General features: G+C 41.4%; 1 protein-coding gene across 2 annotated transcripts; it reads left to right on the top strand.

The window, feature by feature from the left end:
* Window positions 1–14,575: 14,575 nt before the first annotated feature.
* Window positions 14,576–66,034, top strand: LOC120066315 (homeodomain-interacting protein kinase 3-like). 2 transcript variants are annotated; one of them, XM_039017610.1, is made up of 14 exons: window positions 14,576–15,370; window positions 41,845–41,968; window positions 48,187–48,306; window positions 48,444–48,530; window positions 48,682–48,866; window positions 49,027–49,180; window positions 53,612–53,732; window positions 53,844–53,953; window positions 54,130–54,248; window positions 54,352–54,510; window positions 58,314–58,760; window positions 58,886–59,142; window positions 60,721–60,851; window positions 61,010–66,034. In XM_039017610.1, the coding sequence occupies exons 1-14, from the start codon at window positions 14,679–14,681 to the stop codon at window positions 61,433–61,435; spliced, it is 3,132 nt and encodes a 1,043-aa protein (XP_038873538.1). In that variant the 5' UTR covers window positions 14,576–14,678; the 3' UTR covers window positions 61,436–66,034. The 2 variants fall into 2 exon arrangements, with proteins under 2 accessions (XP_038873538.1, XP_038873537.1); XM_039017609.1 differs by having other exon boundaries at window positions 58,311–58,760.
* Window positions 66,035–72,089: the final 6,055 nt, after the last annotated feature.

Genomic DNA, 72,089 nt, shown 5'->3' with positions numbered 1-72,089 from the left:
TCTGAAGTGTTTTAGGGAGCGTTTGACAGTGATGAGGGGTGGTCGGTTGACCGCGGATCCATCACGTATGCAGGCAATAAGGCAGTGATCGCTGAGATCCTGGATGAAGACAGCAGAGATGTATTTAGATGGCAAGTTGGTCAGGATGATATCTAAGAGGGTGCCCAAGGTTACGGATTTAGGGTTGTGCCTGGTAGGTTCCTTAATAATTTGTGTGAGATTGAGGGCATCTAGCTTAGATTGTAGGACGGCCGGGGTGTTAAGCATGTCCCAGTTTAGGTCACCTAACAGTACAAACCTAACAGTACAAACAGTACAAACTGTGGTATACAGTTTAAAACATGTTATAATTAATTAAACCTTTTTACTATTCCTTTCTTACAGATATAGAGCCTGGTTATAGGTGTTGACATCCTGCCGTTTCCAATTCCACCCAAGCCCCAGCTCTAAGTTTTCCAGGCATAAAGTAGTTCACATCCAGACAGGCTTTGGAAAATACAAACAAACCAACAGATTTTTGTAGCATCTCTACTGTATCGGGCATGTTACTGCGGTCTTTTTTCAAAGTCAATAAACATGTGTGTAAAGTGTATACTTTTGTTTCACAGTAGATTTGTTTAAGACCACCTAGAAACATCTGATTTACCCCACAGCATTAATTAATAAGCTGGGTAGAAAATGAATCTGTTTAAGTCATAAGTAAAGGCCTTTCAAAAAGAGGCTGGCATGATTGACTGTGACACATATTTAACACTTATTGCTTGTTACAGAAGACTACTGTTGTACATTGAATATCTATTCATCCCTGTTACACCTTGATGTGTTGGCTCTCTATGTCTGTACATAGTGTGAAATGCGGTTTCCCTAAAGTTATTACCCCCTAAACCTGAATCTGAAATTAACTTTGATCTTTTCTTAACCCTATTACTTTGGGGTTCTAATCTACCTCTTTTAACCCCCCCCCAAGGCAGGCAGGCAGGCAGACATTCCTGCTTCATAGACAACAACCCTAAGGGCAATAAAATAGGGTGGGTGTGGGGTCATACTCTTTGAAATGTTCAAACACATCCCCCCAGTTCAACGAGGTCCCTAGACATCAATCATCATGACAACTTCAAAGGAATAGATGCATTATATACATAAATTCACACTCACTCTAAGGTGTGAGAACAGGAACAGGATGCCCCTATATGGGCATAACCACGTGATAACTTCCCGCCAGGATGTCCTGACCAGATGCCCAAATATGGGCATGCACACGTCATCCGGACATAGGGTCATAAATCAAACGTTTGACGTGTGCCGTCTACTTTATTCTCTCTCACATGCCGTAAATACAAATTTAAACTAGTGATGTGCATTCAGTATTTTCAGTGAGCCGGATCTTTAGGTATAGTAACTACTCTTGTTTGTCATACATAATACTCAGAGCCCTCATTCCTTTTGTGAATTTATGAACTCACCCAACCCTTAACTTTGGTCTTTAGGTCTTTCCGTGCAGATGAAGCCTTAGTTGCAATTGGAGAGAGGATGTGTGTGGAGCTAAGTGGATGTCTGAACATGGCTTTTCCCCATTCCCCACCAACCTGCAGAGCATTTTGAAAGGCTAGATTTCTGCTGTTACTCTCCCAGACTACACCATACGCAAGCTTATAGGTAACCTAACCTCATTCTATGTCATCCACAGTTTTATGTATTTTGCCAAATGCTTTCCCCAATTCTTCTCCATAAAGTTCTGTGCAAAATATAGTTTGTCTGTATCTTCGGTCTGTTCCTTGATCATCGTTTACATGGGTGGTCGTGCCAAGGACATGATCTGCTTGTGATGATAGCATTCCTAGTTTGCTGCCTTACTGTGTCCGTTTAACCCTCTGAGCATGAAAATGACTTCCTTACTCAGACTCCCGCATCCAGACCTACCTCCTTGCCTTCCTGCAGTCCAGTCACAGGAGTGCTCCAACCCTAGAAGGGGGCCTATCAGCAAAGAGCTGGAAGAGATTTCCATGAGGTTTGGCCATCTGGTCCATTTCAACAAGTTGGTTTATTCCCCTTTCTACCAAAAGATACTGCAGGAGATTGTGCAAGAAGGGGAAATTCATGACACCTAGGCTTGAACACTGAACTGTTAAATAAAATGGGATGACTGTAGGTTATCCATTGTATGGCTAGAGATAATGCAATGATGCCAATATTAATTGATTTGAAAATACTTATACAAGTTCTGTTGCATTCACTTTTTACTTATTTGATGATGGGTGTATCACAGCTGTTTATGGATTGGTACAGCAACCACAGGTAAGGGCACAATGCAAAACTGCATGTTATAATAAAAAATATGAAATGTATTCCCAGGGGATAGCACTTAAAACCACTAATAATTAAAACACTTTATTCTGTAAACTGCTATGTGTACTGTAAAGTACACAACAAAGCATGAGTGAAGGATGCTTTGTTGCGAAATAGGAAGCCAATTCTAGATTTCATTTTGGATTGAAGATGCTTAATGTGAGTCTGGAAGGAGAGTTTACAGTCTAACCAGATACCTAGGTATTTGTAGATGTCCACATATTCTAAGTCAGAACCGTCCAGAGTAGTGATGCTGGACGGGCAGGTGCGGGCAGCGATCGGTTGAGGAGCATGCATTTAGTTTTACTTGCATTAAAGAGCAGTTGGAGGCTACGGAAGGAGAGTTGTATGGCATTGAAGCTCGTCTGAAGGTTAGTTAACACAGTGTCCAAAGGGCCAGAGGTATACAGAATGTTGTCGTCTGCGTAGAAGTGGGTCAGAGAATCACCAGCAGCAAGAGCGACATCATTGATGTATACAGAGAAGAGAGTCGGCCCGAGAATTGAACCCTGTGGCACTCCCATAGAGACTGCCAGAGGTCCGGACAACAGGCCCTCCGATTTTATACACTGAACTCTATCAGAGAAGAAGTTGGTGAACCAACCGAGGCAATCATTTGAGAAACCAAGGCTGTTGAGTCTGCCGATAAGAATGTGGTGATTGACAGAGTTGAAAGCCTTGGCCAGGTCGATGAATACGGCTGCACAGTAATGTCTCTTATCGATGGCGGTTATGATATCGTTTAGGACCTTAATGCTGGGTGTTGAACATCACTTTATTGATAGGTGATTACAGCATCACACTAAATAATTACACTAAATACTCTCCCACGCTTCCCCCATTTCTCCTTCACCCAAATCCAGACAGCTGATGTTCTGAAAGAGCTGCAAAATCAGCCGGGCTAGACAATCTGGACCCTCTCTTTCTAAAATTATCTGCCGAAATTGTTGCAACCCCTATTACTAGCCTGTTCAACCTCTCTTTCGTATCGTCTGAGATTCCCAAAGATTGGAAAGCTGCAGCGGTCATCCCCCTCTTCAAAGGGGGAGACACTCTAGACCCAAACTGCTACAGACCTATATCTATTCTACCCTGCCTTTCTAAGGTCTTTGAAAGGCAAGTTAACTTCTTGAGCCTATGGGGGCGCCATTTCGACTTTGTAAAAATGAGTTCCCAAATTAAACTGCCTCGTACTCAATTCTTGCTCGTACAATATGCATATTATTATTACTATTGGATAGAAAACACTCTCTAGTTTCTAAAACCGTTTGAATTATTTATCTGAGTGAAACAGAACTCATTCTGCAGCACATTTCCTGTCAGGGAGTGAGATTTCAGAAATCGAGGTCCCTGTTCTGAGGTCAGTTTATAAGTCCCCATGTAAGCCATCGGGCTACATGCACTGCATACGTCTTCCTCTAGATGTCAGTAAGCGGGGAGAATTTGAATGGAGTGGATTGCGCAATCTGGGACCTTATATAAGACCGTGGAACGGAAGTACCGTCCTTTTCAACGGTGCGCCTGGCGCAAGAAGACATCACAATGGCGTCCTGCAAACGCTTTCGTTTTAGTAGTTCTATATCTCCGGTCATGTTTTTATTCGTTATAGGTGTTAAAGACATCATAAGGTAGTTAATTTAAACCGACTTATAGCAGTTTATTGCGATTTTCTGGGATTTCTTTGTCATGCGCTTTCACGAGTTGGACACGTCTCCAGTGGGTGGCTATCGTTAGCTGCTATTTCGACAGGAGAAGAGGACATCTTTCAACCCAAAGACGATTGTTCTGGAGAAAGGACACCTTGCCCAAGATTCTGATGGAAGCTCAGCTAATAGTAAGCAGTCTTTATGCTGTTAATTCGTACTTATGTTGACAAATGTCAAATAATAATTCCGCCATGAATTTCGGTGCGTCTCGCTTTAGCGCACGCTGTATGCTTGAAGTAACGTTAATTTTAAAAATGTAACCCAGCGATTGCATTAAGAACTAATTTGTCTTTCAATTGCTGTCCAACCTGTATTTTTTAGTCAAGTTTTGGAATAGTTACTGATTAGAATAGGTGCCTCTTCAAAGATTTCTCCTGACATTTTCTGGGCAGCTTTGCTACTTTTCTCATTGTATAACCACGATTTGTGCCGCTAAATATGCACATTTTCGAACAAACTCTATATGCATTGTGTAATATGATGTTATAGGACTGTCATCTGAAGAATTCTGAGAAGGTTAGTGAAAAAATTAATATATTTGTGGTTTATACGTTATCGCTATTTTTGCCTTGAATCAATGCTGTTGTGATGTTTGCTATTGTGGTAAGCTAATATAACGCTATATTGTGTTTTCGCTGTAAAACACTTAGAAAATCTGAAACATTGGCTGGATTCACAAGATCTGTGTCTTTCATCTGCTGTACGCTGTGTATTTTTAAGAAATGTTTTATTTTGAGTAATTAGCTAATTCACGTTGCTCTCTGTAGTTATTCTAGTCGCTTTGGTGAGAGTTGTGATGGTGGCTGCAATGGTAAACTATGATTTATACCTGAAATATGCACATTTTTCTAACAAAACATATGCTATACAATAAATATGTTATCAGACTGTCATCTGATGAAGTTGTTTCTTGGTTAGTGGCTATTTATATCTTTATTTGGTCGAATTTGTGATAGCTACTGATGGAGTAAAAAAATGGTGGAGTAAAAAAGTGGTGTCTTTTGCTAACGTGGTTAGCTAATAGATTTACATAATGTGTCTATCCTGTAAAACATTTTAAAAATCAGAAATGATGGCTGGATTCACAAGATGTGTATCTTTCATTTGGTGTCTTGGACTTGTGATTTCATGAACATTTTATTATATGATATCCCTGTGGCTTTAGGCTAGGCTATGCTAGTCAGCTTTTTTGATGGGGGGGATCCCGGATCCGGGTTTGGGAGGTGTTAGAGGTAAACAGATCACAGACTATTTCGAATCCCACCGTACCTTCTCCGCTATGTAATCTGGTTTCAGAGCTGGTCATGGGTGCATCCCAGCCACACTTAACTTCTTATGGCTGCAGGGGCAGTATTGAGTAGCTTGGATGAAAGGTGCACAGAGGTGCCCAGAGTAAACGGCCTACTCCTCAGTCATAGTTGCTAATATTTGCATAGGATAGAAAACACTCTGAAGTTTCTAAAACTGTTTGAATTATGTCTGTGAGTATAACAGAACTCATATGGCAGGAAAGAAACTGAGAAGTTCCACTTCCTGTTTGAATTTTTTCTGAGGGTGGCAGATTTTCAACAAAGCTCTCATTGAAATTACAGCGAGATAGGGATGAGTTTTCACTTCCTACGGCTTCCACTAGATGTCAACAGTCAATAGAACTTTGTCTGATGACTCTAATGTGAAGGGGGGCCGAAAGAGACAGGAATTAGTCACCACTGCCACGAGCTGACCATGCTTTGACCACGCGCGATCACGTGATAGGCAGTTCCGTTCCATCTCTCAACTGAAGTCAATGTAATTCTCCGGTTGGAACGTTATTCAAGATGTATGTTAACAACATTCTAAAGATTGATTCAGTACATCGTTTGACATGTTTCTACTGACTGTTACTGAACTTTTGGACATTGTCACGTTATAGTGGACGCGCTTTGTGACTTTGGAATTGTTTACCAAACGCGCTAACCAAAGTAGCTAATTGGACATAAATAACGGACATTATCGAACAAATCAAGCATTTATTGTGGACCTGGGATTCCTAGGACTGCATTCTGATGAAGTTCATCAAAAGGTAAGGAAACATTTATCATATTTTCTGGTTTCTGACTCCAAAATGGCGGCTAATTTTATTATATTTCTGAGCGCCGTCTCAGATTATTGCATGGGTTGCTTTTTCCGTAAAGTTTTTTTGAAATCTGACACAGCGGTTGCATTAAGGAGAGGTATATCTATAATTCCATGTGTATAACTTGTATTATCATCTCCATTTATGATGAGTATTTCTGTTGAAACGATGTGGCTATGCAAAATCACTTGATGTTTTTGGAACTAGTGAATGTAACGCGCCAATGTAAACTCAGATTTTTTTATATAAATATGAACTTTATCAAACAAAACATGCATGTATTGTGTAACATGAAGTCCTATGAGTGTCATCTGATGAAGATAATCAAAGGTTAGTGATTCATTTTATCTTTATTTCTGCTTTTTGTGACTGCTATATTTCGCTGGAAAATGGCTGTGCTTATTGTGGTTTGGTGGTGACCTAACATAATCGTTTGTAGTGCTTTCGATGAAAAGCATATTTGGGGGCCTCCCGGGTGGCGCAGTGGTCTAGGGCACTGCATCGCAGTGCTAGCTGCGCCACCAGAGTCTCTGGGTTCGCGCCCAGGCTCTGTCGCAGCCGGCCGCGACCGGGAGGTCCGTGGGGCGACGCACAATTGGCCTAGCGTCGTCCGGGTTAGGGAAGGTTTGGCCGGTAGGGATATCCTTGTCTCATCGCGCTCCAGCGACTCCTGTGGCGGGCCGGGCGCAGTGTGCGCTAACCAAGGGGGCCAGGTGCATGGTGTTTCCTCCGACACATTGGTGCGGCTGGCTTCCGGGTTGGAGGCGCGCTGTGTTAAGAAGCAGTGCGGCTTGGTTGGGTTGTGCTTCGGAGGACGCGTGGCTTTCGACCTTCGTCTCTCCCGAGCCCGTACGGGAGTTGTAGCGATGAGACAAGATAGTAATTACTAGCGATTGGATACCACGAAAATTGGGGAGAAAATGGGATAAAAATTTAATTTAAAAAAAAGAAAAGCATATTTGAAATCGGACACTTGTGGGATTAACAACAAGATTACCTTTAAAATGATATAAGACACATGTATGTTTGAGGAATTTTAATTATGAGATTTCTGTTGTTTGAATTTGGCGCCCTGCACTTTCACTGGCTGTTGTCATATCGATCCCGGTAGCGGGATTGCAGCCATATTTAAGCACTTAAATCCTGAGAATATTTTTTGCTTTTACATTTATGTAAAATTTGCTTACTGCCCCAATAGGTCCACAGACGACGCAATCGCAATCACACTGCACACTGCCCTAACCCATCTGGACAAGAGGAATACCTATGTAATAATGCTGTTCATCGATTACAGCTCAGCATTTAACACCATAGTACCCTCCAAACTCGTTATTAAGCTCGAAAATGTAACCTTCTGTTCCGGGTACATTAGGATGACGATTCGATGTCAGAAGGATTCAAATAATAACTACAGAACGAAGCCAACCTCAGCGTGAGCTTTGGTTGCGAATGGTATGAACTTTGAACTCTTATTCGCTACAGAAGTGATACCTCCTAGCCGTTGAGTTAGCAGCGGCCGCTGTAAACGTGGGCTAGGAAAGGACGGACAGAGTATCCCGTCTACCACACAACGACGACACTACAACGTTTTCCGTTCACCACCAGAGACACTCTTCAAAGGACAAAGGACTCTGTTGAGCAACCCGGCCTTCCATCTACCACCAACCTATTGAAGCGCAGCTCAGAGTAAATATTTATTGCATTTTCCTTTTCCAAATGGGCGGTCATTTAGAATGCATAAGATTCTGTATTTACGATAGAGTAGCTGCCTACGGTCCAATAGAGACATCACTTCTCCCTTTGTTCTTCAATCTTCCCGCTCTTTCACTCAAACCCAGCCCTCTTTTCTTTGTGTAACCAGCTGTCATATCTGTTCCGTCCGCTAGGGATGTTTTCCTTTATGACGTCATTTGTAATCAAGGTATGATTCATTCTGTGTATATGTAATTCTGTGTGATTAGTTAGCTATTTAGTAAATAAATAATGAAACCCAATTTTGTATTGCTAATTCAACTTGTTAGCCAGGGTTCATGAAGATAACCAAGAATTTACAACTTTCAGATGAGACTGAAATAAGGTGACGATTAATATTGACTGCTATTGATGTAAAATATTACTAGGTCTTTAAGAGTTTATTCGGAAGATAACTGCTCTATAAATACTATTTCATGGTGCCCCGACTTTCTAGTTAATTACATTTACATGGTTAGCTCAATCAGGTAATATTAATTACAGAGAAAGGATTTTATAGAATAGCATGTCATATCACTTAATCCGGCATAGCCAAAAACACGACACATATATATATATATATATATATATGTCCTTTGTTGGAGAAATTACTCTAGTTTGTAACCCCAGGCTTTTTTCCCACATTAGGGACTAGTTGATTCAAATAATTAAAGCTTGATGAATAGTTGCTTATTTGAATCCGATGTGTAGTGCTAGGGCAAAAACCAAAACGTGCACAAATTGGGGTCCCAAGGACGGAGTTTGGGAAACACTGCATTAGGGACTCTTGGAGCAATGGAAGCAAGGCTAGAGCACCACAGTATGAGTCATAAATACCATAAAACCTAGCGGTCAAACAGGGAAATGGTTCCAATTGTTTTTCCACCGTTCATAGAAACTCTTAAAGTAAGATCTGTGTTCTGTGTAGGCTTGCCCTGGTGTAACATTTTGATAACTGTGTAAATCTCTCTAGGACAAGGTGACTTGTATCAATATATTCTGCTCTATTTACTCTGAATCGAAAATGCTAATTAGCATCAAAGTAGACATCATGCAAAACTACAAATCCCTGCATGTCATCGCTAGCTGACACATTTGCTAACAGGTATTGTGTCAACTTAAAACTTACGGAAAGCAGTTCACAGAATTGTCCATTTAAAGAAATGTTGCCAATTTATTAATTTCTACATTTAGCTAACATAGTTAATCCAGAGATTCTTACCTTTGCCTCGATTCGGCAGTCTCAGTAAAATCATCATGGCATTTGTAGTACTTCATGATAGCCACTTTAGCAGCTAATTAGCATTTCATTTTTGGAGGGTAAATACAGGCGAATGTATTGATAAAAGTCACCTTGTCCGAGCGGGATTTACGTGGTTATCAAAACGTCACGCCAGGGCAAGCCTACACCGGACATAGACCTTATTTTGTTTGGAAAAACTATTGGAACTATTTCCCTGTTTGACTGCTAGGTTTTATAGGTATTATGACACCTCCACTGTGGGGCTCTATTAATTTTGAGTTGCATGTAATACATATATCTAACAGCAGAGGGAAACAGAACACTTTCAATATTTGCCCAGACATTGGCCATGTTTGAGAGGATCAAAACCGCAATGTATCATGGGTAAATTGAGTCTTTATTTATAATGCAAGGTGATTGGTAGGCAGTCATCTGGAGTTGATTTAATGCTCTCGAACACGGCCATTAACTTCAAGTTTATTCACACAGACTTTCTCGAGGTGTTCTCTTTTTATCAAGTTGCGGAGACCATAGGACAGTCTGAGGGTCTTGGAGAGTTCTTTCCCCTGGTGCTTCACACCTGTTAGTTACCACATCACTAGCCAGCTACCAGCCAGTTATTCAACCCTGCACCTTACTATTTATTTGACTAGGCAAGTCAGTTAAGAACAAATTCTTATTTTCAATGACAGCCTAGGAATAGTGGGTTAACTGCCTTATTCAGGGGCAGAACGGCAGATATTTTTTTACCTTGTCAGCTTGGGAATTTGATCTTGCAACCTTTCAGTTACTAGTCCAACGCTCTAACCACTAGGCTACCTGCCACCCCTACAAGTGGCTGCTGCCCTATATACATAGAATCACTGGCCACTTTAATAATGTTTACATGCTGCATTACTCATCTCATATGTATATACTGTATTATATTCTACTGTATTTAAGTCAATGCCACTCCGACATTGCTCGTACTAATATTTATATATTTATTATTTCCATTCTTTTACTTTCAGATTTGTGTGTATTGTTGTGAATTGTTAGATACTACTGCACTGTTAGAGCTAGGAACACAATCATTTTGCTACACCCACAATAACATCTGCTAAAAATGTGTATGTGACCAATACAATTTGATTTGATCAGATGAACACAGTTATTGTTTATTGCCAGTCGCATGCTGGTTTAGGCTGTCAATGCCCTGTCTAGTGTCTATCTATTTTTATTTGTGAAAGGTATTTCTTGCTGTCCTTTGGAAGCTTAAAGACAAGGTCCTTATGCTTCCAAAACCGTACCGCAAGCGATGCGTTTTAATGTTCAGACCTGAGCGTTAACAATATACCCCTACAGAACAATATCCCCTACAGAAGACGCCTTCATCCAATGACCTACGCCTTGAAAACACCTACAGCGTTTTTGCGCAAAATGAAACGCAGCATCATCTGGATATGTGTGCAACAAAAGTTCAACTTTCACCTAACGCCTCGATCACACCGACATCGTAATTTCATTTTGGTACACCAGAAGTACATTAATTTCCAATGGAACGCTGCATTTGCCGTGCAGCATTGGGGTGCAGAGGCAGTTTCAGTGCGTTCTATGTGGTGCATATGCTGGATTTATCGAATTTCTGCATCAAATTGTATGCATAGACAGCTTGACATAAATAGTAGCAGAAGGTGAATGTTGAACTGTTGTTGCACACATATGCTGCATACCATTTTTGCTTAATGATGCTGTAGGTGTGATCAAGGCATCTGCTACCATTTCAGTCAAGCCATCTATGCATACAATTTGATAAATCCAATGTATGCACCACACAGAATGCAGAGCAACTGCCTCTGCAAAACAATGCTGCAAGGCAAATGCAGCGTTCCATCAGAAATGAATGTATTCTGGTGTGCCAAAACACAACGGCGCTGTCGGTGTATTCGAGGCTTTATGTGTAATGTAATGTAAGACCTTGATCACACCTGTTATTGCGCAAAATAGTAGGCAGCATCATCTGGATATGTGTGCAACAAATGTTCAACATTCACCTTCTGCTAGTATTTCTGTCAAGCCATCTACACATACAGTTTGACGCATACGTTCGATAAATACAACGTATGTACCACACAGAACGCCCTGCAACTGCCTCTGGCAATGCAGCAAGGCAAACGCAGCGTTTCATTGGAAAATAATGTAATTCTGGGGTACCAAAATGCCCTCCCTGTCGGTGTGATCGAAGCGTAATGAGAGTCATGATCAAAGGCTAGCTTGCAGGCAGGTCTTGATTTGAAAAAAAAAATTTACATTTTAGAATTGCCCAGAATATAAAATGAATTGTTATGGATAGAATGCAGAGAGTCCTTATCAATTGTGTCTAAAAACGGATTATATTTATATTTTATGTGGTGGGGTCACCCCCATGACATTGAAAATACATTTGATAGAATTGCATTAATTGCATTAGAGTTCAATTAAGGATATTGGTGGTAAATTAAGTTCATTTTGAAATTGGTACTATAATTGGATTGCTGTAACTGATCACATGAGGGTATGGGGAATGTCCACATTTGCACAAATCTGTCATAGTTTTTGTTTTTATCTTTAATAAATGTTAATTGTTGTAGTTTAAAAGTAGTTTTGATGATATCACGCACATTTCTCAAAAGTCAGCTAGCTCATGGTGAGTCGATTTCTCTGCTCTTGTTCCAGGACTCTCAAACATTCCACACGCAACAGGGGTGGGGAGGGACTCAGCAACAACGAGCAAAGTGCTGGAACAGTGCGGTCTCTGGAACAACTGGTCCCCATAAAGGTTAGAAATATGGGTTTCGTGGCCCTTAAAACGAAAACAAGAGCCAATTTTTCCCGAAACTGGCAGTGGACGAAGACTGGTTTCATTTAATGGTGTAATACGTGAGTTATTTGGAGTTTAACATGTGGGAGATGGTGGGTTTATCGAGATCCTCGTTGTCCAAGAGAACAAGATGGCAGCATTGCAGGCAAACCGAGCATGGTGTGGGTACTTGTTAACTCGTTAGCATGTTCAGAGAAGCCCTGGATTCTGTCATTTACTATTGTTTATAAAGGTATGTGCGCTACAATAATATCAAGCCCAACTTATATTTTTATGCATTTCGTCGGTAGCTAGATATCTAGCAAATAGTTAGTTTCACGTTAGCTAGCTTGTTAGCAAATATGTCAAGCTCGCTAACGTTAGCCACTAACGATAGCAAAAAGTTTGTTCGTCAGCCTGGGTTGACTTTTTGATTCGTCCTTTAACTACATTTCGTCAATATTTTTTTGTGGGGGGATTTAGCTAATTATTGCCATCTCCATTCTCCTACCCATACTGTACATAGTTTAGTTAGCGAGCTAATCTTTAATTTAGATACCAATCTTGGCTGTTTAGCTAACGTTAGCTAGCTAATGTTACAACTCTAACTTACTAGCTACAACTTGAATTTACAAGTTAACGTTACATTCACCAGCCAGATAGCAGCTTATAATAACCATATTTTATAACTCGGTCATATAGCTAAATAAAATATTCGTTGTATAATGTACATACTAGTGGATTTCTGCCTTGACACTACTAGTTTAGTTACTTCCTTGAAGCCACGTAACAGTTAGTCAGGTGTTTTATCAATCACCCATACCCCTCAGTCTACTCTGCACCTCACCCATTTGTTGATGATTTACACGTGGCCTCTTATGGCAGGCAGCCTTCTAATCCAGAAATGGTGAGGAGGAGTGTAATTCAATACTGGGCTAGGGTCTCCTACCATTGCTGGGATGTGGTGTAGGGACAGCAGGCATTGCAGCTGGCTCTGTTTTGGTACTTAGTGTGGTAGCTACTAAGTGTCTGACAAGCATATGAAAATAACGATAAAGAAAGGGTACCCCGGAGTGTGAACCTTTTTTTAATGGGGGTTTTGTTTTGCAAGGTTCCTTTCGGTAGGACGACATGCTTTAGTTAAATGTGTTATACAACTAGCCATGTTTTATATTTTGTTTTCAATATTACTTCAATTAGGAACTGAAGTAATGTAGATCATTTTGATACAGAAGACACCCATTAGCCTGTCTGAACTTGGCATATTTGTACCCTAAGGTGTAACTAGTTAGCCTGGCTGATGTGACTCACAGCGAGGGAGTTGTAAGTGCAGTATTTGCACAGAAGTGTGCTCCTGAATGTGCTCATTTATGTTTGGTTTTCTCAATGTTTTTTTATTCTTTCCTTGGTGTTGAGACCTCCAGTCATTTGGATTTGAAAATACAGTTATATTTGGCGGCACTCTGGGGCTTTGTGGTTTTCCATGTGGGTGTTTGAGTGGGAAAGACACAGGATAAACAATCAGTAAAAAAACATCCCCTTCATTATTGGTGCATCGTGCCTACTTCAAAATAGCCTTTCCATACATGCCAGGAGGACTTCGAGTTAGGTGTTAGTAACTAGTTGTAACTAGTGCCATGTCAGCGTAAAACCTTCCCATACTTTGAAGCAAACACTAACTATAATCAGCAGAACAGCTAAACCTGTCATATTTCCCAACTTTGCTGGTACTCCAACAGAGACCATAGAGGCAAGCTTACATTTTAAACGGTTTATGCTGAATGCTTATCTTTTGACATGCAAGCAGATTGTCTGTCTCTGTTTGCCTGTGGTCTATAGTGTCACGGTTTGCTGGTTGAATAAAGCTGCTCTTATCTACTGTAGTTACCTTTTTGCTTTTTCTGCTTTTCCTGCCTGAGTGACAGGCAGCATAGCTCGCCCACAGAGTTATGCGATCCCCCTCATTACGTTTAGTTTAGAGTTTTTTGCTGAATGCCCTAGAATAGCTTGCTATTGAACAAATAGCATGCCTGCCGTTCCCCCAATTTCTATCTGATCTAACTGAAATGTTTAAGTGCATCCTCCCTAACATGCTTTGTTATCCTTCTCAATACAACTTCCACCAATCACCCACATAACAACAACGTGGCTGGCTAAATTGAATTTGAAGTAGTTCAAGTAAACTAATCATTCCCTTTTCTCTCTTACAGGTATGACCTCTCACATTTTGGTCTACCCACCACATGTTTATCAAACCCAAACAAGTGCCTTTTGCAGTGTGAAGAAACCCACAGTTGAGCTCAATCGCTGTGCTTTTCATAGGAGGACCCTGCAGATCTATATAATTGGAGTAAACCTTGGCATTGCAAAGCCTACCAATATCCTCCTTTCAATTAAGACGAAAGTGTCTTGTAGACCCCAGAGTGGGCAGGACTTATCTTTGCAGGCAGCTACATCCCTGAAAGAAGTACACAGGGAGTTGCTCCAAAAAACGACCCAGGCCCCCCCACCCCCCCTGTCAAGGCAAGGATCCAGAGAAGCTGAGGCTGCAGGGGGACAGCAGTGTATGTACAGTCAGCCTGGGTTTCGGGGACTGTGGCCAGAGAAGCAGCAGTGAACTAGGTGAAGGAGAGAGCACAGTAGAGGTTTGAACTAATTGGACAGCTTCCTGCGATGTGGGCTGAACTATAAGGGTGAGTGGAGAACAGTGGGAAAGCCATGCAGATAGTGGAGGACATTTCCATGATACCTGCCATGTTGCAAACTAATGTAGGGAACAAGAACACCATGGGGGGAGTGCCCCCCAAACAGAATGTTGGTGGGACTGGGGCTCGTAATGCGGCAGGGGATGGGGACTACCAGTTGGTGCAGCATGAGGTCTTGTGCTCCATGAAGAACACTTATGAGGTGCTGGAGTTCCTAGGTCGTGGCACCTTCGGACAGGTGGTGAAGTGTTGGAAGCGAGGCACAGGGGAGGTTGTGGCTATCAAGATCTTAAAGAACCACCCATCGTATGCAAGGCAGGGTCAGATTGAGGTGGGCATCCTTGCCCGTCTGAGTGGGGAGAACGCTGATGAGCACAACCTGGTGCGGGCATTCGAGTGCTTCCAGCACCGCAGCCACACTTGCCTGGTGTTTGAAATGCTGGAGCAAAACCTCTATGACTTTCTCAAGCAGAACAAGTTCAGCCCGCTGCCATTGAAGGTGATCAGACCGGTCTTACAGCAGGTGGCCACTGCGCTGAAGAAGCTCAAGAACTTGGGCCTGATCCACGCTGACCTGAAGCCGGAGAACATTATGCTGGTGGACCCGGTGCGACAGCCTTACCGGGTGAAAGTGATCGACTTTGGCTCGGCCAGCCACGTGTCCAAAGCCGTGTGCTCCACGTACCTGCAGTCACGCTACTACAGGTAGGTCGGGCCTGCCCCTTAACTAATAGGGTCTTGTTCATGCCTTTATCTTCCTAGAAACACATTTTAAAAGTTAACAGAAATCAGGACAACCCCAGTAGGGCTACTAAGTAAGCACTAACCAGTTTGAGATACAGGGGCAGCATTTCACAAGGGTTAGCATCTTTTCCAGAGCTTCAAGGTATTTAGGCTATTATGTTATGTAATGTGAACAAATGGCCCTGTAATAATCTCCAGGTTTTTGAGGGAGCTTGACAGCATGCAAACACTTCCACTGCACTGCCTCTGTTAACCATCAGTCACACCCAAATGAGCCTGGATTACGTAACCTGCTGAAGGAACAGAAATGATTACATGCACAAGAATGGCTTATGTCTTATATGTTTCTGGATGAGACAAATGGAACATTCTCAGGAAGTATAAGCCTTTTGGTCACTACCCTATGTATACACAGGCATAAGCTTCCACTTGAACAATTATGTGAAATGTTTAACCTGTTTGGCGTGCAAGCCCGACGTCGGTACACTTATGACAACAGCCAGCTCAAAGTGCAGGGCGCGAAATTCAAAAGATAATTTTTTTAAATATTTAACTTTCACACATTAACAAGTCCAAGACACCAGATGAAAGGTACACATCTTGTGAATCCAGCCAACATGTCCGATTTTTAAAATGTTTTACAGGGAAGACACAATATGTAAATCTATTAGCTAACCACGTTAGCAAAAGACACCATTTTTCATTACTCCACCAGTTATTTACTCCATCAGTAGCTATCACAAATTCGACCAAATAAAGATATAAATAGCCACTAACCAAGAAACAAATTCATCAGATGACAGTCTGATAACATATTTATTGTATAGCATATGTTTTGTTAGAAAAATTTGCATATTTCAGGTATAAATCATAGTTTACATTGCAGCTACAGTCAGAAATTGCACCGAAAGCAGACAGAAAAATTACAGACACCAACGCCAAATAACTAAATACTCATCATAAAACATTTCTGAAAAATACATAGTGTACAGCAATTGAAAGACAGGCATCTTGTGATTCCAGACAATATTTCCGATTTATCAAGTGTTTTACAGCGAAAACAAAATGTAGCGTTATATTAGCTTAGCACAATAGCCAGAAACACTTGGGCGCCGGCGACTACGGCAGATATATGAAATAACATCATAAAATGGGTCTTACTTTTGCTGATCTTTCATCAGAATGTTGGACAAGGTGTCCTTTGTCCAGAACAGTCGTTGTTTGGATTCAGAACGGACACTTTCCCTCTTCATTTAGCAAGCGCGCTAGCCGGGTGCCACGACACTCCATGTCAACAAACGGAAGAGAACGGAACACAGCAAAACTCCCGAAAAAATTTCAATAATCTGATGAAACCATATTGAAAAAACATACTTTACGATGATATGGTGACATGTATCAAATAAAATCAAAGCCGGAGATTGTAGTCGCCTATAACGGAAGCTAAACAAAAGGCAATCACACTGTCCAGCTCGCGCTATTCAGAGTACCGAAAATGGTGGACACGAGATTCCAAGATGATGTGTTCCAACTCAGATCGAGATAATCACCTCATTTCTTCTCTCACAGCCTCTTGACAACCAGAGGAAGGTGTATGACGTGTATGTATACTAATAGGTCTTGTGCCCATGTATAGGCATGAAGAAGAACAGAGCATCGATTTCAGACGTTCCACTTCCTGGTCAGGAAAAGTGCTGCAGAATGAGTTCTGTTTCACTCAGAGAAATAATTCAAACGGTTTTAGAAACTAGAGAGTGTTTTCTATCCAATAGTAATAATAATATGCATATTGTACGAGCAAGAATTGAGTACGAGGCCGTTTGAAATGGGCACGATTTAACTGGCTACTCAATACTGCCCCTTGCAGCCATAAGAAGTTAACCAGTGTTGCATAACATACAGTCGTGAGTGACCCGCTTCCGTGTTATGGTGTTGAGCTTCTCAAAAACTGTCCTGGTCTGAGGTGCTTACAAGACCAGTTTCCTCTCATGCAGGGCTCTACGCTGACCTTTTTTACAAGGAGCACGTGTGTGCCTAAGTTGAAAAATGTAGGTGCACAAAGAAATTTAGGAGCAAATATTTTAGATATTAAGGATTCTTTCTAGGCGCACTGGTGCTCCTAAATGACATTTATAGCTGGCACAGTAAAGTATTTAGGAACAAATGCAAGTAAAATGGTCGCACTACACAGCCCTGTCATGGCGAGGCTGCATGTAGCCAGAGAGGTCAGTCAGGCGGGGGCAAGAATGTTGCGTGTAAATGTGCATTTAGAGACCGGAAATCAGGTATTCGGACATTCCTCTGTTTAGTGTACAGCACATGGCACCCAGAAGTGTTTTTAGAACTCTGTCTGCTTTATGGTATTGGGAACAACATCCACGTGTCTTTAAAAATATATATAATAATTTATCAATCCTACAAGCAATACAAAAATCTTATTATTGTGGGAGATTATAAGTTTTAAATACCTCAATGGCCCGTAAAGGAAATCAAACTACCACCCTTATGCACTTAACTTCTTATGGCTGCAGGGGCAGTATTGAGTAGCTTGGATGAAAGGTGCACAGAGGTGCCCAGAGTAAACGGCCTGCTCCTCAGTCATAGTTGCTAATATATGCATATTATTAGTAGTATTGGATAGAAAACACTCTGAAGTTTCTAAAACTGTTTGAATTATGTCTGTGAGTATGACAGAACTCATATGGCAGGCAAAAACCAGAGAAAAAATCCAAACAGGAAGTGGAAACTCGGAGGCTGGTAGATTTTCAACCAAGCTCCCATTGAAATCACAGCGAGATATGGATGAGTTTTCACTTCCTACGGCTTCCACTAGATGTCAACAGTCTGTAGAACTTTGTCTGATGACTCTACTGTGAAGGGGGGCCGGATGAGAGGAGAATTAGTCAGGTCTGCAATGAGGTGACCATTCTTTGACCATGCGCGTTCACATGAGAGGGAGCTCCGTTCCATCGCTCATCTGAAGTCAATGTAATTCTCCGGGTGGAACGTTATTCAAGATTTATGTTAAAAACATTCTAAAGATTGATTCAATACATCGTTTGACATGTTTCTACGGACTGTTACGGAACTTTTGGACATTTCGTCAGGTTTTAGTGAACGCGCTTCCCTGGCGTTGGATTTGTATACCAAACACACGACAAAAATAGCTATTACCGAAAAAAACGAACATTTCTTGTGGGAGTCCTGGGAGTGCATTCCGACGAAGATCAGCAAAGGTAAGTGAAGATTTATAATGCTTTTTATGAGTTTTGTTGACTGCACAATTTGGGCGGGTAACTGTATGGCTTGCTTTTGTGGCTGAATGCTGTTTTCAGATTATTGAATATTGTGTTTTGCCGTAAAGCTTTTTGAAATCTGACACAGTGGTTGCATTAAGAACAAATGTATCTTTAATTCTATGTAAAACATGTATCTTTCATCAAAGTTTATGATGAGTATTTCTGTTATTTGATGTGGCTCTCTGCAATTTCTCAGGATATTTTGGAGGAATTTCTGAACATGGCGCCAATGTAAACGGAGGTTTTTGGATATAAATATGAACTTAATTGAACAAGACATATATGTATTGTGTAATACATGTGTGGCTCAGTTGGCTCAGTTGTGTGTGGCTCAGTTGGTAGAGCATGGCGCTTGCAACGCCAGGGTTGTGGGTTCGATTCCCACGGGGGGCCAGTACAAAAAAAGTATGAATGTATGTACTTGTAAGTCGCTCTGGATAAGAGCGTCTGCTAAATGACTTAAATGTAATGTAATATGAAGTCCTATGAGTGTCATCTGATGAAGATCATCAAAGGTTAGTGATTAATTTTATCTCTATTTATTTGTGCTATTTGTGACTCCTCTCTTTGGCTGGAAAAATTGCTAAATTTTTCTTTGAGTTGGTGGTGACCTACAATAATCGTTTGTGGTGCTTTCGCTGAAAAGCCTATTTGAAATCGGACACTTTGGTGGGATTAGGGGGGGCAGGGTAGCCTAGTGGTTAGAGCGTTGGGCTAGTAACCGAAAGGTTGCAAGTTCAAATCCCCGAGCTGACAAGGTACAAATCTGTCGTTCTGCCCCTGAACAAGGCAGTTAACCCACTGTTCCTAGGCCGTCATTGAAAATAAGAGTTTGTTCTTAACTGACTTGCCTAGTTAAATAAAGGTTAAATGTAAGTCGCTCTGGATAAGAGCGTCTGCTAAATGACTTAAATGTAAATGATTAACAACAAGATTACCTTTAAAAGGGTATACGACATATGTATGTTTGAGGAATTTTAATTATGAGATTTCTGTTTGAATTTGGCGCCCTGCACTTTCACTGGCTGTTGTCATATCGATCCCGTTACCGGGATTGCAGCCATAAAAAGTTAATCCCATTGAGAATTTGTGGTCAATCCTCAAGAGACGGGTGGACAAACAAAAACCCACAAATTCTGACAAACTCCAAGCATTGATTATGCAAGAATGGGCTGCCATCAGTCAGGATGTGGCCCAGAAGTTAATTGACAGCATGCCAGGGCAGATTGCAGAGGTCTTGAAAAAGACGGGTCAACACTGCAAATATTGACTCTTTGCATCAACTTCATGTAATTGTCAATAAAAGCCTTTGACACTTATGAAATGCTTGTAATTATACTTCAGTATTCCATAGTAACATCTGACAAAAATATCTAAAGACACTGAAACAGCAAACTTTGAAAATTAATATTTGTGTCATTCTCAAACTTTTGGCCACATACTTCTCCTTTTTCATGATGCCATCTATTTTGTGAAGTGCACCAATCCCTCCTGCAGCAAAGCACCCCCACAACATGATGCTGCCACCCCCGTGCTTCACGGATGAGATGGTGTTCTTCGGCTTGCAAGCCTCCCCCTTTATCCTCCAAACATAATGATGGTCATTATGGCCAAACAGTTCTATTTTTGTTTCATCAGACCAGAGGACATTTTACAAAAAGTACGATCTTTGTCCCCACGTGCAGTTGCAAACCGTAGTCTGCCTTTTTTTATGGGGGTTTTGGAGCAGTGGCTTCTTCCTTGCTGAGCAGCCTTTCAGGTTATGTCGATATAGGACTCATTTTACTGTGGATATAGATACTTTTGTACCCGTTTCCTCCAGCATCTTCACAAGGTCCTTTGCTGTTGTTCTGGGATTGATTTGCACTTTTCGCACCATAGTACGTTCATCTCTAGGAGACAGAACACGTCTCCTTCTTGAGCGGTATGAAGGCTGCATGGTCCCATGGTGTTTATACTTGTGTACTACTGTCTGTACAGATGAACGTGATATCTTCAGGCGTTTGGAAATTGACTTGTGGAGGTCAACAATTTTTTTCTTGGCTGATTTCTTTTGATTTTCCCATGATGTCAAGCAAAGGGGCACTGAGTTTGAAGGTAGGCCTTGAAATAATTCCACAGGTACACCTCCAATTGACTCAGATGATATCAATTAGCCTATCAGAAGCTTCTAAAGGCATGACATCATTTTCTGGAATTTTCCAAGCTGTTTAAAGGCACAGTCAACTTAGTGTATGTAAACTTCTGACCCACTAGAATTGTGATACAGTGAAATAATCTGTCTGTGAGTGAGCCCACTCCCTTGGCTGAGAAGCAACCCCCACACATGAATGGTCTCAGGATGCTTTACTGTTGGCATGACACAGGACTGATGGTAGCGCTCACCTTGTCTTCTCCGTACAAGCTTTTTTCCGGATGCCCCAAACAATCGGGAAGGGGATTCATCAGAGAAAATGACTTTACCCCAGTCCTCAGCAGTCCAATCCCTGTACTTTTTGCAGAATATCAGTCTGTCCCTGATGTTTTTCCTGGGGAGAAGTGGCTTCTTTGCTGCCCTTCTTGACACCAAGCCATCCTCCAAAAGTCTTTGCCTCACTGTGTGTGCAGATGCACTCTCACCTGCCTGCTGCCATTCCTGAGCAAGCTCTGTACTGGTGGTGCCCCGATCCCGCAGCTGAATCAACTTTAGGAATTGGTCCTGGCGCTTGCTGGACTTTCTTTGGCGCCCTAAAGCCTTCTTTACAACAATTGAACCGCTCTCCTTGAAGTTCTTGATGATCCGATAAATGGTTGATTTAGGTGCAATCTTACTGGCAGCAATATCCTGTGAAGCCCTTTTTGTGCAAAGCAACTATGACGGCACGTGTTTCCTTGCAGGTAACCATGATTGACAGAGGAATAACAATGATTCCAAGCACCACCCTCCTTTTTATAGCTTCCAGTCATCACCGCCTGGTATGGCAACTGCTCAGTGTCTGACCGTAAGACGGTACAGAGGGTAGTGGGAACGGCCCAGTACATCACTGGGGCCAAGCTTCCTGCCATCCAGGACCTATATACTAGGCGGTGTCCGAGGAAAGCCCATAATATTGTCAGAGACTCCAGTCACCCAAGCTATTGACTGTTTTCTCTGCTACCACACCGCAAGCGGTACCGGAGTGCCAAGTCTGACCAAAAGCCTCCTCAACAGCTTCTACCCCCAAGCCATTAGACTGCTAAAAATGGCCACCGGACAATTTACATTGACCCCCAACCCTCTTGTACACTGCTGCTTCTCACTGTTTGCTTGTTACCTATGCATAGTCACTTCGCCCCCACCTACATGTACAGATTATCTCAAATAGCCTGTACCCCCGCACACTGACTCGTTACCAGTACCCCCTGTATATAGCCTCGTTATTCTTATTGTGTTACTTTTTATTTTAGCCTACTTGGTAAATATTTTCTTCTTGAACTGCATCGTTGGTTAACTTCTTATGGCTGAAGTCCCGGTAACGGGACCGATATGACAACAGCCAGTCGAAGTGCAGGGCGCCAAATTCAAAAAACAGAAATCTCATAATTAAAATTCCTCAGACATTCATGTGTCTTATATCATTTTAAAGGTAATCTTGTTGTTAATCCCACCAAAGTGTCCGATTTTTCAAATAGGCTTTTCAGCGAAAGCACTACAAACGATTATGTTAGGTCACCACAATAAGCATAGCCATTTTTTCCAGCTAAAGATAGCTTCACAAAAACCAGAATAGAGATAAAATTAATCACTAACCTTCGATTATTTTCATCAGATGACACTCATAGGACTTCATATTAAACAATACATGCATGTTTTGTTTGATAAAATTCATATTTCTATCCAAAAAATCTGAGTTTACATTGAGGCGACTAGATTCACTAGTTGAGAAAACATCAAGTGACTTTGCATAGCCCATCGTTTCAACAGATACTCATCATAAATATAGATGATAATACAAGTTATACACACTGAATTATAGATATACCTCTCCTTAATGCAACCGCTGTGTCAGATTTCAAAAAAACTTTGCGGAAAAAGAAATGCACACTATAATCTGAGACGGCGCTCAAAAGTAACATACCACAGCTGCAAAGATGGCGTCACCATAAACAAGAAAATACATGATAAATATTCCCTTACCTTTGATGATCTACATCAGAAACCACACCAGGAATCCCAGGTCCACAATAAATGTTTGTTTTGTTCGAAAAAATCCGTTATTTATGTCCAATTGTTAGCGTGTTTGGTAAACATGTCCAAACGCTAATTCTGGTCAGCTTTTATATCGGACAAAAACTTCAATGTGATATTACCGGTTGAAGAAACATTTCAAACTAAGTACTGAATCAATCATTAGGATGTTTATAACATATGGCTTCAATAAAGTTCCATCCGGAGTATTCGTTCTTGTCTGCGTGAGCAATGGAACGTAGGTGACTTCCATGAAAAAAAAGCATGATCAGAAAATGGCTGCTTGATGGACACCTGACTTATTCTGCTATCATTCTCTCTCACAACATCATAGAAGTCTCATTGTAATTTCTATTGATGGTTGACATCTAGTGGAACCCCTAGGCAGTGCATAATCATTCATATCTCAAGGGATTTCATTGGGGACTCTGGTGAATACATACAGGCTCAAATTTCTGACTTCTTGTTTTGATTTCAACTTAGGATTTTGCCTGCCAATATGAGTTCTGTTAATCTCACAGACATAATTCAAACCGTTTTAGAAACTTTAGAGTTTTCTATCCAATACTAATAATAATATGCAAATATTAGGAACTATGACTGAGGAGCAGGCCGTTTTGATATGGGCACCTTTCATCGAAGCTACTCAATACTGCCCCTTCAGCCATAAGAAGCTAAGGGCTTGTAAGTAAGCATTTCGCTGTAAAGTCTACACTTGTTTTATTCGGCGCATGTGGCAAAGTTTGATTTGGTTTTAGGTTTAACTTCAAGAAAATGATTAAGAAATGTAGCCAGTTACATTCTTTCTATGACAATCATTACAAATATGATGGCCATGCATAATTTTTGCAATAAAGACATTGCAATTTCATTGTAAGCAATAGAAAATGCAAGTTTAATGGTTTTAAATGCAGGTTTATATGGTCTGTGTTTTGGAAATGCAGATTTTTTTTCAACTCTAAAGTGACCCCTGTAAGAGGGAGAGGTTGAAACGGATGGTGTTTCTTGAGGGATTTTACCTCTTTCATGGTGCTTCTCATTGGTGACTAAAGCTTAGCTTTTATCTACTAGGCCTAAATGTAGTCAAACTGCTTTGTGAATCCAGTCAAGTGTGCAACCCATGACTATTACTGTTGGATTAGATCAGAAATGTGTTCAAATTATACTGCTGCCTGTGACATGTATTTTAGGCCTTATTGTTTTATAGGAACATGTAAAGTGACTTTTCTGAAGAACCATACTTTGCCTAAAAGCTCTCATTTAGTTTTTTCAAAGTCACTACCCTGACTTTTGTCTCTACTCTCAATTGTTCCTGCTGTGTACAGGCTGCTTCACTTCGACTGCCGTAAAGCTTACCTATATTCCTGGCATGTTTCTAAACTCATGGTAACCCCGGTTCTGACATCAATGATGTTAATCCAAGGACTGCAGGAAAACCCTGGTTTTAAGAGCTTGGCTGGCTGGGCTGATGGGACAGTGGATGAGCAGTGCTCTCTGTTGGAACAGAAAACAATATTCAAATTTTTGCGTCAAAGGCTTACCCATGCTGAACGTGTTTTTAGTATGGCTTAGAGCACGTCTCAACCAATCACAATGCTTGTTTTGACCAACCCGTTGTAGAATTTCTCCCTTTTAAATGTGGTCAATACCATAAACACACTGTTATTGATTGCTCTCAGTTTGTTAGATTGACCATGTTGGAGATCCTAGTGAAGAGCAGCCTTTATTCATAGTCATGCTCGTATGCTGGGTTGTCATGACAAAGCACACTTTGGTAGGGTATTTACACAGTAATGCCCTTACGAAGAGGACCTGTGTGTTCCTTTCTCTAACATTTTAAAGCTAGATTTATATTGCAAAGTTTGAACGACAGTTCCAGTATCCATCCGACTCACGGTCACACTGCTCCTAACTAATTCACATATGAGACGATACCTGTTAGATGTTAACTACGTCACAGGTTTGCACTCTCCTTTATTTTCCTTTCTTCAACTATGGTTTGAGGTGCATTACAGTTTGGATGAAGGAGTGTGTAAGATGAAGCATGATCCACTGCTGCTAGAAATAGCCCTCTGGTGTTGGACAGTGTTTTCTGACTCCCGTAGATGGTGAGCTGCTGGCAGGGGCATCAGTCAAACATGCCAGAAGTTTATCCCTGTGAGGTCACTGTCTTCTGGCTGATTTCAGATCAGTTTCTAGATTAAAAGATATGTTCTGAATGTTCCAGGCCACCCTTTTTTTGTGTGGGTGTTTTCGTTCTCTTAGAAGTAGAATAATTTGCCTGTCACCTGACCTCCTGAGGAATTTAGTCACTGGGTGTGTTTTCACTGCCCTGCTTTTCAGGTTTGGATGTTCTTTGGGCATGTGTGCTCTTGATCAGTTCCCACATGTAGTGAAAGTTCTTATGAGAAAATAAAATGTAACCTTGTTGAAATGGGAGAAAACGGAAACAATTGCATAAAAATATGGATTCCTTTTCTAATTTAGGTCTAATCATGAACACTGGTAACATGTACATATTTTCAAACTATATATTTTGAAATATATGCCGCCCTTATGGTTTTACTAATGCAAAAACAACAACAAAAGGCCTGATCCTATATAGATACAACACAACTGGGAAGTTTTACTTTCTTTGTTTAAAGACAAGTCACCAGGACGTCAGCTAGAAAATAATTTAATTTAGGAAATCTGTTCCTGTGTTTTCCCTCTAATTGTTCTTGATCGTGTCTCAGTGTAATCAAGGTATAAAATTATTCTATTTGAAAATCTATTTTTGGGCTTAGTTGTGGTCAATTTGCAGTGTACAAATGTATTATAATTATCTTCCAACCATCTACTGTAGTTGCCTACCCTTGCAGTAGGAACATTAGGATATCTGTAAATATGACATTATAAAAGTACTCCAGTAATGCAGGGTTTGCTAGTCAGTTAACCATTCTCTTGTGGGATTTAGGTTTTGTATTGTGTGGTTAGGATTTGGGTTAGGCGTAGTGTTTTTAGCGTACATCTCCTTTTGGATGTAGCGGTGGTTTCCTGTGTTCCGCATGAGGTGCTTATTCCTATAATGGAGCACTGTACTCTTTGAATAATTCAGCCAGCAGCTCAGGTGTGTGTGTGTTGATTAGGTTTCCTGGACAAGAGGAGAGGTCTGGAGTTACACAGCCCAAAAGTTTCCCTCCATGCAAGGATCTAAAGCAGCAGGCTATAACAGGCATCGTAGTGTACGTTCTCTGTTAAATTCAGGCCAGTAGGTTTTCTTTGTCTTTTTTCTTGGTAGAGCATGGCACTTGTAACTCCGGGGCAGTGGGTTTGATTGCTGGGACCACCCATAAAATAAGCACGCATGACTAAGGCTGTGTCTACACTTGACAGTTCATGCAGCTTTTGTATTCTGAACACGTCATGCATCTACAGTATTCAGACCCCCCTCTTCAGACCCCACTTTTTCCACATTTTGTTACTTTACAGCCTTGTTCTACAACTGATTAAGTGTCCCCCCTCTATCTAAATACAATACCTCATAATGACAAAGCAAAATCAGGTTTCATAGAAATTGTTTTTAATTTATATATATATAAATTAATACCATTTATATGAAACCTGATATATAAAATATCACATTTACGTAAGTATTCAAACCCTTTACTCAGTACTTTGTTGAAGCACCTTTGGCTGTGATTACAGCCTTGAGTCTTCTTGGGTTTGACGCTACAAGCTTGGCACACCTGTATTTTGGGAGTTTTTCCCATTCTTCTCTGCAGATCCTCTCAAGCTCTGTCAGGTTGGATGGGGAGCGTCGCTGCACAGCATTTTCCAGCTCTCTCCAGAGATGTTCAAGTCCGGGCTCTGGCTGGGCCACTCAAAGACTTGTCCCGAAGCCACTTCTGCATTGTCTTGGCTGTGTGCTTAGGGTCATTGTCATGTTGAAGGTGAACCTTCGCTCCAGTCTGAGGTCCTGAGCGCAGGTTTTCATCAAGGATCTCTCTGTACTTTGCTCTGTTCATCTTTCCCTCGATCCTGATTAGTCTCCCAGTCCCTGCTGCTGAAAAAACATCCCCACAGCATGATGCTGCCACCACCATGCTTCACCGTAGGGATGGTGCTAGGATTCCTCCAGACGTGACTTTTGGCATTCATGCCAAAGAATTCAATCATGGTCTCATCAGGACAGAGAATTGTGTTAATCATATTCTGAGTCATTTGGGCTATTAGGTGCCTTTTGGCAAACTCCAAGCTGGCTGTCATGTGCCTCTTACTGAGGAGAGATTTGTATCTGGCCACTCTACCATAAAGGCCTGATTGGTGGAGTACTGCAGAGATGGGAGAACCTTCCAGAAGGACAACCATCTCCACAGCAGAACTCTGGAGCTCTGTCAGAGTGACCATTGGGTTCTTCGATTGCTCAGTTTGGCCGGGCGACCAAGGCCCTTCTCCCCTGATTTCTCAGTTTGGCCAGCTCGAGGAAGAGTCTTGGTGGTTCCAAACTTCTTCTATTAAAGAATGATGGAGGCCACTGTGTTCTTGGGGAGCTTCAATGCTGCATAAATGTTTTGGTATCCTTCCCCAGATCTGTGCCTCGACACTATCCTGTCTCTGAGCTCTACGGACAATTTCTTCTACCTCATGGCTTGGTTTTTGCTTTGACATGCACTGTCAACTGTGGTAACTTTTATATAGAATGGTATATGCCTTTTCAAATCATGTCCAATCAATTGAATTTACCGCAGGTGGACTCCGATAAAGTTGTAGAAACTTCTCAAGGATGATCAATGGAAAAAATATGCATCCTAGCTCAATTTCAAGTCTCATAGCAAAGGTTCTGAATACTTAGGTAAATAAGGTATTTCTGTATTTTTTTTATACATATGTCAAAATCTGTTTGCTTTGTCATTATTTTAGAATAAGGCTAACAAAATGTGGAAAAGTCAAGGGGTCTGAATACTTTTGGAATGCATTGTACATTCAAATGTTTACCGTGTCCTGTTTCCCTTTTCTTGTGCTATATTCAAATGCCTGTATGCATTTTGCAAATGGTGGAACAGGCTAAATCTGATGTCAGTAGCTACAGTAGTTGGCTAACTAGCCAGCTAATCTCTATCTATCCAGCAAGCTAGCTAGCAAAGCTAAATGGATTGCAAACTGGCTAGCATTTATGAAGCCAGCAAACATGTTCCTAACCTGCTAGCATTCATTATTATACTATTTTTGAGCGCAAGGCTATTTTTTGGATGGTAGATTTGTGGTCCAGCCCACAGGGGTGTCAAATGCACGGTTTGCTGTGTCCATGATGTTATTTTACACCTGTTGTCGTTAGCAGTGCACTAAGCCCTGGCCCACTGAGGTTAGTGAGCAGGATATGAGCTGTGTACTTTTGGAGTGTTACGTCATGGTAATGAATAAGACATGCCCATTTAAGTAAGGCTGGCACAATTACCGTATAATCATGTAATGCGATTATGGATGAAGGACAGTCATGAAAATAAAATAACTGTTCTTATTTAATAATTCCTGTTTTTTTGTGTATGGAACGAACCGCTGACTGAAGACGGGGCGGCTGGGCATTTGTGTGGTTAACTTATGGCTGAAGTGGCAGTATTGAGTAGCTTGGATGAAAGGTGCCCATATCAAACGGCCTGCTCCTCAGTCATAGTTGCTAATATTTGCATATTATTATTAGTATTGGATAGGAAACACTCTAAAGTTTCTAAAACTGTTTGAATTATGTCTGAGATTAACAGAACTCATATTGGCAGGCAAAATCCTGAGTGGAAATCAAAACAGGAAGTCAGAAATCTGAGCTTGTATGTATTCACCAGAGTCCCCAATGAAATCCCTTGAGATATGAATGATTATGCACTGCCTAGGGGTTCCACTAGATGTCAACCATCAATAGAAATTATAATGAGACTTCTATGATGTTGTGGGAGAGAATGATAGCAGAATAAGTCAGGTGTCCATCAAGCAGCCATTTTCTGATCATGCTTTTTCCTCATGGAAGTCACTTACGTTCCATTGCTCACGCAGACAAGAACGAATACTCCGGATGGAACTTTATTGAAGCTATATGTTAAAAACATCCTAATGATTGATTCTGTACTTAGTTTGAAATGTTTCTTCGACCGGTAATATCCCTTTTTGAAGTTTTTGTCCGATATAAAGCTGACCAGAATTAGCATTTGGATATGTAAACCAGACGCGCTAACAAAAGAAGGTATTTGGACATAAATAACAGATTTTTTCGAACAAAACAAACATTTATTGTGGACCTGGGATTCCTGGTGTGCTTTCTGATGTAGATCATCAAAGGTAAGGGAATATTTATCATATATTTTCTTGTTTATGTTGACTTCATCTTTGCGGCTGTGGTGTTTTACTTTTGAGCGCCGTCTCAGATTATAGCGTGGGTTTCTTATTCTGTAAAGTTTTTTTGTAATCTGACACAGCGGTTGCATTAAGGAGAGGTGTCTATAATTCAATGTGTATAATTTGTATTATCTATATTTATGAGTATTTCTGTTGAAACGATGTGGCTATGCAAAGTCACTTGGATGTTTTTGCCACTAGTGAATCTAGTCGCCTCAATGTAAACTCAGATTTTTTGGATATAAATATGAATTTAATCAAACAAAACATGCATGTATTGTGTAACATGAAGTCCTATGAGTGTCATCTGATGAAGATCATCAAAGGTTAGTGATTAATTTGATCTCTTCTGGTTTTTGTGAAGCTATCTTTAGCTGGAAAAAATGGCTGTGATTATTGTGGTTTTGTGGTGACCTAACATAATCGTTTGTAGTGCTTTCGCTGAAAAGCCTATTTGAAATCGGACACTTTGGTGGGATTAACAACAAGATGACCTTTTAAAATGATATAAGACACATGAATGTCTGAGGAATTTTAATTATGAGATTTCTGTTTTTTGAATTTGGCGCCCTGCACTTCGACTGGCTGTTGTCATATCGATCCCGTTAACGGGACTTCAGCCATAACAAGTTTTAAGACCGTTTCCGTGGTTACATGGCCTCTTTACAACATGATGAAACTTTGTTGCGCCTTTTTGAAACAACAAGGTGTTTTAGCGAACTAGTCATGTTGCCTAGGCAACACCCCCCTCCCTACAGCAGCAGCACATGCAGGCCGGAGTGGAGAAGAGAAAATATGGGTTTACCTTTTTTTCTCCATGTATGTTATAATGCAGCCATTTGTCTGAACAAAAACGGTCATCCATAATTCCATTACGGCACAGCCCTGCCATTAAGCTAATGCTGTGTATCATGTACTTATGCACTCATTCCTGATGGTGAACCACTTTTAATCTGCCGCTCCACTGCTAAGGCCTCCTGGAGGACTACCACAAGGGGCATCACTGCTCAATCTCTCTTTTTTGTAGTTTGATATGACAAAAATATCTTTGTCATCTTAGTGAAAAGGTAAACTGATGAATTTTGGCCAATGTCTACTATTGGCTTTGTATCGGCTCCTAGATCATATCTTGATAATGCTGTATCTGAAATAAAATGCACCTCACACCATATTGTGAAATAGGGTCATCTACTGGAGTGATTCGACCACTGTATTGACCTGGCTCACATCGGAGTCCTGCAGGTATAAGGTGTTTGTCGGAACTCGCATTGCGGAAATCCAAGACCTGACAGAAGTCCAGGACTGGAGGTATGTTGATAGCATAAACAATCCTGCTGATGACGTTACTCGCGGTAAAACCCTTAAGGAACTGGCTCAACCCCATCGCTGGAGCTTGGGACCACCATTCTTGTCCCAACCAGAGAACGAGTGGCCGAAAGCCCCCAGGCGTGCGGCTCCTCCGCAACCAATTGAAACTCATGAGTTAAGGAAGTCCGCCCAATGTTACAGCATCTCTACGGAACCAACAACAGCTCTCCCTGACCTAGCACAATCCCAAACACTGCCGGATCTGATCGCCGCCACAAACCAGACCTCAGATGGGGTGGCTTCTATACCCACCTCCCTCGCGGCAGAGACACTACTCCTCCAGCATGCACAAGCAGTTAGCTTCCCTGAGGAGCTAAAAGCTCTGAAAGCTGGTAGGGAAGTTGCTAAGGAGAGCCGTCTTCTCTCTCTCGCCCCAGAATATGATCAAATCCTTGGAGTGATCAGAGTCGGAGGGAGGCTGCGCCGAGCAGAGGTTTTGGACCCCGACGCTATCCACCCAATTATCCTTGACTCCAGACACCCTCTTACCAGGCTCCTCATCAAGAGTTATGATGAAAAGCTTCTCCACCCAGGGCCAGAGAGGGTCTATGGGGAGATGAGGCGGAAGTACTGGATACTTGGAGGACGAGGAGCCATTCATAAGCACCAATACGCCTGCGTAGAATGTCAGAGATGGCGGGCTGGAGCCACTGTGCCCAAAATGGCAGATTTACCCCCTGCTCGCTTGCGCCTTCTCAAACCACCCTTCTGGTCAACAGGAGTAGATTGCTTTGGCCCCTTGACGATCAAGCTAGGTCGTCGAGTGGAAAAGCGCTGGGGCATTCTATTCAAGTGTTTGACGACTAGGTGTGTCCACCTGGACCTACTGGAGAGTTTGGATACTGAAGCCTTCCTCATGGCCCTACGGCGGTTTATCTCCCGACGGGGGAAACCCTACGAGATCCTGGCTGACAGAGGCACAAACTTCAAGGCAGGAGAAGCCAGGTTGGAGGAAGCCTTCCAAGCCATGGAACCCAGCCTCCAGGATCAGCTGATGGACCAACAAATCTTATTCAAATTTAACCCTCCAGGAGCTCCTCATTTTGGAGGAACATGGGAGCGAGAGATCACATCTGTAAAGACGGCCTTACGAGTCGTCCTGGGGGACCAAACTGTCACTGAAACTGTCTTGCGGACCGTCCTGATAGAGGTGGAAGGGATATTGAACTCCAAACCCTTGGGATATCTCTCTGCAGATATCGCTGACCCCGATCCGGTTACACCGAATATGCTCTTGATGGGACGCCGAGATGCGTCACTTCCTCAAGCCATGTATGCTGATACCAACCTCGTTGGCAGACGCCGGTGGCGACACAGCCAGATCTTGGCTGACCATTTCTGGGCCCGATTCATTCGGGATTACCTACCAAGCCTACAGCACAGAGGGAAATGGCGGAGAGAAATGGCCAGCCTGTAAACTGGCCAAGTAGTAATGGTGGTGGACCCTCAGCTGCCTCGAGCCTCCTGGCCGGTGGGATGTATCACTCAGACCATGCCTGGGACCGATGGTCGCGTTAGATCAGTGGAGATCCAGGTAAAGAACCGGACATATATTAGGCCAGTTGCTCGACTAATTCCTCTCCCTGAGATGACGGAGGACGGGGAGCAATGAGCCTTTTTGAGGAGTGTGGAATTTAACACAATTTATTCCTTTTATTTCCATGACTTTGGAGTTGTGTAACAGTTAGGCTAGCACCACTGACAGCAAATTACAGACTATTAGAACAAAGCTGAAACGCCAAGAAAAATTATATTTACAGGGGAGTGCATAACGAGCCACTCGCATTTGCAAGTGCAGAGAGATGAAGCCCAGGTCTCTTATGCCTGAATGGATCGTGTGTGCTTTCCACATAACCAGCTTCTTGTGCCTGCTCAGAAAACCTTGCTGTTGCCTCTGGAGGATTCCTCCCAAATGATGGAATACTCCTGTCCTGTCTAGCTGTTTGTGCATATCTAGTTTAGACCTTGGAGAATCGTATTGTACCATGTGCCTTTTTCATTGATAAGACACAGATTTCTTACATCATGCTTGTTGGTCTAGTGCTGATAGCTGTGAGAGAGGCCTATTGGTGAGGTTTTTCTAATCTAGGCCTAATGCTATTCTTGAACTGGAAAGCTAGGCTAAATTCTATTGGCTATGAAACTAGTCCACAATGTTTTCTTGCTTTGAGCCAGATGGTAAAATGTTGATAGTGCAGTCCTCAATTCTGCATTGTTAACCAGGAGGCACTGGTGTCTTATTGCCAAGTATCCTATAGGGTACTAGGGGATATGGGTTCTGTACCATTTTGTAGTATTTTTGAAGCCATAAGCTTTCTAGAAAAACACATTCGGGGCATTCTTCTTTGGGTACATAGATGCCTTGTGAAATGCTTGCATGCAGGCCTAGACATAATCAGTGTGGGTGCAATGCAAGCTGCTAGACAAAATGATAGGCCTGACATTCACCAGTGATATTTGCCTTTGCCACAGTAAAACTGAAATCCCTCACCATTATGCAACAGCACTGTTTTTCTTTCTCCTCCTCCCTCTGGTTCACAAAGCTCATTTTAATTTCTGCAGCTCATGTTCTCTCATGGCAGACTTGATTGGCCTTAAAAACTTCTTATGGCTGCATCCCGCTAACGGGATCGATATGACAACAGCCAGTGAAAGTGCAGGGCGCCAAATTCAAACAACAGTAATCTCATAATTAAAATTCCTCAAACATACATGTCTTATATCATTTTAAAGGTAGTCTTGTTGTTAATCCCACCAAAGTGTCCGATTTTCAAATAGGCTTTTCAGCGAAAGCACTACAAACGATTGTTAGGTCACCACCAAACCACAATAAGCACAGCCATTTTTCCAGCGAAATATAGCAGTCACAAAAAGCAGAAATAGAGATAAAATTAATCACTAACCTTTGATGATCTTCATCAGATGACACGCATAGGACTTCATATTACACAATACATGCATGTTTTGTTTGATAAAGTTCATATTTATATCAAAAAATCGGAGTTTACATTGGCGCGTTACATTCACTAGTTCCAAAAACATCAAGTGATTTTGCATAGCCACATCGTTTCAACAAAAATACTCATCATAAATGGAGATGACAATACAAGTTATACACATGGAATTATAGATATACCTCTCCTTAATGCAACCGCTGTGTCAGATTTCAAAAAAACATTACGGAATGAGCAAACCAAACAATAATCTGAGACGGCGCTCAGAATAATAGCCAAATTAGCCGCCATGTTGGAGTCAACAGAAACCAGAAAATACATGATAAATGTCTCCTTTGATGAACTTCATCAGAATGCAGTCCTAGGAATCCCAGGTCCACAATAAATGCTTGATTTGTTCGATAATGTCCGTTATTTATGTCCAATTAGCTACTTTGGTTAGCGCGTTTGGTAAACAATTCCAAAGTCACAAAGCACGTCCACTATAACGTGACGAAATGTCCAAAAGTTCCGTAACAGTCAGTAGAAACATGTCAAACGATGTACTAAATCAATCTTTAGAATGTTGTTAACATACGTCTTGAATAACGTTCCAACCGGAGAATTACATTGACTTCAGTTGAGAGATGGAACGGAGCTGCCTCTCACGTGAACGCGCGTGTTCAATGCGTTGTCACCTCATGGCAGTGATTACTCATTCCTGTCTCCTTCGGCCCCCCTTCACATTAGAGTCATCAGACAAAGTTCTATTGACGGTTGACATCTAGTGGAAGCCGTAGGAAGTGAAAACTCATCCATATCTCGCTGTAATTTCATTGGGAGCTTGGTTGAAAATCTAGCAGCCTCAGAAAAAATCCAAACAGGAAGTGGAACTTCTCAGGTTTTTGCCTGCCATATGAGTTCTGTTATACGCACAGACATAATTCAAACAGTTTTAGAAACTTCAGAGTGTTTTCTTTCCAATACTACTAATAATATGCATATATTAGCAACTATGACTGAGGAGTAGGCCGTTTACTCTGGCCACCTCTGTGCACCTTTCATCCAAGCTACTCAATACTGCCCCTGCAGCCATAAGAAGTTAACATGTGCTGTTTTAGGTTGGACCTCATTCCATAGATCCAGGAATTTGAATGCTGCATCCTTAAAATCTGTACATTCTGTACTTGTACTTTATGTTTGATGGCCATTTTGTTTTACTTCAGCGCCAGTACATTTTGAAATGTTCAGGGTATATTTTTTCCCCCACTTTCCCATGTGCCTACTAAACAGGTCATTTGATTTCTATGCAAACTGCACTTTTCATCACCAAGGTTTTGGTTCGTATCTAATCCACGGCCTGCATACATATTTCATCTGATCTAATGTCAACAGATTACATTTACATTTAAGTCATTTAGCAGACGCTCTTATCCAGAGCGACTTACATTTTTTAACCTTTATTTAACTAGGCAAGTCAGTTAAATTAAGAACAACCTCTTATTTTCAATGACGGCCTAGGAGCAGTGGGTTAACTGCCTTGTTCAGGGGCAGAACGACAGATTTGTACCTTGTCAGCTCGGGGATTTGAACTTGCAACCTTTCGGGTTACTAGCCCAACGCTCTAACCACTAGGCTACCCTGCCGCCCAGGGAGATCTCAGAATCTCAGAATTGTGGAATAACTAGCTGCTTCCGATGACCTAATCATGGGTTCAGCCTCCTTTGACCAGAGGCCAGTCTGTCTAGCCAAGGCCTGGTAAATTACTTGAGTCTTGGTGTAATGAAATGCCTGGAGGGAATGAGAGCAGTTGATTTTTGCATGGCGTTGATTATCAAACCGTGAAGACCAAACAGAAGATTTACACCAAAGGGTGTAGTAGAAACCATCCATGTAGCCACCAATTAGTTACCCTAGTAGTGTATCTCATCTTGGTGTAGAGCTCTCTATGCGTTTGCTCTACTTTGCATTTAGCTGTTCATGTGATTTTGGCCCAGTAAGCATGTTGGCTGTCATGGTACTGTTGCTGGTATTATTTATTGCTTTACCTGTCAATATCAGAGTCTGTGGTGTTTGTTCTCATGCTCAAGATTGCAATTGTTTCTGTGATAAACCGTGCGTATTGCCTACATTCATATCCCTTGGATTCATTCCTTTTCGGTACCTATGCCGCTTAGAAAAGCTGCTGTCCTCTGATGACCCAGGCTATGTTTTGAAAACCAAGCTGATCTTTTTTTGTGCTGGTAGCCTTTTATGTCTGCTACAGATCCTAGTCGATGTTGCTTTGTGGCTTCCTGTAATGCTGGAAACATGAGATGCTATTGCCTGCATTAAAGGGATACTTTGGGATTTTAGCATGCTAGCAGATACCCATAGACTTCAAGTCATTGCGCTAACGCTAGTTAGCCATGGCTCGCGAAACTACCTCTAACTTCCTTCATACTGGACACAGAGACATAGCAATGATAACCACATGTTCATCTAACACTGGGAAGTAGATAAAGGGCCTCATTGCCAAAATCCTGAAGTATCCTTTTAAACCCTGGAAATTGTTAGTACTCTACCCTCCTGTTTGATGTTTGAGCTGGGGTTTAGTTTTACAGGTGTGAAGTGGGTTTGCATGCTTAGTTGTTCAGGGTCAATCAGACCAGTGGCACACTCACCACCTGATTTTATATTTACTCTACCACATTGTTTTAATGCATTGCCTAACTCCCTTTTAGATCAAGATTGAAGTTTCTATGGCTGTCTGATCCCACAGTAGAGAGAAGGCTGTGTGGTCAGATCAACCAGGGCTGCTGTTTGATCAGCGAAACATGCCCTTGGCGGTATACATCATTAAAGTAGAAATGGTCAGGAACACGATGGTCTGTGGCTGCTTGATTAGGACTGTTTTTTTAATTGGCACATTAAATCAGGTCTTGTGATCATGGTTGGGCTGATGCCCTAATGAAGTCTGAATGTCCTGTGTTGACAGACAGCAGATGGGGTCAATGGAGTGCTATTCTACAGTCTGAATGCTGCCTTAGGGCTGATCCTCAGGCTGGAATGCGTCTTCCATGCCTTACCGCTCACGCTCTCAACGAGATGTCACGTGACTTGAGTTTTAGGCCGCAGCCCTATAAAAGCTCCGACACACCAGTAGGATTGTCAAACGTTTGCCTGCCAACAGTAGATAGCACCTCTGAACAGTGTTGGCAGTCAATCTCTTGTGTTCATCCTTGTTTGTTTGGCATATCTGTGCGCTTTGCTTATGGTCTAGATTCCAAGTTATCTGTGCTAATGTTGCTATTTTAGAAAGCCCTTGTTGATACTAGCCAAGAAACAATTTAATTCACACTTCATAATCCCATACTGCCAGCCTATAGCCAAATGTTTAGCTAGCTAATGTTAGCATATTCGCTATCTACCACAATATAGAATCGCTAAGGACACTGCATTAACTCAGCAGATAACACTCCTGTTTCAGGGAAACTAGAGAATTCATTGTGATTTTTAAATATGCCAATACTAGCTACAGTGATTTGCTAGCTTGGAGGAACTATTTAGTGTTGTGTGCATTGTCTGTACACTTGGCTAGCTACCCATCCCACAGGCTACATTGCATATGTAGTGTGACTGGCTCATCTGTGGATGTACGTAGAAAATGTCCTCTTTTTTCCCCCCTCCTTTATTTTGGCTCCCTCACGTGAGGGTTCGTGCTTTCTGTTTGGCAAAAAGTAAAGGTGTTGGCCACTGACGAGCATTACAATGCTACAAGTAGAATCGTTAGGTTTGTCGCTACCGGGTTGGCACTCAGCAGGTACCATTTTTTGTTCTAGCAAGAGAAGGAATGGCCTCCCGCTATGATAAGTATCTAACGGCAGTTAGGTTCTCGGTGTGTTTCATGCTCAAGACCGATTTATGTTAGGATGTGACGGGGAGCCAGTGTCACGTGCAATGACAGTTCCTTTCTCATCCCCTCCAGCTTGACGACCAAGGCTGTGTATTTATCTTCAATCTGCAGACCAATATAAGTCAGACACAGGAAAAAATAAATCAAGGCATTTCCTCGTTGCGTGATTAGAAATAGAAACCCATTTCCTTCTGTTCTGTTGATTTTAGCCTTGACTTTCTAATGGAACCGCATTGCTCTTAGGTTATGTTTGTGGTTCTGCCCTTCATTTGAATGGGTGGTCACAGCCCGACTCCCAGGCCCCAGACCAGCAGTTCATTATAATTAGGGCTGGGAAGTGCCAGGGACCTCGTGATACGATACTTTGGTGCCGTTGCAAGATGTTTTGCGATTCTATATGTATTGCGATTAGGGCTGGGTCGTATACCGTATTTTACTATATACCGGTATTGATGCACGGACTGGTTTGGATTTTTACTTTACCTTCTAAAATGGTATTTGATTGTTTAGTTTGTTAAATGTGATATGCCGGGTGTAACTATACAAATGGACGTTTTCTCTCACGTGTGTGTGATGCTTTCCACATAGACCTAGTCCCACCCCCTGTCACTCAAGGAGCGCATTTGTTGCTTGACCACAAGACACTTTCATTAAGTGTGCATGGTCAATGCAGCACATGCAACAATGTCGTTTCCACTTTGATCTTAATATAAATCCACAAGCGTTCTATAATTACAGTATTAGTTTGTGTTTCTTACATCTGCAAACAGCTAGTTTGTATTTTCTTAGCAAGTTAAGATAAATCGCTTGTTAGCTGGCCAGCTAATAAAAGTACTGAGTCAGAGCAAACGTAGCTAGCTAATACAGCCTGATACCAGTGCTGGTGGAGGCTTAAATCAGCATGTTGTTTGTGCAACAGTATCTTCTAAATCAAAGAGGAAGAGGGGAGCATGAATATATTGGCTACGTGAATAAAGATTTAATGTAGCCAAAGATTATAGGGTCCACTAGGAAACACTGAACATCACTTTGGTTCCTACCCTGTCACAATAACTCATCCATGGCATTTTCATTCGTTGTCATGTCAAACACTGTATTCAAAGTGTCCACTGTTATTTATATTATAACTATAGAATTACATAACTATAGAGCTGATTTAGCTCTAGCTTACACTATAGTAGCAAAAAAAATCAATACTGAGTCAAATATTGATATAATATCATCCAAAAGTAATATTGCAAAATGTAACTTGCATATTTCCCCATCACTAGCGTCTTTATCCTGTAGCTTCTCCAGTAGGAGAGTGGTTATCTGCTGGTGCACAGGCACTTCTCAGTGTTTCTTTAATGACCCAATCAGGCATGGAGGATATTTAATGACTGTTGAGTGAAAGTAAATGATGCCCCCTTCTGTGGCTTGAAAAGCTTCTAGCTAGCCATCTTCCCTCCCTGTTTATTCTAATTTTAAATTCCGATTGGCTGCTATTCCAAGCTCTCCGTTGACATCGTGTTATGTTAGCTATGTCAGGTTGGTCTGTTTTTACCTAGTTAATGCAGCTCTCATGTGAATGGTCCAGTGTATTTTAATTCTGGAAATGGTTGCCCCCCTCGAGGCTTCACAAAGTGCTGTGCTCCATCAAATATAGTGTGTGTTGTACAGGCAGCTTCTGGAAAGGCAGGCCATGGTTGCAGCCTTTATCACACTGCCAGAGTTGAGTTATGGGTGGTAGGCTGTCCCCACTGGGAGTGAGCCACACGCACATACATACATACACACACACGTACGTATACGCACACACAGGTTCAGCCACACACACATACACACTCCAGCCCCAACCCATGAAGAATGCACTAGCTTAGAGGAGATATGATCATGCCATTTTTCAAAATACCCAACTTTTTTCATTAAAAAAAAATTGGAAGCAGTGAACTAGTCTGTTTCTGGGTACTGGTGCGTTTGTATGGGGGAATTTTGGTCTTTCTGTGAATTTGGAGGGCAGTGAATATAGTCCCCTGTTCTGCTGCAAGAGTTAAGATATGCAATCGGGTGATATTTGCTTCAAAGAGCGCTTCTGTTCTTTGTTTTTGTTGCTTAGTTAATGGGCTAACCTGGGTTATAATCCATTACCCCTGTTAAGGCATCTCAATGGATGGTTGATGTAGTACATTTAAGCATTCTCCAGTTCCCAAGGTTTTCCAAAGAACACATGGCAGTGATGATCAGCTGTGGAGATCACTAGCTAGTCACCCCATGAGTATTGTTTGAGAACCATGGCAGGAGAGCAGCATGCTGTGGGGATGGGAGGGCCAATGTCACTCAGATTGTCAGCACAGCTGGGTGCAGGTGAAGACAGAGGTTGAGAGACCCCCTCACAGCTCCCCCCTCATCTCCATTCCCCTGACACGTGTTTATTTCAGTAGATGGTTAGTTAGGACTATGGTTAGATATATTCTGCTCCTGGGCCTGTGGAAGACACTTGTTTCCCCCAGAACAGCTGCATTTTTCAGTGTTCTCCTGGCCCACAGGGAGGCTGACCCTCAGGCCTGGTTGACCTGGTGGTCAGATACATGAGTGTCACAGTAGCAAAGATTTTTAAAATAACTAACCCAAGCTGGACCACAGCCTGTCTTTTCCAATGGGAGCACATTTAATGGATGGGCAGAACAAGCAAGGAGATTGGCAGAGCCAAGCACAAGGTAGCGAGATCCTATTGACACGTTCTAGCATATATTTCTGTTAGGGAACGCCTACTCTGTGAAGTGCGCGTGTGCAATAACTCAATTCGCCCTTGCACTCCTAAACAACTGCATTTTTCTTTTTTACTTTGGCAAATGGTAGTCTATTTAGTCCACTCTGCTCGTAACAGATTGTAGTTTTGGGAATGGAACTGTATTGAGATCAAATGTTTAATCGATGAGAGAATTTGCCGAATGTCACCTGAAATCCATCGCGCTCAGTCTTCTCCTACTGCCGGCCACTAGGCTTCCTCACATCACCATATTTGGTGGTGAGTGGAAATGCCAACTAGATGCTTCAGATTTATACAGCCGGTGAAACACCTGGCTCAATGGTTCTATCTGTGACAGTACCCTAGGAAGCATGTTCTCTGGAGACTGACTGGGGCTACCCACCATTAGCACATTAACTTCCTGCTCAAACCTGGACGAATCGAATTACTCGCATGATATCTAGGCAATATTAGTTAATGCTGTTGTTATTTAGGCGTTGGCGTAATAGGTTAGGCTATATCTCTAACAGAACATTTTGTAATATGACCTAATAGACTCGTCTGAACTTGGCAGTAAGCACACTATGTACAGGAGTAATTTTCCCTCCACCCTTCCCCTTTTTACAGAACATTAAAAGAATGGAGAAGTCTGTCTCTTCTCTGGATAACACTGACTTAATTTCCACATTAAGACAAACACTGAAATTAAGTTGATATTGAGTTTGTCAGTTTCCTTTCCTTTATGTAACTAACTTCCTGCTCTAACAGGAAGTTGTTAATTGTTGCTTCCGGTTTCAGCCCATGGTCGAAAAACATGAACTGTACTTATGTTCCTTTTAGACAGTCCTCTTTAACAGGCGTTGCTGCAAAACCTCAGCTATCGGGAAGTATGTGTTATCTCTTCACACAATGGTGCCTGAGGAGGCTAACTTTGAGCAGCAGTCCCCCTGTGGGTGTACATGATCTCCTCATCTGTTGCCAGTGTGGTCCATGGCTGGATATAGAGTACACATCTGCCTCTGTGTTGTCTTTTACTCAGGCTGTGAGCTGGGTGTGTTCTCATTTTGCACTTCTCTAGTCATTCTTTTGTCATGCCTTCCCTTGCTGAATTTGTTTTCAGCATTTATCCGCAGACAGAGATTTCCTGTCAGCAGGTGGTCATTTGGCTGGGAGGTGAAACGTGTTAAACCGAGTGACGACAGTGTCACTCTATAATGGTTTCATTAGGGTGTTGTGTCCGACCATCGCTAGGCAACGGATGTTTCCTCTGTTGTCAAGGCTGCCACGTTGCATAGCCTTTTTTTAAAACTGGTAACTGATTGGCCATTCTTTTAAAAGGAAGTGGAACGCAGTAATGCCCGCAAAATTGCTTAATGGCCGTCAAAGTCCACAAGTGTCATTCTTCAGCTTGATGTAACCAGTGTGTTCTCAATCCCAATATTTGAAGAAGTAATTCACATACTGCATTCTGTGTGACGTCCTACATGAGGCCCCACAATAAATCATGTTAGATAATATCTTGAGTTTCCTGCCCTCTGATTTAAAACAAATCTAATGCCTGGTGTGTGTTCTTGTCTCAGAATGGTTGTTGAAACTGCTCCCCGCTAACCTCTGTCCTGTTTGTCTTCCCTGTATACAGGGCTCCAGAGATCATCCTGGGCCTGCCGTTCTGTGAGGCCATCGACATGTGGTCCCTGGGCTGTGTCATCGCTGAGCTCTTCCTGGGCTGGCCCCTCTACCCAGGAGCACTGGAGTATGACCAGGTAAATAAAAGTACCTGCTTAACTTTTTAGGGCTGCAATCCCGTTAACGGGATCGATATGACAACAGCCAGTGAAAGTGCAGGGCGCCAAATTCAAACAGAAATCTCACAATTAAAATTCCTCAAACATACAACTATCTTATACCATTTTAAAGGTAATCTTGTTGTTAATCCCACCCCAGTGTTCGATTTCAAAAAGGCTTTACAGCAAAAGCACCACAAACGATTATCTTAGGTCACCACATATAGCCACAGAAAAACACAGCCATTTTTTTCCCCCAGTGAAAGAGAGGAGTTTCAAAAAGCACAAATAGAGATAAAATTAATCACTAACCTTTGATTTTCATCAGATGACACTAATAGGACTTCATGTTACACAATACATGTGTGTTTTGTTTGATAAAGTTCATATTTATCAAAATATGAGTTTACATTGGCGCGTTACATTCACTAGTTCCAAAAACATCCAGTGATTTTCCATAGCCACATCATTCAACAGAAATACTCATCATAAATGTAGATGATAATACAAGTTATACACATGGAATTATAGATATACCTCTCCTTAATGCAAACGCTGTGTCTGATTTCAAAAAAACTTTACGGAATAAGCCAGCCATGCAATAATCTGAGACAGCGCTCAGACAAATTAGTCACAATTAGCCGCCATGTTGACGTCAACATAAACAAGAAATTGCATGATAAATATTCCCTTTGATGATCTACATCAGAAAGCACTCCAGGAATCCCAGGTCCACAATAAATGTTTGTTTTGTTCGATAATGTCCGTTATTTATGTCCAAATACCTTCTTTTGTTAGCGCGTTTGGTATACATATCCAAACGCTCATTCTGGTCAGCGTTACATCGGACAAAAACTTCAAAAAGTTATATTACAGGTCGAAGAAATATTTCAAACTAAGTACAGAATCAATCATTAGGTTGTTTTTAATATGTAGCTTCAATAAAGTTCCAACCGGAGTATTCCTTCTTGTCTTCATGAGCAATGGAACGCAAGTGGGTACCATGAGGAATAAGCGTGATCAGAAAATGGCTGACTGCCAGACACCTGAAAGATTCTGCTATCATTCTCTCTCACAACATCATAGAAGTCTCATTGTAATTTCTATTGATGGTTGACATCTAGTGGAACCCCTAGGCAGTGCAACATCATTAATATCTCAAGGGGATTTCATTGGGGACTCTGGTGAATACATACAAACCTCAGATTTCTCACTTCCTGTTTTGATTTCTCCTCAGGATTTTGCCTGCCATATGAGTTCTGTTATACTCACAGACATAAATCAAACAGTTTTAGAAACTTCAGAGTGTTTTCTATCCAATACTACTAATAATATGCATATATTAGCAACTGGGACTGAGGAGCAGGCAGTTTACTCTGGGCACCTTTTCATCCAAGCTACTCAATACTGCCCCTGCAGCCATAAGAAGTTATAACCTCTAAAAGTTTGGGGAGGAGAGCGATACTAAGCTAACATAAATCATAAGGAATAAGGTTTTGAAGTGCCTGTCCTATATCTAGGAGATATAAGAACACTCAGGAAATATTTGTGTTTTTTAAAACGCATTTAACCCCTTATTTTTGTTGCCACAACTACCTCCATACTTCCATTATTTTGCATGGGTTACCTTACGTGACACTTGTGTGGGGTTATATAGCAAAACGGAGAACAACATAGTGCTCGTGAGAGTCTCCCCTTTCCATAGTGGTCTCAACAATTTTCAGGCCAAACCGTTCGGACTCTACAGACGTTTTTGTGTGAAGACCGGTTTTCGGGATGTCTCCTGGTCTGAGGAACACAGCTGTATCTCTGTCACCTTTCACCGCAGATGTGGAAGGGCAACATAGGTGGATGCGGTGGCTTGAGATACAGCAGCTTATGCAAAAAACGATCTTAAATTGACTGATTTTGAGGATTTAAAAAAATGTATTATTATGTTACTTAGATTGATGTACATGTTTGTCAATAGATATAAGGATTATATGCTCAGACACACTGTTAGGATTGACAAATGTTTGCCTGCTGAGAGTACTTAGCATCTCTGAACAGAGTTTTCGGCAGTCAATTAGTTTGAGTTTACACAGCACCAAACTTGAAGCTGTCAGCCTTGTTCAAATACTCTAGACCACGTGGCAGTAGCATTGCCACTTTGGGATTTAACCCCTCTACTTCCCTAGAGTCCAGTGAGCTCATGGATATCAGTATGATAGAAGTTGGAGGTAGTTTTGTGAGCCAATGCTAGCTAGCATTTTTGCAATGACTTGAAGTCTCTTGTATCTACTAGCATGCCAGCAGTTACCATATACTTCTAGTCATTGTGCTAACGCTAGTTAGCAACTTCATTAAAACTGCACACAGAGACATAAAAATGGTATCCATAAATTAATCTGACTCCGGGGAAGTCAAATCCTGAAGTATCCTTTTAAGCTTAGTTTGGCAATGCATGTCCCTGTGTGTGTTGCTTTGCCAATGCTCGCTAACTAGCTAATAGGGATGTGCATCTTTCCCTTTCAAGAAGATTTGATATCTAGATAGATGGGATACAATACAGGAACGATACGTTTTAGTTTGACACTATCACCCATTTGTCATTTTTGCAGATTAAGTGTTTAGGATAGTTATGTATCACTATTGTTTACAAATGAGCAATGACCTAGCCAATGCATATACAGCACAACTTTGGATTTCACCCCCCATCTCAAAATCGAATGGTTTTTACGGAGTGATCTTCTCTTTTCCACTTGCTTCGGACATGCAGTGCTCCTAACAAAAGTGGTTGCTGTCCTCGTTATGAAATTATCAACTTTACCCTGTATATCTAAAAATTACCATATAAACTTGTTTAAAGCAAAACTATAAAATCAATTGTATAGCCAGATGAGTCGTCTCCGTTAGCTTACTTTTATTCCGGTAAAACACAATTTTCAACAGCACATAGATGACCATAACCTAGCAAATTACATAGGTTTTATAGTTGAGTGACAACCTAATATCACACAAGCCATTTTAGCGTTTGAATGCTGATGGTGCGCAAGATCATAAATATTCCGCCTATCTCGCATTGGTCAGTGGGTGAAGCTGGGCACAGTGCGCAGTTTGACTAAGTAACTGATATTGCCTGGGGTCGTTCGGCGTGTCAAATTACTTTTAGATCAATGACTGTCAACACCATTACAAAGGAAGCATCAGTTGTCACAACGTTCAAAATCGTTTTTCTGACCGCATGTTACATTTGGACCGGTTTGGGGTCATACACACAAAAAGCTTATTTCTCAACAACAACAAAAAACACATTTGTTTACATCCCTGTTTGTAAGAATTTTTCCAAGATAATCCATCCACCTGACAGGTGTGGCATGTCATGAAGCAGATTGAACAGCATGATCATTACACAGGTGCACCTTGTGCTGGGGACAATAAAAGGCCACTCTAAAATGTGCAGTTTTGTCACACAATGCCACAGACGTGTCAAGTTTTGAGGGAGTGTGCAATTGGCATGCTGACTGCAGGAATGTCCAACAGAGCTGTTGCCAGATAATTATGTTTATTTCTTTACCATAGTCTGCCTCCAATGTTGTTTTAGAGAATTTGGCAGTACATCCAACCGGCCTCACAACCGCAGACCACATGTAACCACGTCAGCCCAGGACCTCCACATCCGGCTTCACCTGCGGGATCACCTGAGGAGTATTTCTGCCTGTAATAAAGCCCTTTTTGTGGGGAAAAACAAATTCCGATTGGCTGGGTCTGGCTCCTCAGTGGGTGCGCCTGGCTCCCAAGTGGATGGGCCTATGCCCTCCCAGGCCCATCCAGTCATGTGAAATCCAAAGATTTAGGGCCTAATGAATTCATTTCAATTGAATGATTTCTAAACTGTAACTCAGTAAAATCTTTTAGATTGTTGCATTTATATTTTTGTTCAGTATAGTATACCTTTTATACGATTTATGGACAAACTACAGCAACATGTAGTTTTATTCACATCATTTAGGTTTTTCTAAAGTAAAATGGTTTAAAATGACCAGAGAATTTAATTGGGACGTATTTTGGGTAATGAATATTTGGGGTGAAAGTGTACAAAATTTAGGCAAATGTATTTAAAATAAGACACTGTGCCATCAACTAGGCATCTTAGTCTTCTGAATGATAGTTGATTGTTGCAGATGCCTCATGGTTTTCTAACTCAATTTGTTACTGCCATGGTTAAAACTGGTTTCATGAGAATCACCTGCCAGCCCATAGCCACATTAGCTAAACGGTTATCATCTAATTCACTAGCTAGCACAACATGGCTGGCTAGCTAGCCACAGACACTGCACTAACTCTCAGCAGCTAACACAGGCAGCTGATTCATTGAAACAAATTGTTTTAATTATAATTTCAATACTAGCTACAGTGGCCAGCTGGCTAGCTTGGAAGAAGTGTTGTGTGCAGTTAGCTAGCTACCGTCCCATAGTGTAGCCTATATGACTGTCTCATTTAGTAAGTTGCAAGGGGGTCGACGTCGTCGGGAAAAGGATTGTTTTTTGTTGTTGTTCTTGTTGGCTGGCCTTTCAGCACCCCACTCGTGCTCTTTAGAGAGATGTCTTTACCGACGGGGAAACTGATTCCACATGTACAAACGCTAGCAAATGTCAGTCAGGTGCTATCGCCGACGGTCCCCAAAACAGACTACTCAGCAAGCGAACGAATGTCAAATGAATGCCAGATGATGGACAGATCAACATTCGGTGCGGTGTGTGTGTGTGGTCTATCATCTCCAAAGCTATCAGACTGTCAAGGGAAGAGAACATCACTAGCAGAACTGACAGCTCAGTGAAGACAGACCGATCAGTGGAGTAGGATAACAGTCCCTGATGCCTGTGTGCTGGTGTATTTTGATTCTGAATGCGAGGATGGTTAAGGCATCCACTTTTTGTTTGATTTTAAAGCCTATTAATATTAAATGTCTAATGTAGACATTATTGGAAAAGGAAATTGTCTGGGCCATGTCCCCCGGCTTAAAGGACAGACCATGGGAATGCTCTGTGTGCTGTGGCGTTTGTCATTTTTTTGTCTAGTGGTCATTTGGACAGCGACCAAGCAGTAGTGCTTTGCTGATCAGAAGCCCCCTGACCGCTGCACCATGCCAGCAACCCCCCCCCCCCGCACCACCAGCAGGTTCTCACATCATTGCTCTCACTGCGTTTATGCAGGGTTGTGGTAACCTGATTGAGTCTCTATAATATCCAAATCATCAAGCCATTAACAAAGCCAGTGAAACTCACTGGTCTACTGTCTGTTGTCAAGCGCTGGAACAGCGGCTTTGCACAGTGAGAAAAAGAGCCCTGTCTCATGGCCTAACTCATGCCTAGTCTTGTAGTTGTAGCCGCTCTAAGGCACAGTGCTTTGACTGGGAGACGGTAGCTATGAAGTACCCTTTGTGAGAAAAAAGCCTTACTGGCTTTACGGTCAGGGACAGATGCTAACATGTAGCTATATATGTCATGCTGTCGGTGTCACTGCTCCCATGGCAGATCAAGTGTCAAAACATAAAAGTCAGGTCTATTGCTGTTTAAAAAATAATTTGAGTAATGATCTCATGGGCAGCAATGAAATTGTTGTTTGAATAAGAAATAATTAAATCACCAAGTTACCAGATAAGCAACATGTTTTTTGTATTAAGGTTGCCATGGCAATTTTGGAGCACAAGTAGGCCTATGTCTAGCCTGTGTATTTTAAGTGGCGCTCAGTCAACATATCAAGGACCTCAGCCACCCGAGCTACAGCCTGTTCACCCCGCTACCATCTAGAATGCGGAGACCGTACAGGTGCATCAAAGCTGGGACCCGAGAGACTGAGAAAAGGCTTCTATCTCCAGGCCATCAGACTGTTAGTCACCACTAGCCGACCTCCGCCCAGTACCCTGCCCTAAACCTTAGTCACTGTTCTAGCCGGCTACCACCCAGTACTCTACCCTGCAACTTAGACTGTTGCCATTGTACATGGTCATTGAACACTGGTCACTTTGTAAACATTATTATACTGTTTCATCCACTTTATATGTACAGTGTATATACTGTATTCTAGTAATGGCTAATGGAAATGACTAAATGTTGCTGATTCCTTTGTAAATGTATAGGAGTAGGTCTGACACGCAAGATAATTATGTTCATGTTGTAATCACAATATTTTCTTCCTATTTGTCTGCTCCATAGATTCGCTACATATCTCAGACACAAGGGTTGCCGGGGGAGCAACTGCTGAACGTGGGGACCAAGACTTCCCGCTTCTTCTGCAAAGAGTCTGACTCGCCTTATGCTCCCTGGAGACTGAAGGTAACGCACACTGACACCGTGTGACTACTGAACATTGACATCATATACCATAAGCACACCCAGTTCTGAGTACGCTAGGCAGAATTCTAGAGAATGCATGTCTGAATTTTGAAGACTCCCATTTCCTGTTTCTGTAGCTGACAGGGGAACATGAAACTGAGACTGGGATGAAATCCAAAGAGGCCAGGAAGTACATCTTTAGCAGTCTAGATGACATGGCACATGTGAGTACAGAACTTTAAACGATTTGACGCATTTAAGCAAAGTACGAAATTGCAAATAAGTAAATTATTCTTAAACTATCATATGACACTGTAGTGTGACCAGTGGATTTTAATAGAGTAGCTGGATGTTGATTTTGTTCTGCCGCCTCAGGTGAATCTGGTGCTGAACATGAAGGGCAGTGACTCGTTGGCGGAGAAGGCCGACCGGAGGGAGTATGTGGGCCTGCTGAAGACCATGTTGCTAATTGATGCTGAGAAGAGGATTGCTCCCTCCGATGCCCTCAACCATCCCTTTGTCACCATGCAGCACCTCCTCGACTTCCCCCACAGCAATCAGTAAGTCTAACCAACAAAAGCTCTTACATCCACTACAAAGAAGTGGTGAATTACAAATTATGATTACAGATGGTCACAGATCAGAAGTAGGCCACAATGTTCCATCTTGAATACCCTCTGCTTGATTCTTCATCTCACACGTTCTCTTGCTTCTCTCCAGTGTTCAATCATGTTTCCACATCATGGATGCCTGTCAATCACGGCACAACACGTACAACACACTCAACCGCAACAAAGCCCTGTTCCCCAGACCCTCAACCAACCCAGCTGGACTGCCGATAGCCTTCAGTAAGATGGGATCAGTTCGCTCTCAGGTAATCTATTAAGCACAATCACAAGAAGCTTCACATATTGTCTGAATTAATGAACACTGGAAATCTATGATGTTACATTTATGGCTGTGGTACATTGGTCCAGTAAGAAGTCTGTTTCCACCTACAGGAATATTAAGGCCATTGCATAATATTTACATAATGTTAATGGCACTGCTAGCTCTCACTATTCATTGTCTGAAGTAAATGCTGAAAAACAATGGCAACGCTAGCTATTCTCTCTTGTTATTTGAAAGGCCTAAACTCACCTATTAAACTTTTCAGCTGTCTTGATATTCTAGCAAGAAACCATTTTAATATAGCAATGCTCCAAAAAGAGAATAGAGAACCATTTTCAAACTGGCTGCTTTTTCATCAGCCCCAAACAAAACTAAAGATGTAATCATAATGATACATTAGAAACGCAATTACCATTATTGAGTAATGGCAAAGACCAAAAAGGCAGAATCACTTTAATTGTATCCATAATGGAAAGAAAAATAGCCTTTATTAATGTGTGTACTCCAAATTTGTATGATCCTAAGTTTTTTGATTCTCTGAACAGCAAATTGTTAGAATTAACTGAATTCCATCTGGGTATTGGGACAAACATGAATACCATTTTGGACATGCGGGACAAATCTAATAAGACCAACTACAATCCACATGCAACCAAGGCTCTCCAGCATATACTCTGATTACAACCTCACTGATGCCTGGTGAGCACATAATCCTGAAGCAAAACAGTACACTTTCTACTCGTTCAAGCATAAGTCATTCTCACTAGTCGATGTCATACTATCTACACCTATTTTCTTTCATTAAGAAAATGTAAATTAGACATATGAGTCTGACCACCACGCTTACTACGGCCAACTTAAAATTTCAGAATGTCCTAAAATGCCACCAAAGGTTTTACAAAAAAGAATGCAACTGCATCTGCATCTGGGTTGAATTAATCTTTTTGGACCAGGTAGCTATTACTATTTCCAATTTATTGATAAGACGGAGAGCAGAATTTGCCATCCATCGAGTAAAACTCAACCACTACTTCCATGGTAATCGTCCCAATCATTTACTGGCCAAAAAGCTATGCAGTAGTTATCAATTGACTGATAGAGCAACTATTGAATCTGAAACGGGAATTACTATCAGAACCCAAATTAATCAAAGATTCTCCTGCTTCTATAAAGAAATGTACACCATTCAAAGGTTAATTTGGGAGAGATGTGAACACAGCAACTTCACTTTTTATTACAACATTTTAAGGATGCCACCCAGCGTTCTCATTATCACCCCCTATCTTTGATAAACACAGATATTAAACTGTATTTCAAAATGTTGTCGTCCCGAGACTTACCCAAATTGATCCACACGGAACAAAGTGGGTTTGTTAACTTCTCTAGGGTAGGGGGCAGCATTCGGAATTTTGGATGAAATGCATGCCCAAATTAAACTGCCTGCTTCTCGGGCCCAGAAGATATGATATGCATATAACTGGTAGATTTGGATAGAAATCACTCTAAAGTTTCCAAAACTGTTAAAATAGTGTTTCTGTGAGTATAACAGAACTGATTTGGCAGGCGAAAACCTGAGAAATCCATTCAGGAAGTAGTTTTTCTTTTGGTTTTGTAGTTTTCTATTCAATGCCATTACAGTATCCATTGACTTAGGACTCAAATTGCACTTTCTATGCCTTCCACTAGATGTCAACAGTCTTTAGAAATTGTTTCAGGCTTGTATCCTGAAAAATGAGGAAGTAAGAGCAGTCTGAATGAGTGGACCCTAAAGTGTCACAGAGCTTTTTCATGCGCGAGACGGAGAGAGTGCGTTTCTTGTTTACCTTTTAAATTGACGACGTTATTGTCCGGTTGAAATATTATCGATTATTTAGGCTAAAAACAACCTGAGGATTGAATATAAACATAGTTTGACATGTTTCTATGAACTTTACGGATACAATTTGGATTTTTTTGTCTCCCTGTTTTGACTGCATTTGAGCCTGTGGATTACTGAAGAAAACGCGCAAACAAAACAGAGGTTTTTGGATATAAAGAGACTTTATCGAACAAAAGGAACATTTATTGAGTAAATGAATTTCTGCTGAGTGCAACCATATGAAGATCATCAAAGGTAAGGGATTAATTTTATCTCTATTTCTGACTTCTGTAACTGTTATACGTGGCTGGTTACTGTTTGTAATGATTTGTCTAGTGGACTATGTTCTAAAATAATCGTAAGGTATGCTTTCGCCGTAAAGCATTTTTTAAATCTGACACTGTGGTTGGATTCACAAGAAGTTCATATTTAAACCTATGTAAAATATGTTTTGTTTTCTGAATTTTTATAATGAGTATTTCTGTATTTGAATTTGGCGCCCAGCAGTTTCACTGGCTGTTGAAGAGGTGGGACGCTAACGTCTCACGTACCCAAGAGAGGTTCAAGCCTTTATGCTCGGGTAACCTCTGTCGACTATTCAATATCTTATATGCTTCATGAGAAACAACCGATCCTTGGGCTGTATTATCTCTCGATGCAGGAAACAGCTTTTGATAGACTAGAGTGGTCATATCTCTGGTCTGTCTTGGAACATATGGGAAGTGGCTCCAATTTCATGAATATTATTTAAAACACTATATGCCAATTCCTCAGTCATAGTTATAACAGGCAATATCTGCTCTGTTCAGAATACCTAGAAAGCAGCAGACAAGGCGATCCAATTTTGCCTCTGCTATTCTTATTATCCATGGAAAATCTGGCACGGGCAATTCGTCGATCGAAGGAAATAATATACATTTCTCTCAAATCTACTGATCACTTCATCTCATACTGCCTCAAGACCCCGATGGACTACTTATGGAATCCCAATCGTTTCCCATTTTAAATATTTGGGAGTAGATATAGTCACTTCTTTAGATAAAACCATTGCCAAAAACTTTAACGGAACGCTCAAATCAATTAAGCTAACATATGGAATTGTTTTAACATGGTCATCCCAAGGATCATTTAGCTATTTGTTTTTCAATTTTAGGACCCCTTTAGGTATTAAAAAAATATTTTATGGAACATTGACTTTGGCCATACTGCTACTATTTTATTTCACCTTTATTTAGCCAGGTAGGCTAGTTGAGAACAAGTTCTCATTTGCTACTGCGACCTGGCCAAGATAAAGCATAGCAATTCGACACATACAAAAACAGAGTTCCACATGGAATAAACAAAACATAGTCAATAATACAGTAGAAAAAAAGAAAACAAACGTCTATATACAGTGAGTGCAAATGAGGTAAGATAAGGGAGTTAAGGCAATAAATAGGCTATGGTGGTGAAGTAATTACAATATAGCAATTAAACACTGGAATGGTAGATGTGCAGAAGATGAATTTACAAGTAGAGATACTGGGGTGGAAAGGAGCAAGATAAATAAATAAATAAATACAGTATGGAGATGAGGTACATAGATGGGCTGTTTACAGTAGGGCTATGTACAGGTGCAGTGATCTGTAAGCTGCTCTGACAGCTGGTGCTTATAGCTAGTGAGGGAGATGTGAGTCTCCAGCTTCAGTGAATTTTGCAGTTCGTTCCAGGCATTAGCAGCAGAGAACTGGAAGGAAAGGCGACCAAAGGAAGTGTTGGCTTTGGAGGTGACCAGTGAGATATACCTGCTGGAGCGTGTGCTACAAGTGGGTGCTGCTATGGTGACCAGTGAGCTGAGATAAGACGGGGCTTTACCTAGCAGAGACTTGTAGATAACCTGTAGCCAGTGGGTTTGGCGACGAGTATTAGCCCATAGAAACGCATTGTATTGTAACAGATTCATACACGGAGAAACAGATGGTGAAAAAATGAATCAAAAGAAAGTTTGTTTTGAAGTGTCTGTCCTATATCTGAGAGCTATTCGAAAGATCAGGAAGTTATAGATTTTTTTGGTGACAAATATTTAACCCCAATTTTTAGGCACTAAACTACTTCCATATACACTGAGTGTATAAAACATTAAGAAAACGTTCCTAATATTGAGTTGCATCCACCCCCTTTTCCCCTCAGAACAGCCTCAATTCGTCAAAAGCGTTCCACAGGGAGGCTGGCCCATGTTGACTCCGATGCTTCCTACAATTGTCAAGTTGGCTGTATGTCCTTTGGGTGATGGAGCATTGTTTATACACACCGGAAACTGTAAAGTGTGAAAAACCCAGTCACGTTGCAGTTCTTGACAAACTGGTGCGCCTGGCACCTACTACCATACCCCGTTCAAAGGAACTTCAATCTTTTGTCTTGCCATTCACATACACAATCCATGTCAGAGTTGATGTCTTTTAATGCATTTGATTGTTTTTGTACCTGTAACTCCCCTCTGAAAAATAAATGACAAAATAAAAAGTTGGTCACCAATGTTTTAAAATAAAGAAAATAATCTCTCCCACCTCTATACAGGCTTTGACGCAATCTGCTCCCTCTGTGATGCATCCTGGGATGCTGCAGACAGGAACCAGTCAGTTTGGGTGTAATGACTCCTTTCAGCCAGCCCTCATCCTCTGCCCCCCAGCCATGCAAGGTGAAGAGCTTTTCAAATTAGCGCATTGTCATTTCATGAAAAATACAACGTCATTGCTGGGTTTACAGTGATCATTCTCCGATCTTATGCTAGTGTGCTTATGTTTTTAAGGTAACCCAAATCAGCCAGGATATACAGTTAGGATGGAAAACACAATACCGATGGTGACCCAAGCCCCTCCCGTACAGCCTTTACCAATGCGACCTGGAGTTATAGCACAGGTGAGGCACTGGCTCACATTAGTGACACTTGTATACAATACAGGAGTCAGATGCTTGTCTCCACACTGGTCAAAGAGGTCAAATTCAAGTCAGGCTATTTTAGGGGTTTGGTGTTTCCCTCACTTAGTCTTAAAGGTTTATGGTCCAATAATGATTTCTGTCTTTGTCCTTTGCAGCAACCGTGGTCAAGTAGAAACCAGCAGATCCTAGTACCAGCCTGGCAGCAAGTGGCTCCCCCTCCCACCACTATGGCTTCTGATACTGCGGGTGGCCCACAGAGGCTCAGTGACTGGGGGTGAGTTAGCTCACAAGAGAAGTTACTTTTTAACACGTACTTCACTTGCCCATTTCTTCACATTGTGGAGATAAACTTGTATCATGTTTTGCCTTTTTTAAAGGAAAGTTCGGCAACACAGCAACCATTACAGCAACATGATGCAGCCTCTTCTAACCAACCAAATTGCCATGTCTGGTCCACAACCAATCAACATCGGCATTGCACACGTGGTGTGGCCACAGCCGCACGCCAACAATAGGAACCGGCCCAGTCAGAGCCGGTGAGATGCCCTATGTCTGCCCAATGTTTCTCCTCCACGCTCCAGTCACGTACAGGGTCTATGGCAAATCAATGCTGTTGCATTAACCTGAGTTCTTTGTGCCTGGTTTGATAAATTTATAGTTTTTACTCAAATCAAAACCTACTCAGTTTTTGTCACCTAGAAGTTAAAACTTCTTATGGCTGCAATCCCGTTAACGGGATCGATATGACAACAGCCAGTGAAAGTGCAGGGCGCCAAATTCAAACAGAAATCTCATAATTAAAATTCCTCAAACATACATGTATCTTATAGCATTTTAAAGGTAATCTTGTTGTTAATCCCAAAAAAGTGTCCGATTTCAAATAGGCTTTACAGCGAAAGCACCACAAACGATTGTTAGGTCACCGCAAAATCACAGAAAAACAGACATTTTTCCAGCCAAAGACAGGAGTCACAAAAAGCAGAAATAGAGATAAAATTAATCACTAACCTTTGATCTTCATCAGATGACACTCATAGGACTTCATGTTACACAATACATGTTTTGTTCGATAAAATTCATATTTATATCCAAAAACCTCAGTTTACATTGGCACCATGTTCAGAAATGCCTCCAAAATATCTGGAGAGCCACGTCAAATAACATAAATACTCATCATAAACTTTGATGAAAGATACATGTTTTACATAGAATTAAAGATACACTTGTTCTTAATGCAACCGCTGTGTCAGATTTCAAAAAGCTTTACGGCAAAAGCACAATATTCAATAATCTGAGAACAGCATTCAGCCACAAAAGGAAGCCATACAGTTACCCACCAAATTGTGCAGTCAACAAAACTCATAAATAGTATTATAAATCTTCACTTACCTTTGCTGATCTTCGTCAGAATGCACTCCCAGGACTCCCACTTCCACAAGAAATATTCGTTTTGTTCGGTAATGTCCATCATTTATGTCCAAATAGCTATTTTTGTTAGCGTTTGGTAAACAAATCCAACGTCAGGAAAAGCGTTCACTAAAAGCAGAAGAAATGTCAAAAAGTTCCGTAACCGTCAGTAGAAACATGTCAAACGATGTATTGAATCAATCTTTAGAATGTTTTTAACATAAATCTTCAATAACGTTCCAACCGGAGAATTCCATTGACTTAAGATGTGTGATGGAACAGAGCTCCCTCTCATGTGAACGCGCATGGTCAGAGCATGGTCAGGTCATAGTAGACCTGACTCATTCCTGTCTCGTTCGGCCCCACTTCACAGTAGAGGCATCAGACAAGGTTCTACAGACTGTTGACATCTAGTGGAAGCCGTAGGAAGTGCAAACTGATCCATATCCCACTGTGTATTCAATAGGGGCTGGGTTGAAAATCGACCAACCTCAGATTTCCCATTTCCTGTTTGGATTTCTTCTCAGGTTTTTGCCTGCCATATGAGTTCTGTTATACTCACTAACATCATCCAAACAGTTTTAGAAACTTCAGAGTGTTTTCTATCCAATACTAATAATACTATGCATATATTAGCAACTGGAACTGAGGAGCAGGCAGTTTACTATGGGCACCTCTGGGCACCTTTCATCCAAGCTACTCAATACTGCCCCTGCAGCCATAAGAAGTTAAAGGTGCACTATGCAGAAATCGCTCTGTAATTTCCTGGTTGTAAAGATTGTATTAGTTTGCCTAATTTCAGTTTGTGACAAAATAATCAAGTATAGTGTAGTAGGTCATTGTACCATCTAAACCACTGTAAAATATATAACCAAAATGATTGTGTTTTCAGCTGTTTTGAAGCTGGTGTACAATACCGAAAGTAAAAGACGCAAAAACAAAACATAACGGAAAGCATAGAAATAGCGCATATCGAGCAGATCGACTGCTTCTTAGACTTACTTTCACTGAGAATGACAGAGCTATAACTCACATTTCTATGTGAATTTGGTCGGGTCGCCCAAAAAGTTACATATTGCAGCTTCAAAGGGATACTTCGGGATTTTGGCATGGATGCCCTTTATTTACTTGCCCAGAGTCAGCTGAACTTATGGATACCATTGTTATGCCTGTGTTCAGTATGAAGGAAGTTGGAGGTAGTTTCTAACTAACTTCCAGTCATTGTGCAATTGGTAACTAGCGTTAGTGCAATGACTAAGTCTATGGGTATCTGCTAACGCTAGTTAGCAACTTCCTTCAAACCGCACGCAGAGACCAATGGTATCCACGAGTTTATTTGACTCTGAGGACGTAGATAGAGCCTCATTGCCAAAATCCTGAAGTATTCCTTTAACCTCTCTGGTACAAGCGTCCCACCTCGACAACAGCCAGTGAAATTGCAGGGCGCCAAATTCAAAACAACAGAAATCTCATAATTAAAATTCCTCAAACATACAAGTATTATACACAATTTTAAAGATAAACTTCTTGTAAATCCAACCACAGTGTCCGATTTCAAAAAGGCTTTACTGCGAAAGCACACCATGCGATTATGTTAGGTCAGCGCCTAGCCACAGAAAACCATACAGCCATTTTCCAGCCAAGGAGAGGGCTCACAAAAGTCAGAAATAGCAATTAAATTAATCACTAACCTTTGATCTTCATCAGACGGCACTCCCAAGACTCCATGTTAGACAATAAATGTGTGTTTTGTTCGATAAAGTTCATCGGTATGTCCAAAAACCTCATTTGAAATTGGCACGTTATGTTCAGAAATGCATTGTCTCAAACATCTGCTGAAAGTGCAGAGAGCCACATCAAATTACAGAAATCCTCATCATAAACATTGATCTAAGATACAAGTGTTTAGCATACGATTAAAGATAAACTTCTCCTTAATGCAACCACTGTGTCAGATTTCTTTCAAAAAGGCTTTACGGCAAAAGCACACCATGCGATTATGTTAGGTCAGCGCCTAGCCACAGAAAACCATACAGCCATTTTCCAACCAAGGAGAGGTGTCACAAAAGTCAGAAATAGCATTAAAATTAATCACTTACCTTTGATCTTCATCTGATGGCACTCCCAGGTCTCCATGTTAGACAATAAATGTTCGTTTTGTTCGATAAAGTTCATCTTTATGTCCAAATACCTCTGTTTTGTTGGTGCGTTTAGTTCAGAAATCCAAAGGCACAATGCGCGCTCTCAACATCAAGATGAAAAGTCAAAAAAGTACAATAAAAGTTAGTAGAAACATGTCAAACGATGTTTAAAATCAATCCTCCTGGTTGTTTTTGTCATAAATAATAAATAATATTTCAACCGGACAAAAGCTAGAAAAGGAGAAACAAGAAAGGCGCATTCCCGATCACGCGCAGGACTCATGTCTGGAAATTTCCACTGGCCTCTCATTGAAAGTGCTGTATCTCGCTCATTTTTCAGAGTAAAAGCCTGAAACAATGCCTAAAGACTGCCCACATGTAGAGGAAGCCATAGATATCGTGAACTGGTTCCTAAGTCTTTGTATGGTGGATAGGCTTTCAATGTAAAAACAGCCTTTCAAAATAATAGTACTTCCTGGTTGGATTTTCCTCAGGTTTTTGCCTGCCATATCAGTTCTGTTATACTCACAGACATTATTTTAACAGTTTTACAAACTTTAGAGTGTTTTCCTGCAAGATTATATATTTATATGCATATCCTATATTCTGGGTCTGAGTAGCAGGCAGTTTAATTTGGGCACGCTTTTCATCCAAAATTGCGAATGCTGCCCCCTACCCTAGTGAAGTTAAGTGAATGTTCTACCAAATCACAGATCATGTTGTTCTTACATAAACAATAATGTTAAAATGTACTGACAAACAACTTCACTACTTTTACTTCATATTAGCAGCATGCACTACTCCCACAACAATGGCAACATCCAAATCTCAATGTGCCGCTCTCCAAAGATGGCCGACCGTGTTAGTCACACAGGAGGAGGAGGAGATGGTTCCCGTGGGGAGAGGCCCGAGGTGGAGGTTCAGCAGGAAAGACGACATGAGGAGGAGGTGAGCTGCTGTAAGGCAGTGGAGGATGAGAGGATAGACATGTCCCACCAGCAGCGAGAGTCTGTGGTCATCGACGACCTGCCCAGCCCCACCCTCAGTGTCATCAGCAGTGACACGGACGGAGAGGAGGGTTCCTCTTGCAGGTTCAAAGGCAGCCCTGACTGCGAGGCGTGTAAGAGCTCTCTGAAAATGGAGCGAGTGTGTTCCCTCAGCAGCCCAGACAGCACCCTGAGCACCAGCTCCTCTGCCTCGGTGCACTCCAGCCCGTCCCCCTGCAAGAGGCCCAACAGGTACTGCCAAACTGCATGTTTAAACGTTAACAACTTTTTAAAACTTGCCTGAGCGGCCAGTCTTGATCATCAGTAGCAAACATGGACATTTAGTTCTGTTATTGATTGCTTTTGTCTGTTTTCAGCATGTCTGAGGACGATGGTCATGAGAGTGGCTGCGAGACGGTAGACGGTTCCCCTGCCTCGGACTCCAGCCGGAGCCAGAGCCCCTACCTGGAGAGCCGCTACCTAGGCAACCACAGCCATCAATCTTTGAGCATGAGGACGAGTGGCATGGCCCCCCAGAAGGAGCCCAGCAATCCCCCTGTGAGAACCATGGTGGTGCCACCTATGAAGGTGCTGCGGAACAACAACAACATGGACCTGCACACAGACAGAACGGGTCAGTTTCTATTCACAGCATTACACGTCAAAATTGGTTGAGTATTAACAGTATGAATAGGCCTATACATTGTAATCTTTTGTTTCAGTTTTGTATAACATACAGGCCTGGTTGGAAGTGGTCTCTGTAGGAAAGAGGGTGCTTTGTGAGCCTGTTGATGTCTGAATGATGTGTGTCAGTCTGAGGAAATTAGGGAGAGTCTGTCACCTGTGCTGATGTCTGCCTTTCAGGTCACATGGGCGTGGCAGGCAGCTACCACTCCTTAGTTGGTCAGAGAGGCTATCACAGGTGAACATGGGTAACTTGCACTGGGCAGCCTGTCTCTCTGGCTGTGCTGATAGCTAGTTGCTGCTGAGTGAACACTTCTGGTTTGATCTGCTGTTCCTCTTTTTCCCCCGATTCTCATGGATATCTATTTCTTCCCCAGTTCATCTTGGTGTGTTTTGGATGCTAAAGAAAGTAATTCAGTAGACTCTTGAGTTAGACCAGCTAATTCATGTTTTAAGCATTATCGCAACCATAAAGCACTGTGGCAATGCTACACTCCAGACATGATTAACCTCGAACTGTTCATCTGCACTGTCAATGTTCTTGAATGTTCATTTACAGAGCATCATGTAGGTTTGCTTTTGAGGTGTACAGGCTTTTATATGCACCGCAAGTCAGGCTATGGGATGTGTACTGTAACTTGTGATTTATACTGAAGGTAACCTAGCTATACAAAGAGCAAAGGACTGTCCACTAAATGGGATTGGATCTGATATGGGACATATATTAGTGCCAACTTTTGTAAGTGGAATGTTATTCCTGAAATGAAGGGATACCTAGTCAGTTGTAAAGCTGAATGCATTCAACTGAAATGTCTTCTACATTTAACCCAACCCCTCTGAATCAGAGAGGTGCGGGGGGGCTGCTTTAATCGACTTTCCACATCATCGGCGCCCGGGGAACAGTTGTTGGGGGTTCACTGCCTTGTTCAAGGGCAGAACGGCAGATTTTTCCACCTTGCCAGCTCGGGATTCAAACCAGCGACCTTATGGTCTTAAACTTGATCAGGTATTTTTGAATGGGCTCAATATATGGTCTCAATCCACCATATCGGCCTTCCACATCTGCGGTGAAAGGTGACAGAGCTACAGTGGTGTTTGTCAGACCATGAGACATCCCGAAAATCTTCTCACAGAAACGTATGTAGCGTCCGAATGGTTTTGCCTACGGTATGACCCCTCTAGGGAAAGGTGAGAATCTCACCAACATGTACATAATAGCATTAAGGCCAAATTCAGTGTTTCATCAAATAATTGTTTTATATGTATATTTTTATACCTAAAGGGGCCTAAAATTCAAAATCAAGTTGCTAAATGATCCTTGGTATGACTATTTGAAAACAATTCCATATGTTAGCTTAGTACAAAGAGCCTTTCTATCGGCCAAAGTGTGTCTCTTGCTCTCGCTCTCTGTTTATTTTTAGCAAGGCATGCTCTTGTTTCCTGTGGGTCCTTATTGGTCTTGTTACCCTGTCATATTGAAAGACACGTCTTATCTCAATCTGAGAGCCTTTTCTTGTTTCTCTTGCAGTCTTCGAATCCTCATGCCAGTCCAAAAGGCGCTGTGCCCCTGGACGACTGAACCACCACTCCACCCACCACCACCCCCGGCAGCAACAGAAGATGACCACATTCCAGCAGCAGCCCCTGGGCTTCGGCCAGGTCAGTCCCCCCTCTCTTCCAGGTTTTGGTTAAGTCATTCAAATCTAATTCTACCTGTAATTTGACTTTGTTTACATTTTAGTATTTTAGCAAATGCGCTTATCTAGAGCAACTTAGTTTGTAGTGGTGTGTAAAGGTTTTTCCCTCTCCTCTGCCAGCCTCAGGTCCAGCAATACAGCTCCTGCCACAAGGAATGGAACGGAAATTATGGGCTGCATCGGCGGCCGCACGCTTACATCCCTCCCACGATACATGGCCACGCTTTCACCCCCACCCACAACTCGGGGCCTCACCCCCAGGCCACCCTGCTCTCCTATCCTCCCTCTGCACCCGTCGCCCACCACCTCCTGGCCTCGCCCTGCGCCCTGCGGCCCGTCCTACAACCCGCTTACGGCATCTCCCACCCTGGCAGCATTGTCCACCAGGTGACCATGGGCATCAACCACCGGCTGCTGCCCTCACCCACCATCCACCACCAGGGCCAGTTTGGGCCCCTCTTTCCCCCACACTCCTACATCGCCTCGCCAGCCTATACAGGCTTCCCCCTCAGCCCCACCAAACTCAACCAGTACCCTTACCTCTGAGCACCAGCCACCCAGGGCCATAGGCCAGCAAGGGCAGCCAGAAGTGACAACGTTAACCAAGGCCTTCATCCGTCATCTCTCAAGTTATGACAGAGAAAGAACCCCCCCCAGGCTTCAACAAATCATGTTGGTTGATGATGATGATGATAGGATTTAAACCTTAAGCTGAGAAGAAGAAAAAAATTTGAAAAAAGAATGAATCAATAATTAAGAAATTCTCACTTTTAATGGGTTTTTGCACTTTTGCTCTACAGTGTCATTTGGAGTGTAAGTCTCACAGTACAGTCTCACGATACACATTACAGTCTCACAGTACAGTCTCACGATACACATTACAGTCTCACAGTACAGTCTCACGATACACATTACAGTCTCACAGTACAGTCTCACGATACACATTACAGTCTCACAGTACAGTCTCACGATACACATTACAGTCTCACAGTACAGTCTCACGATACACATTACAGTCTCACAGTACAGTCTCACGATACACATTACAGTCTCACAGTACAGTCTCACGATACACATTACAGTCTCACAGTACAGTCTCACGATACACATTACAGTCTCACAGTACAGTCTCACGGTACACATTACAGTCTCACAGTACAGTCTCACGATACACATTACAGTCTCACAGTACAGTCTCACGATACACATTACAGTCTCACAGTACAGTCTCACGATACACATTACAGTCTCACAGTACAGTCTCACGATACACATTACAGTCTCACAGTACAGTCTCACGATACACATTACAGTCTCACAGTACAGTCTCACGGTAGACATTGTTCTCCCTAATAATCTCAGCCCTGTTTCTCCCCCTTTTTCTATATTGCCTTCTACCTAGCATGTGTGCTAGTCACATCACTCGTTAAGCCATCCCAGTCTCCAGTGCTAGGACAGTAGATGTGTCTCCGTTGGTTTTTTGTGGTGGAAAGGTGTTCCCTAATGACATAGGTGTTTTCAGTGTGTACCGTCAGTGGTCTGAAAAGGTTGTTCCACACGCTGCATGCCTTCGCATGGGAAAGATAACTTAGTGGAGTTGTTGACAGTTAGATGTCACTCCTATGTGTACTGTGAGACTTACTACACCATAGCCTGTTCCCACACCTACTAGTGCCTTCAATATCTGAGGTTGTTAATGTTACTTCTGGCGTTTATTGATATATCATGTACTGGACTGCAGCACTTGAATATCTGATTATTTTCACTCATATGCTTTTGCCTATCAGATAATCAAATAAGTCATTCTTATTTGGGCTCATTGTATTTTGGGGGTAAAGATTCACTATGCAGAAATCACTCTGCCATTTCCTGCTTGCAAAAATTCTAATGGTTTGCCAAATTTCAGTTTGTGACAAAACAAGCAAGTATAGAGTAGAGAATCATTGTACCATCTAAACCGCTGTGAAATATATTTTCCATAACCAAAAATACTGTATTTTCAGCTGTTTGAAGCTGGTGTACAAAAACTAAACTTAAGAACGGGAAGCATAGAAATACCGTACATAGAACATAGCTACTGATTCTTAGACTTGCTTTCAATGAGAATGACAGATCTAGAAAACACATTTCTATATATGTGAATTTGGTCCGGTAGCCCAAAAAGATACATTGCAGCTTTAAGCTTATTTTATGCTTTTGAAGCAAATGTTTATTTGGTTTTGGACTTTTCCCGAATGAACTAATGTACAAACAAAAGGTGAACGATTTAATATTTGATCATCAATTTCTAATCACTAAGTACTTAATTACTAACAGTATTGACACTGTTTATTGGAACTGCAATACAATCTACATATAGGCGCTGGTTTTCTGCGTTATTGTATTTAGTCTTTTTCTTAGCGTAATACCAATGTGGGGCATGGCATTGACTATAAACAAACATGCAAGTAGTTGGTTGATTCTTTGTATGATCTCATATCTTCAGAAAAACTGTAGTGTTTTGATATACCGTCTGTTAACCTAGTGTATCATTGCTGGACTATGTAGTGCTTGACAAGGTGTATTGGTTAAGTGCAATTTCCGCATTAGACAAAACTTATACTTTATTTTACTGTTCCATTTGTTGAGGTTTGTTAATGTGTCAACTGCTTATTTTATACATTCTGTCAGGGAGGAAATATATTTTGTGTGTTGTTTTTAATTGCTAGTGTGTGAATTAGGTTTTTGTCTTTTCTTACTTACAAATGAAAATGCTTTTTCAGCACCAAAGACTGTAATTCATCCCAAGCAAGGTAGCTACTCTTTCTTTTCCCATTGTCTTCAAGTATACTGTAGTCATGAAGATGGAATATATTGAGAAAAAATATATTTTAAAAAGGTTTGTTTTAAGCATTTTGGGCAAGTTATATCATATATCTTGAATGCATCATAGATGAGCTGCTATGTACTGATTACCACTTCAAAATAGCTGTGAATTTAGGGGATTATCTTAGTTCTTACTATGCATTCTTACTTTTGTATAGTTCTAATTACCATATACTAGAAGTGGGTTTTATTTGATTATAGAGTATAGTGAATGGCATGAAGACTTGTTAGTGCCTCTGTATATTTGCTTTGATGTTTGAAGTGTGATTGGAACTACTGTATTACAAGTAATGAAATTAAGTGTTTTTTGTTTTGTTTGTAACACATAGCATCAGTATTTTATATTTTTAATCATAGGTTGGGTTCATCATTGCATACAGTAGTTGTGTTGACAATTTTAGTTATTGATCTGTTAACATCCTGAAAAGCCTAAAGATTATTCACATTATTGATTGACAGTTCTATATTACCATGCAGATATATTTACTGCACTGCCTCTATTTGGTCCTCACATTTACATTGGCTTGTAGAGATGCCTTCACATGTGTAATATTTGTTATGAAACACATCAGTAAGCACTTCAATAAGCTCATCAGGTTTGGGTTGTGGCAAAATCCCACACAGTTTTCATGAAATTGCCGCGGTCAATGAAGTGTTTGACTAATATGATTTTTCTAGCCGTCTATTTTAATTAAGCCTATGAATTATTATTTTTGTATCTAAAGTGAATTGTGATAGATTTTCTACAGATTATTCTTATCTATTCATAATGGATCGATTTGAGGCAGATGGGGGTGAATTATTAAACATTTTTCTGTCATAACTCATTAATCCAAACAAGGGTAACTGTCAAATGATGACAGATTATATTTTCTAATCTTGCTCGCCCTTTTGTAGTCTTTCAATACATTGTGGGACTGTGAAAGATTGAATATGTTTACTCACTAGCCCCCCAACTCCAGACACACAAATAACATTTTTCTCACTCTGACAAGTGTCTACAACTAGTGCCTTTTCAAATTGTGGTCAAGAGAAGAAATGTTGGTTGATAACTCCATGGCCCCTAGCCAGTACCCTCTCCTGCAGAGGCAAGTGTGGCAGTAGAGTCAAATGTGGATGCTCCTCAACAGAGCCGAGTATTTCCCACCGGAGTGGTAGGATGTTAGGTTTATGCAGCCTCATGTTTTATCAGGACTTCTGCAGCCTGTTCAAATCCTCATGTTTCGCACATTTGCTATGAAGTGAGAAAGCACTCTGCTTTTGGACTCAAGTGTACAGTTTAGTAGAGCTGACAAACACAATGCATTCTTCTTTCTGAGGAGCTCTTCTGGGTGCTGGCTGTTATCTTCAGATCACTCAATCCCAATGCTCAACCCTAACCATATGGTCTGAATCTATATAGTTTTTCTACAGAACATAAAAATACAATTATTCTTAGTCAGGGAATATTTTATACACTTAAAACACTCAACACAGTTTTGTCTCTTATTGAACACGCACAAATGCAAAGCTTTACATACACTGTGAATGTATTTGTGGAGTTGACTTTTGGGGTGGTTTGCAGACATGACAATGTTTTTGTTGCATTTTTTGATGGCTACAGATATTTCTATTCTGTATATGATAAACATCCATATAGCAGCATCTGTTTTGATTGATCACTTGTTGGTATTTGCTTTAACAACCCACACACACACAGATTAGGTCCAAAGTTGTCACTTTTTAACAGTCTATACTGCAACTAATGTATTATGTTATGTCATGCTATTATAATTAATTCAGGGTATTTGTATTGTCCAATATGCTACTGCATTAATCTTCAATCCTTTCCACTTGGTTTGATTGCTTTGGATCTTGTTTGCAGTTATTTCACATGTTAGTATAAGTTGTATTACATTTCAAGTGATTGGGTAATACACGTAGTAAACAACACAGCATATAGACTATTGCTAAATTGGAAGTGTTACCGTTTTATGTGTAGTTTCTGTGGCTTTATTTTAATATGCTTTTTGATTTTATGCTACACTAGTTTGCCATGTAGCAACTGCACTGTGCAATATAATATGAGAACTGGGAAAATGTATTATTTTGGATGTAATGTCTCTTACAGTTTGCGGTCGTATTTCTATCTAGTTCTCAGTGATTTCAATGTGACCAAGCCTTATTTACTTTGTCACAAAAAGCGGGTTTTCCTAGTGACTGTTGGAGTGTCAAATTTAAGAATTGATGGTGTACTATTGTAAAAATTCACTTTGAATAAAAAAATATTGCTTCACCCTTGTTTGTGACTTGTATTTTATGTGTAGTACAATAGATTAAATTGTTGATGAAACTGGGGTCCAAGCCAATAGCACCACCCAGTGCAAGCAGAGTAGAAGTGCAGTACCGATATTTTAACTTACTGAAAATGTGCATAGGGCAGGCTACTCACATCACATTGATTTACTTGACAACGTTCCTCAGCTGATGCCTGGAGTGTTCCGAATTGTAGCAGACGTTAATGTAGGCTGCCATTTCGAAACCAGACATTAAAAAAAAAAAAAAAAAAAAGATGTAGTGTATGTAATGCTGTTCTCAACCCTGATCTCAATGTCTCATCACTAATGTATGCGATGCCATTGGCTAACCCTGGCCCCAGCTGGTGAAGCTGTCCTTTGAAGCTCAATATTAATTTACAGATGTTTATGCAAATCAAATTGGTAATCGAATTATGATAAAGTTAAAAATAGGAACTATTTCGAGTCGGTTTAGGTTTGCCGTCTATACCCACAAGGGGTCGTCTGTTATCGTGAGGAGATTGCAGTCAACTCTGGCGTCACGCCGCGACGTGATGTTTTTTCTAATGAAATGACGGGTTCGACTTGTAAATATTCCAACGGGGTAGCATAATTTATCACGTCTGCGTTTTGAACGGGAGCCGTTTTCCGTCCGAATCATTAAATGTACTTCTATGGTTATGAGTGCATCTTAGATTGTTCGTAAATAATAGCTTATTACGCGCTAGCAGGTCGACGTGGTGCACGGACTGTTACCTACAGACGCATTACACACAAGTTTCAATGCTGCCGCTTTCTGTCAACCTCGGGGAGAGGCTTTCGGAGAACATCGTCTGCAGTGAAGGATTTATCAAATGTATTTGTCAATATTAAGACTGTTAGATGTATCAAGGATAAACAAATGGCTTCAAAACATGTGCGTAACAGCCTCGATGAATTAATTGTCAGCGGAATAAACAATGCTCCCGCGATTGGCTCGATTGAATGGATAGGTGTGGGAATGGGAGCCACCTTATGTTTCCAGAAAAACGGAAAGACATTGGGACTGGATCGAATGTGGACTAAATGTATTTTATCAGTTGGAATGGTTTTGCTTTTAATGCAGTCTGTCCTAGCTGCTGATGGTAAGACTTATTATTTGGTTGTTGACAACCTGTTCGAGTAGTATTTGTCTTGCTTGGTAGGACTAACTAATTGGTCTTCATCGAGATGTTAGGCTGTATATGACCTGCGGGTGGATCGGGATTGTATTATATAAATATCTCAAATTGGTTGCACTTTTCTGGTGGAACTCTTCGTACCATGTCCCTATATTATGACCATCGGTGCACATACGCGGATAATGACCGTGGAGAAAGTAGCCTATCTTCTGGTTATTTTTGTCAAAATAGGAAATTGTGATTTATTACAACAATCAAGATTCTTAGGAGACCACTGATTTGCGCAATTTGCAATGTAGTATATGTGGAGGGGGCATTCTAAAATATTACGCACAATAATCTGATCGCGCCTATTTTTGCTTTAAGCAAACACATTCAGACAATTAGACATGCTAAATCAATATAATTGTTGATTTTGTAATGTGGCCTCCCAGCCTCTTGTGTTTTTCGAAGGAAGAGAATCGCTGGTGTGGCCTTTGTGCCTGGAGTGGCCTGTGTTCAGCAGTCAAGACTGCAACGCGGACAATTATAATTACGCTTCTTGCTTATTTGATCGACAGTGATGGCAACATTTGTGGAGGTCACTTACCTTCTTGAAATAACATAACGTGTCATCATTTATAAATAATCGATTATGCTGTCATACGAAGCAAAATGCCGCTAATGAGAGTTGTGTTTTTCTTTTCTGTCTTGAACCTGGTGTTTATAAGGCTTAAGCCTATAATTTGACCATGGGTAGTAGTTTTCACCTAATTTTAGCTTTCCAAAGTGTATTTTTTTTTCTACATTCAAGTAGGAAAACATATTGTGAATCAGCCATAGGCCTGCCCTAGCCTTTGTATTTTCAAGTCCTCTCAGATTGCTATTATATCCCTCTTTTCCTCCATTCATGAAACCATATTTGAATACCTTGCCATTTGGCTGTGGTCATGGGCCAGATCCACTTGTGGATGTGAGGATGAGGTGTTTTTTCTTTAATGAGCCCACAGAGCTGTTGCATTAAGTCAACATGGAGCCAAATATGCTGTGTTGCCATGGGAACCGATCTGCCTAACATTCATTGTTTTCTGCCGGAAATATATAGCCTGCCCTATAGCATATGAATAACCAGTACAAACTCCAATTTGGTCTGCTTTTAGACAATAGTTTAAGATTGAAATGCTGTGTGATTTGAATAGTGCATGCACATGAAATGCTTCTCCTTGTAAATTATGGCAGAAAGGATTTCACACTGCTCAACAGAAAACAACATACATGTTTGAGGTACAGTAAAATGCATGCCAAGGCCTATACCCTTTAATTAGCAAGAAAACACTATTTTGTGCTCCATTTTATGTCCAATATTTTTCTACCAATTACACACAACTACACATTTCTTTAACCAGGTTTTCCAAGTTGTGGTCATGGCATGCTAAATCAACATTGGTGTGGAGAAAAGAGCAGCAAACTGGTCTTGGAATAGGCTGCTACATTCTGGTGTGCTCATAGAGTACACTACTGGTTTAGTGGGTTGTATTCAGATGAAAAGCCAGTGTATTTATTTATCACTAATTATGACCACGGTTGCTGCTGGTCACAAGGCAATGAATGCCCAATAATAATGCATCTGTCTTCATCAATTACTGATCAATTATGCTAACCAGGATTCCCATTCTGCTGATAATGGCTTTTGGTGTTTCTGTATTTTATGCATGCTGCTCCAGTTGGATTTCTCCTTGGTATCCTTTATAAAGAATTTGCTGTTCGACGGATGGTGGGAAAATGTGGGCCCCTCTGTTATGTCCTGCTTGTTAGCCCCTTATACAATCCCATAATAAAATGCCAACAATTAGGATTATACCGCAATCAAATATTAACAGTTGGGTTGCTTGGGAGCTCTTTTAAGAGAGTGGCCAAAACATGACCTGTACAGCACCTTTCCCCATACACTCTGCTGTGCTTCATTAGGGCGATTGCCTGTGCTGTGGAAGTTAATTATGCATAGCTAGATCTTAAATAGATATTTCCCTTTTACATGAAATACATTATGCATGGCAAGCCTCTATAAAGCATGTGGGTAGGATGAGCTTGTTGCCTAATTTGATTTCTAATCCCGATTTAGGTATAGTACTTATTTATTTAGTACTTATTTATTCCTGATCTTTGGGGGATTTCATGTATTGATCTGAACAGGAGAGTGTTTGAAACACAGTGTGTTTATTTTTTGAAAATGATGTGCTAACACCTTGATGCAGAATACTTCATTTTATATGCACAGTACATTATACTGTATGCATATGTAATGCATGTTAGTATATTATACTATGTGTGTGTGTGTGTGTGTGTGTGTTTTCCAAACTTGGTCCTGGGGCCTTGGTTTTTGACCTAGCACTACACAGCTGATTCAAATAATCAAGCTTGAAAAACCAAAACGTGCACCCATGTGAGGCCCCAGGACAGAGTTTGGGAAACCCTGTAGATGCCTACTACTCTGCTGCATAGCAGCTCGAAGTCCAGTTACTGTGTGTTTATGTTCCCTTTTTAACACTGTAATTCTATCATAGGGACACATAAAAGTTTCTCAAAACTGTATGACAAGCTTAATGTCCCCGGAGATTGTCCATCAAAACGCAGGGAATAGCGTTGACCCCAAACCAACACATTAGGTAACAGGGATTTTACAGTAAGTCTTTCATGAAAATGTAATCAATCTTCTTAAGATTAAATTACGAATATCCAGATGGATTTATGTCTCCGTCTCCTTGAGCAGTTCTGAACTCACAATGTATTAGAACACCCTTTCGTCATCGCTCACAGTGACTGCTGTGTGACGGCCTTGATAGTTGCTGCCTGCTGTATAGCAGCAGTTGTTCAATTTGTGTTGGCCTGGGAGACCTCATGACTGACTGAAGAGAAAAACACAAAGAGAAGGGCTGGCTGTCTGGCCTCATTGTCGACCTGAGCAGACCAGGAGATCAAACTGAAACAGGAACAGACAAAAATAATCAATCAATCAATCAAATGTATTTATAAAGCCCTTCTTACATCAGCTGATGTCACAAAGTGCTGTACAGAAACCCAGCCTAAAACCCCAAACAGCAAGCAATGCAGGTGTAGAAGCACGGTGGCTAGGAAAAACTCCCTAGAAAAGCCAGAACCTAGGAAGAAACCTAGAGAGGAACCAGGCTATGAGGGAGAAATAACTGCTTTGATTCATTTCAGCACTACCTTACAGTAGCTGTGTGTAGTTATTTATCTGGCACAGCTTAATTAGAGGGCTTTACAATAGTGCTGGATACCTTGAAGGTAAAGCAAACTAAACCTGTCTGGAACAACCCCATTTACATTTTAGTTTGCAGCTTTAGTGTCTGTTTAGAAGCCACTTGTATCCTCAACCTGCGGAGAGCTGCAAAGATGCTGCTCACTGTATGACTGTCTATTATGTAATGGGTAAGGAGAGCCAAGTGAGTTCTGGCCTTTTTTATGAATACTATATTCCATGGAATCATTGACACTGACCATAAGAGCCATTTAACAAATGTGTTTCCTATGAGAGTCACGGGATCATGGGTGACCTCTATCAGATGAATGCTTCTGATTCCCGAGACAATAATGAAATGGCTTCTGTGCTCACGCCATATGCACCTGCAAATCTCCCACTATGGTAGCTTATGAAACAGAGCTTTGAGCCACAGTGGTTCCTTATTGGACCTGTGAAGTCACATTTGTTTGTGCAGCAGTTTTGGCATTTATTAAATAAAAAATCAATGCATACTTTTATGTTCAAAGTCTATCAATTGAAGTGCTCACGCTTCCCTGGGATAGACTATAGCTAGGGGCTTCATGATTTACTGTTTGGCCGCTTGAGTCAATATGAATTCATCATAAAAAATAAAATTTGTAGGGCCTCCCGAGTGGCGCAGAGGTCTAAGGCTTGTATCGCAGTGCTAGAGGCGTCACTATGTTTCAGAGGACGCATGACGCGACCTTCGCCTCCCTTCGCCTCCCGAGCTTGTTAGGGAGGGGGGGGGGTAGAATACAATTTGTATACATGCCTGCCAGTATGTGAGTGTGTGCATGCGTTTAACACGTAGCTACACAAGGTCAGGTGACTGACTGTGTCCTAAATTCTTTCTAACCTTAGTGCCAGTTCTGACAGTTGATCGTTGTGACAACTGTGAATTCCTCACACGCTATCTGCATTTGAAAGAAGCTATAGAGACGGAGCGAAAAAATATTCTGATAATAACAATTTTGGTTTTAAGGCTATTGTATGCAAGTCAAATGTACACTTGCATTTTCTGTTGAATTATGTACATTTCTTTATGAAAATATTGACAAAATATATATTTTTTAATGATCAGTAAGGCATATGCCCTACACTAATTGTAATTAAGGTCAATCATGTCAGTATCTTGTTTCGTCAAAAGGCCATACGCTGCTTCTAATTCATTGGGTTTTTTGTGTTGGTCTTGTATGTTTGACTTGCTCACATGGACATGATATTGTCTGTCTCTGGATCAGTAGGCTACAGAGAACAATTCAACAACAACTAATGCAGAGTGAAACAAACTTTCCCAGTGCTTAGGTCTTACTTCTGGTCCCCTGAGGTCCGTTTTGACTCCTCAGATATGAGAAATACATTTTCTCGCTGCTCTTTTGGAGGGTGGTGCTGGAAAAGCAAGATGCTCATCCACTTTAAAAATGGTTACGATTACCTGCTGCACCCCTGGGACTTTAAGCTGCTGCTTCGTGGCAAGTGCATCGAAAGGTGTTTCTTAGGATGCACTGAGGTGAAAATCTCACATGCTCTCCCTTGCAGGAGCTTAGAAAGCTCTCAATATTTCAGTCCCTGGTAGCTGTGACGCTAACCAGAAGAGAAGACTACAGAGCCAAACTGAGCCCGACAGAATACAAAAT

Source organism: Salvelinus namaycush, chromosome 21, assembly GCF_016432855.1.
Source record: "Salvelinus namaycush isolate Seneca chromosome 21, SaNama_1.0, whole genome shotgun sequence".
Classification (NCBI taxonomy): domain Eukaryota; kingdom Metazoa; phylum Chordata; class Actinopteri; order Salmoniformes; family Salmonidae; genus Salvelinus; species Salvelinus namaycush.
The sequence above is the reverse complement of the archived record's forward strand: the minus strand, read 5'-3'. Positions and strand labels throughout refer to the sequence as shown.

What these genes read in the sequence shown, in the direction of transcription:
- LOC120066315 (XM_039017609.1), top strand. Translation starts at nt 14,679, where the DNA reads ATGCAGATAGTGGAGGACATTTCCATGATACCTGCCATGTTGCAAACT. An exon ending in CTGCAGTCACGCTACTACAG is followed by an intron (nt 15,371 to 41,844) that starts GTAGGTCGGGCC and finishes CCCTGTATACAG; the next exon opens with GGCTCCAGAGATCATCCTGG. An exon ending in GAGCACTGGAGTATGACCAG is followed by an intron (nt 41,969 to 48,186) that starts GTAAATAAAAGT and finishes TCTGCTCCATAG; the next exon opens with ATTCGCTACATATCTCAGAC.